Source organism: Equus przewalskii, chromosome 6 (genome assembly GCF_037783145.1).
Source record: "Equus przewalskii isolate Varuska chromosome 6, EquPr2, whole genome shotgun sequence".
NCBI lineage: Eukaryota > Metazoa > Chordata > Mammalia > Perissodactyla > Equidae > Equus > Equus przewalskii.
In genome coordinates, this window is record NC_091836.1 from 33655759 (window position 1) to 33727847 (window position 72089).

The window sequence follows — 72089 nt, forward strand, 5'->3', positions numbered from 1 at the left end:
AAACTGATTCAAAAGGACATTAAAAGAATTATGCACTATGATCAACCAGGATTCATGCCTGAGATGCAAGGATGTTTCAATGTATGCAATTCAAATGTGATACATCACATCAACATAATGAAAGATAAAAATCATACAATCATCTCAATAGATGCAGGAAAACCATCTGACAAAATACTCATCTTTTCATAATAAAAACTCTCAACAAATTGGGTATAGAAAGAACCTACCTCAATGTAATGAAAGTCATATATGACAAGCCCACAACTAACATCATACTCAGTGGTGAAAGACTGAAAGAATTTCCTCTAAATTCAGGAACAAGGCCAGGGTGCCTACCCGCACCACTCCTATAAAGAAATAAAAAACTTTCAAACTTCTAGGAGGAAGTAAATTTGCCATCATTTGCAGATGTCGTGATTTTATATACAAAATGCTCAAGACTTCACCAAAAAAATCAGTCAATGAATTCAGTTAAATTAATCAACTGATTCAGTAAATTTTAAACTAACCAACATATTTAGTAAAGTTGCAGAACACAAAATCAACAGAAATCATTTGCATTTCTAGACACTAACAACAAAATACCTGAAAAAGAAAGAAAGACAATCCCATTCACAAGAGCATCAAAAACAATGAAATACTGAGGCTGGCCCTGTGGCCGAGTGGTTAAGTTCACGTGCTCCGCTGCTGGCGGCCCAGTGTTTGGTTGGTTCGAATCCTGGGCACGGACATGGCACTGCTCATCAAACCACGCTGAGGCAGCGTCCCACATGCCACAACTAGAAGGACCCACAACGAAGAATATACAACTATGTACCGGGGGGCTTTGAGGAGAAAAAAGAAAAAAAAAATCTTTAAAAAAAAACAATGAAATACTTAGGAATAAATTTACCAAGGAAGTGAAAAATTTGTACACTGAAAACTATGGACTTTGATGAAAAGAAAATGAAGAAGAAATAAATAAATGGAAAGACATCTAGTGTTCATCAATTGGAAGAATATTCTTAAAATGTCCATACTACCCAAAATTATCTATACCTTCAATGCAATCCAAATCAAAATTCCAATGGCATTTTTTACAGAAATAGAAAAAACAATCCTAAGATTTGTATGGAGCCACAAAAAGACTTTCAAAGGCAAAGCAATCCTGAGAAAGAAAGACAAAGCTGGAGGCATCACACTTCCTGATTTCAAACTATACTACAAAATTATAGTATGAGACTGATATAAACAGTATGATACTGGCATAAAAATAGACACATAGACAAATGGAACAGAATCAAGAGCCCAGAAATAAACCTCCACATAGACAGTCAACTAATATTTGACAAGAGAGCCAAGAATACTCAGTGAGGAAAGGATGATCTCTTCGATAAATAGTGTTGGGAAAGTTGGATAAACACATGCAGAAAAATGAAATTGAACCCCTGTCTTACAACACTCATGAAAATTAACTCAAAAAGAATTAAAGAATGGAATAAACATAAGACTTGAAACCGTAAAACCCCTAGAATAAACTCCTTGACATTGGTCCATTGGTCTTGGCAATGATTCTTTGAATATGACACCAAAAGCACAAACAACCAAAACAAAAATAAATAAGCAGGACAATCTCAAACTAAAAAGCTCTGGACAGCAAAAGAAACATTCAACAAAACAAAAAAGCAGCTTACAGAATGGGAGAAGATATTTTCAAATCATATATATAATAAGGAGTTCATGTCAAAATATATATAAAGAACACAATACAACTCAATAGCAAAAAACCAAATACACCTATTAAAAACTGGACAGAGGAAGTGAATAAACATTGTGTGAAGAAGACATATAAATGGCCAACAGATCCATTAGAAGATATTCAGCATCACTAATCATCAGGGAAATGCAAATCAAAGCCACAATGAGATATCACCTCACACCTGTTAGAATGGCTATTATCAAAAAGACACGCAATAACAACAAACAAAAAGAAAAAAATGGAGCTCATAGATATAAAGACAAGATTGGTGGTCACCAGAGGCAGGGGTGGGTGGTAGGGTAGTGCAGAGCAGGCAAAATGGGTGAACAGGGTTAAAAGTACAAACTGTCATGTTTAAAATAAGTCATGGGGATGTAGTGTACAGTAGGGGACTATAGTTAATATTACTGTGTTGTATATTGCAAAGTTGCTAAGAGACCAAATCTTAAAAAATTTTCATCACAAAAAAATATTTTGTAATTCTTTATGGTAACAGATGTTAACTAGACTTATTGTGGTGATATTTTTGCAATGTATACAAATATCAACTCATTATCTTGTACATGTGAAACTACTATACTGTTATATGTCAATGATATCTAAATTTTAAAAAAGACGAGATAACATGTTGACAAAGTGGGAAGACAGAGCCCTTGTGCACTGTTGGTGGGAATGTATATCGTTAGCCACTATGCAAAACAGTATGAGAGATTTTTAAAAATTAAAAATAGAACTACCATATGCTTCAGCAATCTCACTTCCAAGTATACATCCAAAGGCAATGAAATCAGTGTCTCAAAGAGATATCTGCATTCTCTAGTTCACTGCAGCATTATTGACAATATCCAAGACATGGAAACAACCTATGTGTCCATCTCCAGAGGAATAAAGAACATGTGGTATACATACAGTGGAATATTATTCAGGCACAAGAAAGAGGGAATCTTACCATTTGCAACAACATGGATGGAACTTGAAGACATTAAGCTAGTTGAAATTAGTCAGAAAGAGAAATACAAACATAGTCATATGTGCAATCTAAATATGTGAAATATTTATATGTGGAATCTAAAAAGCCAAACACATAGAAACAGAGTAGAATGGTGGTTGCCAGGAGATAGGGGATGGGGAAAATGGTAAGATGCTGGTCAAAGTGTTCAAACTTCCAGTTATAGGATAAATAAGTCCTGGGGAGCTAATGTACAGAATGGTGATTATAGTTAACAATACTGTATTATATACTTTAAAGTTGCTAAGAGAGTAGATATAAAATGTTCTGACCACAAAAAGAAATAGTAATTAGTGAGAATTGAAGGTGTTAACTAACCTTATTGCGTTAATCAATTTGAAATGTATGAATGTATCAAATCATCATGTTATACACCTTAAACTTACACAGTATTATATGTCAGTTATATCTCAACAAATCTTTAAGGGAGAATGGCTTAAGAAAGCATAAGAGAGAAGAAATTACTTGTTTATTAGAGAAAAAACCAAAAGCCTATTCATTCATTAATTTGTAAAATTGATATTTCTAGCCATTTAGCATTTAGATGTTCAGAAAAAAATGCCTTCTTGCTAGAATATTGAAAAATTTTGAATAAAAATGCTAATAATAAAAAACATTAAGCCACTGATTTTCTTAGCTGATCTGAAAATCCAGGGTTCTGAGGAGTGAAAAAAGACAATAAAGCAGGAATATTTTTATAGACAAGGGGAGCCAGTGTTTCCCTGGGAAGTGTCTGCCAATGCTTAGAGGCCTAGAGCTATGATTTGCACACATGAGGGGCAAGAAGCAAAGCCTGGAACCCAGGCAGGAAAGAGTATGGGATTAGAGGCCACTACACCTCTCCATGGCCCTCATAAATCTGTGACCAAAGAAGTCGATACTTGAAAGTGAATACACCAGAAAAGACATGCCCCATACAGTGAGATAGTGAAAATACAGGCTGGTCTCAGCCTTGGCTGTGACAGAAAAAGGAAAAAGAAAAAACAAAAACCTTTTCCCCTGAGGATCCCTAACCATAGACCGCACTCCCATGTGTGTGGACCTGGAATTTATACTTCATTTATGGCCTGTAAAATCCCTTGCCAAACATGTATTATAAAGAGGTCCTACATGTTATTACTCATAAAGAATTAGAAGTGTGGTAAGTGCTTCAAAGGGAAGTACACGGTTGGCTGAAAGCATTAAGTGAAGGAAACGGAACTGAGTTTTGAAGATGAGGGACAGCCTTTCTGAGGAAGTGAAATTCAGTGATCTGAAGGATAAGGAGGTGTAGTCAATATTCGGCTTCCCAGCATCAGAACATCCTTCTCTGTCTGGAAAGTCTGCCTTTGTTTGAATCTTAGTTGTAATTTCCCCACACAATAGATAAGGCCAGATACATGCTCCCCAAACTCCTGGAGCCTACAGCAAAAGCATACCACTCAACCTCAGCCAATCAAATGCTCCTGCTCAGATCTTTGCATCTGGAACAAGTGGTATGAAGAAGCCATGACAATTTCTAGTTTATGAAGGCAAAGACAAAGACATCTTCCAGCCAGTAGATCTGGTGCATACATAGTGTGGATACACTGGACAAAGGGAAGGTTCATGTCCTGGGCAGGATGAAGCGTGATTCCAGGAGATTTCATTGTGCTACTCAAAACAGTGCACAATTTAAAACATGAATTGTTTATTTCTGGAATCTTCCATATAATATATTCAGACTACGGTTGACTACAGGTAAGTGAAACCATGAAGAGAAAATCCACAGATAAAGGGGGACTACAATAAATTCTAATTCAGATGACTTGGAGCAGAGGGCCTATGTTACACAAGTAAAGTTTAATGTTATCATTTTCACAAAAGGACAGCTGGTCCATGTCCCCTGGTTAGACTGCAGCATCGCTAAACTGAATAGCTTATGAACTTTCAGCAGGAAACAGTCCTGAGTGGTCATGGCCTCATAGTGACCAAAGACCAGCGGGACAAAATTGGAGTGATCACTAATGACATTCAGAATGGAAAAGCTGAGTCTCTGATGTCACATAGGTGGTGATATTCTTCTCTGTCACAAAGCTCATCATCATTCTGGGAGAAATGATGGAGGAATAGAAGAAACCTATCAAGGAAATGCTAAACATTAAAATGTGTATGGAGGGTTGAAGTTAGATTTAATCTCAGTTAGGATGACCAAAGAACAGAAAGAATGCAAAGGAAGGGAGCTCTGAAGTGCCTGTCATTTAGCAAAAAATATATCCGAGAGAAGAATAATTAAACTATACATTTCTAAGTAACAAATTTCCAAGTCAATAAGAAGAAATTATAGGAAAATTGGAGATATTTTGAATTGAAAAATTAAATAGGAATCTCTCAAGAGAAAATAATCAGAAATCTAGACAAAAATTTTAACACAAAGTGATAGTTATAGCGTTATTTATTGTAATAAAACATTGGAGAGTTGACACAATTTTAACTTCAACAATCGGAAAAGCTTAAATAAGATACGACATAACTACATGATGAAACCCATGAAAAACTATAATTCAAAACATATTTCTGACTAGCAAATAAGCTCATGTGATAATGTCAAGTTAGAAAACATTTTATAGCATGGCATATAGAGTGTGACCCCACTAAAAGAAAATTTTATACTTCAGATGAGATTCTCCTTTCTTGATCTCTGAATGGTGGAGTGTTACCAATTAGCCATTGCTACATAACAACCTCACAAAATTTCGTTGGTATACAACAACGAATATTTGTGCTTCATATGTCCACAAGTTGATTGTGGTGGCTCATCTTGTCTTGGCACAGGTGGGCATCTCTGCTTTAATATCTCTTCCAAATGTGTTCATCATAAGAATCAGTTGGAAACAGCATCAGTCACCTAGGACAAGCTCTTCTCAAGGCAATGGCAGAAGCACAAGCCAGCAAGCTTCATCATGTAAACACATCCCATGCACCTGGGTTGTATCATATCTGCTAATATCCTGTTGGCCAAGATGGATCCAATGGTCAAGCAGACTGTCAATGAAGCAGGAAAATATACCCTACCTCTATGAGACCATAGCAAGAGTACGGATGCACAATACTTCTAGGTGAGTGACAAATTTTGATCAATAATGCAAACTACCACTTTGAAGCATAAGTAATCCTTTTTCTTCATACATTTTTTATATTCCAGATTTGCAACAATAAATAGGAGTTGCTTCAAGAATCATAAAAAGAAAAACAATGTACCTCATTTATTAAAATAGACAAACATGTTTAGAACTGTGTCCTGAGTTCAAAATACTTGCCATTCTGACATTTTCAGCTCTCAAGGGTTCTGACCTCATCACAGCATCACCAGAGATGAAGACATGCAACCATGGGATGAGGACAGAATATCAGAAGACAAAAATGGTACTCTGTGGCTACAGACTTTGAACCAATAGTGACCCATCAAGAACCAAGAATGCCTCTGCTCCCCTTCCCCTTCTCACTCATACTTTCCCATGCCTCTCCTGTGATTGACTCCTCTTCTTTCTTCTCTGAAATATTCTCTGTCCTATCCACTTACAAGCTGTTTCCATTGAAAAACATCATTCTTAAATACGCTTTTATACTACTTTAAAACAAGAAGGGGGACCCTGTGGCCCCGTGGCCAAGTGATTAAATTTCCACTTGCTCCGCTTCAGTGGCCTAGGGTTCAAGGGTTGGATCCTGTATGCAGACCTCCTCCTCCACTCATCAGCCATGCTGTGGAGGCATACCACATATAAAGTAGAGGAAGAGTAGCACAGATGTTAGCTCAGGGCCAATCTTCCTCAAGCAAAAAAAGAGAAGGATTGGCAACTGATGTTAAATCAGGGCAAATTTTCTTCACAAAAAAAGGAAAAAAAACAAGAAGGGACATTATATATACATATCTGTACACACACACAGAAAGTGAGAGAGACATATATGTTTGAGTATGGAAGGATTTATAAGGAATTAGCAACAACTGTTGGTTCTAAGGAAAAGAATTCAGGAATGGAATTAACTAGATGAGAGGAAAACATATTTTTACTGTATAGTCTATACTTGTATGGTTTAGTATTTTACCATGTGCAAGTACTACTTAGTCAAAATATATTTTAATACATTCTATTAATATTTAATATAGTTTTTAAAAGAAAGTTAGAGAAGAATCCATTGTCTCGTGACTAAGCAGAGTTCCAGGAAGATGAAGTGATTTCCTCAGCTCATGCAGAAGCTAGAGGAGGTGCTGAAACTGGATGAAGGAGTTCCAGCAGGGAGGGAACTAAGATTCATTAAGTGCCTGGGATTCAATTCTCTCAAAACCCCACAAAGTCAAGATCATTGTCTCTCTTTTAAAAATAGAGAAATTAATATTTAGAGATATTAAGTCACTTGCTTGGTCACACAACTACTAAACAACTGAGCCAGGATACAAAGCCAACTCCACTATATGACTCAAAATTGATGTTTCCTCAAAAGAGAAAATACACAAGTAGGACTTCGTCTGACTAAAGAGTTTCCACAAGGCAAGGGAAACCAGGATTGAAACAAAAAGACAACCCACCAAGTGAGGAAGAATATTTGTAAACCATCTATCCAACAAAGGGTTAATCTCCATAATATATAAAGAACTCACACAACTGAACAATAAAAAATCAAAGAATCTGATCAAAACATGGGCAGAGGATATGAACAGACATTTCTCCAAAGAAGATATACAGATGGCAAATAGGCACATGAAAACATGCTCAACATCACTGATCATCAGGAAAATGCAAATCAAAACTACACTTAGCTATCACCTTACACCTGTTAGAATGGCTATAATAACCAAGACAAAAAATAACAAATATTGGAGAGGTTGTGGAGAAAAGGGAACCCTCATATACTGCTGGTGGGAATGAAAACTGGTTCAGCCACTGTGGAAAACAGTATGGAGATTTCTCAAAAAACTAAAAATAGAAATAGCATATGACCCAGCTATCCCACTTCTGGGTATCTATCCAAAGAACTTGAAATCAGCAATTCAAAGAGACTTATGCACCCCTATGTTCGTTGCAGCATTATTCACAATAGCCAAGATGTGGAAGCAACCAAAGTGCCCATCAATTGATGAATGTGTGAAGAAGATGTGGTATACATATACAATGGAATACTACTCAGCCATAAAAAATGACAAAATCGCCCCATTCACAACAACGTGGATGGACCTAGAGGATATTATGTTAAGCGAAATAAGCCAGATAGAGAAAGACAAACACTGTATTATTCCACTCATATGTGGAAGATAAACAAACACATGGACAAAGAGAACTATTTAGTGGTTACCAGGGGGAAGAGGGGTGGAGGGTAGACACAAAGGGTGAAGGGGTGCACCTATATGGTGACTGTCAAATAATAACGTACAACTGAAATTTCACAATGTTGTAAACTATCATAACGTCAATAAAAAAATTTAAATGAGAAAAAATTGCTGTTTCCTCTTCTACCTACTAAATGTGGCCTATTCACCTCACCCACCTGACACACACCCCACCGTCTCCTGAACTCAGTTCTCTTTCACTATTCCATACTGACTAAAGCAAAATCTTCCCCTGATGTTCTCAGTTTTAAACTTTACCCTATTTGATCTGTGTCATACTAAAGGGCAAAACTAAACACTCATCCAAACTTCCCTCTTTCCCAAAGAAGAGAACCTTCCAAAAGAAAGGCTCATATATTAGTGTCTCCCCAGCACTTAACGTATTAGTCCTTTTCAAAAGAACCTTCATTTACTACTAATAATTCATTGAGATCAAAGTGTTCTGATGTAATCTATACCTCTCTTTACCCAATGTTGTGTATTTGTAGACCAGTCCTGAGGTGAATTATCCCTTACTCACATATACACGTGAGTCTGTGGAATTTGCAGTTCCTTAACATTTGATGGAAATTGCTTCCTCTAATATTCAACTGTTTGGTACTGCCTTGACAACTAACTAGAGCCTGTAAATTCTTTACTCCTCCTTTAGAACCTGCAGACCCTTAGGTGATTATCCTGAGACACAGATTTCTCCATTATAGCTAAAACCCCAAAACTATTCCTCTGAATAAAGCTCTAAATTATGACTTTCTTAGTCTTGAAATAATGTATGAAACATTCCACTCAGCATATTTATAATCCTTAAACCACCAGAAGTCCTAATTAACTAGGCTGGGTCCCTAGGGTTCCACACACAACCTCAGGAATTACCATGCTTTACCTGCTATTGGGACCTACATACACACCACAAAGACCCTGCAGTCTTAACACAGCACTCTTGTCTTTTGGCCAAGACCAACTTAAGAAAAGTTTTCATCTCCCATCCTCTTGACAAAAAATGTAATATTCAAAAATTATTAATGGAGAAGTTACATTAAATTGCTATAAATAGAATAAGACTTTAAACGCTAGATATTATACTTTCAAAATGAAATCTACAAGGGCAGCAATGAAGTAGGAAACATGGCATAAAGGAAAGCAAAGTAGAATGGAATTCAAGGGCCTGGATTCCAGTCCCAGTTGTGGCACTAGGTAGCTGCATAGCTCTGGATAACACATATATTTGTAAGTCTCCAATGTCTATTAAATGAGAAATTCAGATAAAATGATTTATAAGGCCCACTCAACATTAAATCACCTATGATTGTAGAAAAAAAATTGCATAAAATAATCTCGTAATAGTCAAGGTGGGTCAATGGATGGGGAATATAAAACTGCACTAAAAACTCATCCAACATAAAGAATTAAGATTCTCTTTCTATACAAGAGAGAAAAAAACCTAGAACTTGGATCCCTCATTGAAAACACACACACGAATAAACAAAGCATTGTATCATTGTATCTTCTTTCTCAAATACTACTTATTTCTCGAGAAAATATTTTTCTTCCCAAGGATTTCCTCAGTGCAGCTTTGACATCCTTGTTCCTCAAACTGTAGATCAATGGGTTTAACATGGGCACCACAATGGTATAGAACAGGGAGGACACTTTCCCTTGGTCAAGGGGCAAAATGGAAGGTGGTTTGAGATACATGAAAGCCCCAGAACCAAAGAAAAGACAGACCACAATTATGTGGGAGCTGCATGTACTGAAGGCTTTAGACCTACCCTCAGTGGAGTGAATGTGGAGAATGCTGCAGAGGATTAGACCATAAGAGATGAAGATAGTGACGATGGACATTCCAATGACAATGGTCACAAATATGAAGACCACCAGCTCGTTGATGTAAGTGCTGTTGCAGGAGACCTCAAGGAGAGGAAAGACATCACACATGAAGTGATTGACAAGGTTGTTGGCACAGAAGGTCAGACTTGCTACATTTTCAGTATGGGCCAATGCCCCTGAAAACCCCATCACATACACACCCAACACGAGGCGTAAACAGACCTCAGGAGACATGGTGACCGTGTACACCAATGGTTTACAGATGGCAACATAGCGGTCATAGGCCATTGCTGACAGGATGAAGGACTCAGAGACGGCAAAGAAGCATAAGAAAAAGAGTTGAGTCATACACTCTGCATGCAAGATAATGTTCTGCTTTGAGGCAAAACTCTTCAGCATTTGTGGGATGATGGTGGTGGAGTAACAGAAATCTATTAAGGAGAGGTTGAAGAGGAAAAAGTACATGGGAGTGTGCAGGCTAGAGTTCAACCCAATCAGCATTATGAGGCCCAAGTTCCCCACCACCATGACCATATAGAAACCTAGAAACAGGAAGAAGAGAGGTATCTGAAGTCCTGGCTTGTCTGTTAAGCCTAGTAGAATAAACTCTGTCACTGAAGAGTTCTTGGCTGCCATACTCCTGTGGAGATGGGGGGGGCGGGGGGGGCAGTCTGTAGGGATAAAAAAAGAGAACCACTTAGACAGAAAGAAACATCATGACCACCCTCCAAGTTTCCACCCCCCATTTTTAGAATGAAATCCACACAGAGAGATTTGAACTTTAGTATGGTAAGAAGGTTGTTACTTTTTGCTAGGGATCTATCTTCACAGCCCAAGTGACTTTCACTTCCAGAGAACAATATGAGACTAAACTGAGCCTCCAAAGCAAGAACTTGTGCTTAGAGAAAGGGATACCAAAAATGGATAGATGTCTTTAGATTTTTAAGGCAGTACATTTTCTATGTCCTTCTCTCTCCTACCTCTGCTTCAGCGAAACATGATCCTCTTCCCTGGAGAGATTCCTGATGGCCAAAGTCTCTGAGACTCTGCTCTGAGTTCCCACCTCTGGGTCACTGCTGTCAGAACAAGAAGGTTAGGTCACATTTCTACAAGACCTCTTAGCTCAAATGACTTTAGTTTAATGATAATTTTTTAAGCTAAAACATATTTAAGTGGTTACTATGAGAGGCTATGTACTAAGAGATATGTGATAATGTTATTGTTATCCCATTTTGCAAATGCGACAACTTAATTAGGAAACTAGCCCAAAGTCCCAAAACTACTGAGTTGCAGCCAGAAGGTGAACTTGGGCAGTCTCACTCTCATGGTTTGCACTTGTAACAACTATGTTACATGAGTGACCAGGGTCAAGCAGGCACTCACCTTCCTTTAGTTTAGAGCCATAATGCTATACTCTACTGTCTCTTGCCCAAAACTGTCCTGGGAAGCAAAGAGTCTTTCGTGAATAGAAAACACAGCTTTGAGCTCAGAACTCTCTCCTCCCAGTCCAGTCCAAAGGATCAGAACCTCTAACTTACCTTGTAACTCCTCTGCACAGAAGAACATGATTTCCAATTATTGATTTGCCCAAAAACCCATCCAGCTACAAGAAAGGAGACAGTGCCTCTTCCTGACCAGTAGATACAGGAGATTAAAGTGTTTTATTACAATTACAGATTCCAGTGGCCTGATTTTTACAACAGAGACTCCCCCATGACCACTTCCTCAGAGATTACTTTCCTAAACTAAGATGACATGTTTATTTATACCTTTAATATTGCTTTGCTTGGCTTTTAGAGACAATTCTTTCAACAAACATTTATCCAGTATTATTCAGAGAAAAATCATTGTGAAAAAAATTATTATCATTACCAGTTCTTCAATCCCCAAAAATGTACCTGGCACAGATCCCTTATACTGACTTCTGGCTGCCAAGATCCAAAGCACTGCACAAATATATCCTTAATTATCCTTCACAATAATGATATCCATTTAAAGGTAAGTCACTCACACAGACAACATGTTTCACAGCCCACATGCCTAGGTCTGTCACACTTCAGGTCCCTGAGTCACATTCACTCGACTAAATTTCCTCCTGAGGAGAGCTACCGAAATCCACAAAGCAGAGTTCTTGCCTATTGGATCTGACAAACTCTTCGAAAGTTGCAAATAAATATACAATGACTATAGTAAAAAGGAGTGCTTAGGTCAAGGAAAGATTGACACAAAGGATCACCTATTATAATTTAGGATAGGACATTAAATAATTTATTCACATTCAATTCATTCCAGGAATAAGTGCTCTGCTTCCAGTTCAGACAAGACATGAGAACTCTCTATATCTCCTCCCCTGTCTTCCCATGGAGTTTAACTTTAATGGGAACAGAAAAACTCTATCAGATAACTGCTCTCAACCTCTGCCAAGAACAATCTTTCTCTAAATTATGAACTAATCAAAATTCCCTTTATGGTCCCTGCCTTCTACCCTCTTTTCTTCGAGTACTTCTCTCTACTGACTTTCTAGCTTCTCAGTGCTCTCAAATTGAAGCCTAGCAGGTCAGATGCCCAGTGCAGGGACGCATCCAAATTTGTTCTTCCTCTTTGGTTTGATTTTGTCTTTTTCTGTCTTCTACTCTGCAACACCAACCTCTACCTTGACAAAAATTATCTATCCTAGATCTCAATCTCTCACATCTTTACTTACACGCTTTAACATCAAGACCACACACTCATAGTATTTTAGACCTGAAAAGACTCAGGAAATAATCAAATCAAGAATTTTCAAATATAGCTGAGCACCACAATTACCTAGCGTATTTATTAAAAAGAAGTTGTGGGCTCCACCCAGACTTTCTGAATCAGATTCTCTATGGATGCAAATACAGTAGCCGAATTTTTTTTATCTTCCCAAGTGATTCAAAAGCTGACAACTTATGGATTCACAAAAGTATTATTCACCCTCATCTTTCAGACAAAGACACTAATGAGATCCAAAGAAGTAAAGCCAATAGCCCAAGGTTACACATCTAGTTTAACTCTCCTGGTTTTCAGTCTCTCCTAGTCTCTGAGCCCATATGGCCTTCAGCTTGGCTCGAGTGCAAAGAACAAGCAATTAAAAAGTAAGCAAGCAGACTTTTGTTTTCAGGTGTAACGGAGTAACTGTGATCACACTTACCCTCTGACCGTAAACAACTATAAGACTGGAAAAAATATATGTGACTATTTGCAGGCTTTGGGAGGGAGAAAGAACAAGGATGAAATTCTTGAGAGAAAACAAGAAAATGAGGTAACTACCACATTCACCCTAACTTACTCCCTAAGGGCAATTTCCAAACCAAGAGTTATGAAGTGGAACCCAAGCAAATGACAGCAGTTGCTATTAGCGGAATAAAGAAAGATCAGTGTTCAGGGATGCTAAGACTGTTGGCTTTTGTAGGGCAAGGTATGAAAAGGAAGAAGCCAAAGAAAAGGACTTTCAGGCATCTGCATAAAGAACTCCCTTGAGTTCTTAACTTAATCTTAAATTTGATATGTGTATGGCAAGATTCCATAAGTCTAGGAGATGACAGCTGTGGGGGACTAAAAAGTGAACACAGATCACAGAGGAGTAGTTTGTAAGTATGCAAATTAATAGAGCCCTGTGAGACCATAATTATACATCCTGCTGGCCATGAAAGCCAGGTGACCTACAGGTGTCCATGGGTGACAGTCACAAAAATTGGTGCACCAGATGTGTGTATAAGCTTCTTCAGGAGACATTAGAGACCTGAAGCAAGGCAGAGTAAGCACACAAATATGGAACCCATCAGCCTCCATTCCTGAGAGCATTTAATTAGAACTCTATATGTGTGCCAAACCAGCCTGCCCCTGAGGCCGAAGCTCCAGGACAAGCAAATAGGCCTCTTTCACAGAAAGACTAGGAGTGCATTTCACCCTGCTAGGTGTGCCTTGACCTGAGGGTGGTAGCTGAACAAGAACTGACTCCCTGTTTGTTGCGATCCCACAAGACTCATGAATGCAACCTTCGCTGGCCCCTAGAACTGAGTGATCAAGGGGCGCCCTCTGGGCGGCAGACACAAAATTCAGGCAGCAGATGCAAAAACTGGGGCATCAGACAAGAGCACAACCTCCACTCTAGGAAACACTGGCACTTTGGAGTCCAGGAGAGGAAGAACACAAAGATCACACCCACCCTTCAATGTTTCTGCAGAGGATTACAGTTGACCCCTAGACATGTGTTTAATTAGAAGCCTGCCCTTCAAACCACAGCTATTAAGATAAGCTAATAGGCCTCTTTCACAGAAGGAATGGGCACCTCAGTCTGTTGCCTCTTAATGTGCCCTGCACATGGAAGCCAGTTAAGAGCTCTTTTTCTGTTGGTTACAATCCTGTGGGATCCATAAGTGTAAGCCCCATGGTCCACCAGAACCACTTGATCTTGAAGTGTCCCCTAGTAAGCAGCAGCAAAAATCAGAGCGCCAGACAAGGATACAAGCTCCCTTATGGGAGATACCAGCAAAGTGAAGTGAGGCAGAGGGAGAGCACAAAGATGCTACCCATTGGCAACCATCCCGAAAGAGTATTTCAGTAGGTCCCTAGAGGTATGTTAAATTAGATGTCTGCCCCCTTAGGCCAATGCCTTAAAACAAGTAAATAAGCCTCATTCATACAAAGTCTGGGTGCTTTTCAGTGAGTTGCCTCTGTGCTGGGCTCTGGGATGGGTGAGCCCGAGCACATGAGCCTTTTAATAACTGTTTCCCAATTTTCTATAGTCTTATGAGTGTCGTACACCCATTGGCTTTCAAAGCTAAATGTCTTAGGGGCTTCTCTCAAAGGTTCAGGTCTTAAAATATGGGGTGCCTAATGTGGGGTTCAAACCCTTCATTCCTCGGCAGAAGCTCGGTTTTTGAGCCCCCTCTGATTGTCAGCTGCCATGTGGTGGGTGGGGTTTATGGCAAGCTTGTGTCTCAGCCTTTCCTACTTGCTTCAATGTGAGTTTTTTCTCATTTACCCAATGTGTAGGAGATACTCAGCTAGTTTTGGGAGGAGGGGTGGGGTCTGAGGAAATTATTCCATGTGTAGCTCAGTGTGTCCATGACAGGAGGTAAGTTCAGGACTGTTCTACATCACCATCTTGAACCAGAACTCTTAACTAAATTTTGAATTTTGAACCAGCCTTCATAACTGGGATAAATCCACTTAGTCATGGTATATAATTCTTTTCACATATTGTTGGATTCTACTTTCTAATATTATCTGGAGGATTTTTGCATCTATGCAACAATATATTAAAAAGATTATACATCATGACCAAGTAGCATTTATTCCAGGGATGCAGGCATGGTTCAACATCTGCAAATCAATCAACGTGATACCCTACATTAACAAAATGGAGAATAAAAATCACATGATCACCTCAATAGATGCAGAGAAAACATTTGACAAGATACAGCATCCATTTATGATAAAAACTCTCAATAAATGAGTATAGAAGGAAGGTACCTCAACATGATAAAGGCCATATAAGTCAAACCCACAGCTAATATCATTCTCAATGGAGAAAGACTGAAAGCTAACCCTCTAAGAACAGGAACCAGACAAGGATGCCCACTTTCATCACTCTTATTTAACATTGTATTGGAAGTCTTAGCCAGAGAAGTCAGGCAAGAAAAAGAAACAAAAGGTATCCAAAAAAGTGAAACTGTTACTATTTGCAGATGACATGATTTTATATATATAGAAAATGCTAAATAATCCACTAAAAAACTTTTAGAAATAATAAATGAATACAGTCAAGTAGCAGGATACAAAATCAACATACAAAAATCAGTTGCGTTTCTATACACTAACAACAAAGTAGCAGAAAGAGAAATTAAGAATACAATCCCATTTACAAATGCAAAAAACATAATAAAATACCTAGGAATAAATTTAACCAAAGAGGTGAACGATCTGTACAATGAAAACTATGAAACCTTGGAGAAAGAAATTGAAGAAGACGCAAATGGAAAAATATTCTGTGGTCTTGGAATGGAAGAATTAACATAGTCAAAATGTCCATACTTCCTAAAGCAATCTACAGATTCAATGCAATCCCTATCAAAGTTCCAACAACAGTTTTCATAGAAATAGAACAAAGAATCCTAAAATTTATGTGGAGCAAAAGACCTTGAATAGCCAAAGAAATCCTGAGAAAAAAGAAAAAAACTGGAAGTAGCACACTCCCTGATTTCAAAATATACTACAAAGCTATAGTAAACAAAACAGCATGGTACTGGCACAAAAACAGACTCACAGATCAATGGAACAGAATTGAGAGGCCAGAAATAAACCCACGCATCTATGGACAGCTAATGTTCGACAAGGGAGCCAAGAACATACAATGGAGAAAAGAAAGTCTCTTCAATAAATGGTGTTGGGAAAACTGTACAATCACATGTAAAAGAATGAAAGTAGAACACTGTCTTACACCATACACAAAAATTTGCTCAAAATGGAGTAAAGACTTGAATTTAAGTCCTGTAAACATTAAACTTGTAGAAGAAAAGATAGGAAGTATGCTCTTCCACATCAGTCTTAGCAGCATATCATCAGGTACCATGTCTGAGAGGGCAAGGGAAACAATAGAAAAAATAAGCAAGCGGGACTACATCAAACTAAAAAGCTTCTGCACAGCAAAGGAAATCATCAACAAAACGAAAAGACAACCTAACAACTGGGAGAAGGCATTTGCACATTATATATCTAATAAGGGGTTAATATCCAAAATATGCAAAGAATTCATACATCTCAACAACAAAAAAACTAAAAATCCAATCAGAAAACAGGCAAAAGATTTGAACACACATTGCTCCAAAGAAGATATACAGATGGCACATGAAAATATGTTCAACATCATTAACTATCAGGGAAATACAAATCAAAACTACAACAAGATATCACCTTACTCCCGTCAGCATTGCTATAATTAACAAGACCGGAAACAATAAGTGTTGGAGAGGATATGGAGACAAGGGAATCCTCATACACTGCTGGTGGGAGTGCAAACTGGTGCAACCACCATGGAAAACAGTATGGAGATTTCTCAAAAAATTAAAAATAGATCTACCATATAATCCAGCTATTCCACTGCTGAGTATTTATCCAAAGAACATGAAAACATGAATGCATAAAGATACACGCACCCTTATGTTCACTGCAGTATTATTCACAATAGCCACGACTTGGAAGCAACCTAGGTGCCCATAAAGGAACCAATGGATAAAGAAGATCTGGTATATATACACAATGGAATACTTCTCAGCTATAAGAAACAATGAAATCCGGCCATTTGTGACAAAACGGATGGACCTTGAGGGTATTATGCTAACTGAAATGTCGGAGGGAGAAAGTCAAATATCATATTATCTCACTCATAAGTATAAGATAAAAACAACGACAAGCACATATAAACAGAGATTGGATTGGTGGTTACGAAAGGGGAAAGAGAGAGTTAGAAAGAAGAAAGGGGTGATAAGGCACATGTGTGTGGTGATGGATTGTAATTAGTCTTTGGGTGGTGAACACGTTGTAATCTGCACAGAAATAAAAATATATAACGATGTACACCTGAAAAAAAGTAAATGGACATTAAATCAAACTGATTTTGATACAGGCGAAAAAGATGAATAGTTTATGAACCATCAGCTACAATCAGTTTGAGTGGTCATGGCCTCATAGTGACCAAAGACCAGTGGTACAAAATTGCAGTGATCATTAATGACAAGCAGAATGGAAAAGCCAAGTCTCTGACGTCACATAGGTGATGATATTATTCTCTGTCACAAAGCTCATCATGATTTTAGAAGAAATGATAGAAGAATAGAAGAAACCTATGAAGGAAACGCTAAAGATTAAAAAGTATTTGAATGTGTCGAAGTTAGAATTAATCCCAGAAGGATGAGCAAAGAACAAAGAAAGACAAAGGGCTGGAGCTCTGATACGCCTATCAATTTAGCAAAAATATATCTGAGAAAAGAATAATTAAACAGTACATTTCTAAATAACAAATAGGTCCAATAAGAAGAAATCATACAGAAAATTGGAAATATTTTGAACTGAAAAAAAATGAAAATAAAATAAGAATCTCTCCCGAGAAAATAATCAGAACTCTATACAAAAAGTTTAACACAAACTTATAATCATAGCATTATTTATAGTAATAAAACATTGGAGATGACATAATTTTATTTTCGACAATTGGAAAAAGCTTGAATAAAATATGGCATAACTACATAATGAAACCCATGAAAAAGTATAATTAAAAAAATATTAATGACAAACAAAAACCTCACATTATAATGTTAAAAAAACATTTTGTAGCATTGATTATAGAGTATGATCCCACTGAAAAGAAAATTTCATACTTCAGATGAGATTCTCCTTTCCTGATCTCTGGAAGATAGACTGCATCCATTAGCTATTGCTGTATAACAACCTCACAAAATCTCATGGCGTTTAACAATGAATTATTTATTCCTCACATGTCTATAAGTTGATTGTGATGGTTCATCTTGTCTGGGCACTGGTGGGTGTCTCTGCTTCAATAACTGTTCCTCATGTGTTCATCATGAGAAGCAGTTAGAAGCAGCAGCAGTTACCTAGCAAAAGCTTTCTCGAGGCAATGGCAGAAACACAAGAAGGCAAGCCCCAGCATATAAACACATCCCATGCACCTGCTTATATCATATCTGCTAATATCCTATTAGCCCAGATGGAACAAATGGCAAAAAGACCATCAATGGAGCAGGAAAATATAGCCTACTTCTATGAGACCATGGCAAGTGTATGGATGCATACTACTATTAGGTGAGTGATAAATTCTGACCAATCATGAAAACTACCACACCAAAGTACAGGTAATCTTTTTTCTTCATATATTTCTTATATTCCAAATTTGCAACAATAAGTAGAAGTTGCTTCAAGAATCAGAAAAAGGGAAACTATGCACCTCATTTATTAAAATAAATAAATAAACATGTTTAAAATAGTGTCCTGGTTTACAAATACCTGCCACCCTGACATTCTCAGCTCTGAAGGGCTCTGACCTCATCACTGCATCAACCAGAGATGGAGGTGTGCAACCATGGAGCGAGGACAGAATATCAGAAGACCAAAATGTTACTCTGTGGCTACAGGGTTTGGACCGATAGTGACCTTTCAAAGGCCAAGGAGGCCTCTGCTCTCTGTCCTCTTCTCACAAACTCTCATACCTTTTCCCATGCCTATTCTATGATAGACTCCTCTTCTTTTTACCTCTGAAAAGTTCTCTGTCCCATCCACTTCTCAGCTGTTTCTATTGAAAAAATCATTCTTAAATACCATTTTATAATACTTTAAAACAAGAAGAGGCACTAGACATATATATACATATATGAGATATATGTTTGAATATAAGAGAATTCATAAGGAATCAGCAAGAATTGTTGCATCAAGTATCAAGAATGGAATGCCTAGATGGGAGCCGGACATGTTTTTGCTGTATAATCTCCACTTATATTGCTTAATTTTTTACCATGTGCAAATATTACCTAGTAAAAAAAATATTTTAATATATTTTAATAAAATTTAATATACTTTTTAAGTGAAAGAGAAGAGTCCATTTTCTCATGACTAAGCAGAGTTCTAGGAAGGTGAATTGATTTGCGTCAGGTCATACAAAAGCTAGAGCAGGTGCTGAAACTGGGTGAAGGAGTTCCAACGGGGAAGGAACTAAGATTCATTAAGTGCCTGGTATTCAATTCTCTCAAAAACCCTCCAAAATCAAAATCACTGTCTCTGTATTAAAAATAGAGAAATTAATATTTAGAGACATTAAGTCATTTGCTCAAATCACACAACTAATAACAACTGAGCCAGGATAACCAACTCCACTGTACACCTCACAACTGCTGTTTCCTCTACTACCTACTGAATGTGGCCTATTCACCTCACCCACCTGACACACACCCACAGTTCTCCTGAACTCAGTTCTCTTTACCTATTCCATACTGACTAAAGCAAATCTTCCCCCGACACTCTCGGTTTTGTAGCTTCACCCTCTTTGATCTGTGTGATACTAAAGGGAAAAACTAAACCCTCATCTAAACTTCCCTCCTTCCCAAAGAAAAGAACCTTCCCAAAGAAAAGCTCCTAAGTCAAAGCGTCTGCCCAGCACTTAACATAGTAGTGCTTTTCCAAAGAAACTTCCTTTATTACTAAGTCATCGAGATCAAAGTGCTCTGATATGATCTATACCTCTCTCTACCCAATGTTACGGATTTCTTTGTCTTCCTTTCTTTTTTTTTCAGTTGTGGATTCATAACCTTGTCCTGCAGTGAATTACCCTTTCCCACATATGCCTGTATGAGAAGATCAGTGGAATCTGCAGTCCTTAAAATTCAATGAATTGCTTCTGCTGATAATCAGCTGCTTGGTGCTGCCTTGATAACTAACTAGATCCCCCAAATTATTTACTCCTCCTTTAGAACTTACAGACCCTTAAATGATTATCCTGAGCCACAGATTTCTTCATCATAGCTAAAACAAACAAACCAACCTGTAGAAAAAAGCTCTAAATTCTTACATCTTAGATTTGAAATAATGAATGAAATTTTCCACTCGGTATCTTTATAACCTTAAAACTATAGAAGCCATAATACACTAAGCTGGGTCCCTAGGGGTCTGTACATGACCTCAGGAATTACCATGCTTTACCTGCTATTAGGAGCCACATACTTGCCACCCACACTCTTAATTTGCCTTGCTTCTCATTTGGCCAAGATCAACTTAAGAAAATTTTTCGGGGCCGGCTCCGTGGCCCAGTGGTTAAGTTCGCGCACTCTGCAGCGGCAGCCCAGGGTTCGGATCCTGGGCACCAACATGGCACCGCTCGCCAGGCCACATTGAGGCGGTGTCCCACATCCCACAACTAGAAGGACCTGCAACTAATAAAGCAGAAAAAAAAAAAAAGATTGGCAACAGTTGTTAGCCCAGGTGCTAATCCTTAAAAAAAAAAATGAAGATTGGAAACAGTTCTTAGCCTAGGTGCTAATCTTTAAAAAAAAAGAAAGAAAATTTTTCACCTCCTATCCTCGTGAAAGAAAAGTGTAATATTCAAAAGTTATTCATTGAGAAGTTACATTAATTTACTATAAATAGAATCAGATTTTAATATGCTAGTGTACTGTACTTTCAAAATGAAATCTGCAAGGGCAGCAATGAAGCAAGAAAACATGGCATAAAGGAAAGAGAAGTACATTGGAATTCAAGTGTCTGGATTCCAGTCCCAGTTGTGGCATCACGTAATTGTGTGACCCAGGAAAACATATACAATATTTCTAAGTCTCCAGTGTCTGTTAAATGAGGAAGTTATATAAAATGATTTATAAGGCCTGTTCAAGATTAAATGACCAATGATTGTAGGAAACTTTGGATAAAATAATCTTAGAATAGTCAAGGTAGGTCAAGAAACAGGGAAAATAGACCTGCACTAAACACTAATACAAACATAAAGACATAAAATTCTCTTCCTATAAGAGAGAAAAAACCTGGAACCTGGACCCCTCATTGAAAACACTAATAAACAAAGCATTGCATCTTTCTCAAATTTTATTCCTTTCTCAAGAAAATATTTTTCTTCCCAAGGTTTTCCTCAGTGCAACTTTGACATCCTTGTTCCTCAAACTATAGATCAATGGGTTTAACATGGGCACCACAATGGTATAGAACAGAGAGAACACTTTTCCTTGGTCAAGGGGCAAAATGGAAGGTGGTTTGAGATACACGAAGGCCCCAGAACCAAAGAAAAGAGAAACCACAATTATGTGGGAGCCACACGTACTGAAAGCTTTGGACCTTCCCTCAGTGGAGTGAATGTGGAGAATGCTGGAGAGTATTAGGCCATAAGAGATAAAGATGGTGACAATGGGCATTCCAATGTCAATGGTCACAAATATGAAGACGACCAGTATATGCACATAAGTGCTGTTGCAGGAGAGCTCAAGGAGAGGAAAGATGTCACACATGAAATGATTGACAAGGTTGTCAGCACAGAAGGTCAGACTTGCTATGCTTCCCGTATGGGCCAAGGCCCCTGAAAATCCCATCACGTATACACCCAACACTAGACGTAAACAGACCTGAGGAGACATGGTGACTGTGTACACCAGTGGTTTACAGATGGCAACATAGCGGTCATATGCCATCGCTGACAAGATGAAGGACTCAGAGATGACAAGGAAGCAGAAGAAAAAGAGTTGAGTCACACACCCTGCATGCAAGATAATATTCTGCTTTGAGACAAAACTCTTCAGCATTTTGGGGGTAATGGTGGTGGAGTAACAGAAATCTATTAAGGAGAGGTTGAAGAGGAAAAAGTACATGGGGGTGTGCAGGTGAGAGTTCAACCCAATCAGTGTTATCAAGGTCAGGTTCCCCACCACTGTGACCATGTAGAAACCTAGAAACAAGAAGAAGAGAGGTATCTGGAGTCCAGGCTGGTCTGTTAATCCTGCGAGGATAAACTCTGTCACAGAAGAGTTCTCAGCTGCCATTCTCCTCTTGAGACGAACATAGGAGGGGCAGTCTATGGGGACAAGAAAAGAAAACCACTTAGAAAGAAAGAAACACCACCACCACCATCTGAGTATACACCCACAATTTTTGACAATGGAATCCACACAGAGAGATTTGAACTTTGGTATGATAAGAAGGTTGTTACTGTTTGCTGTGGATCAATCTTCACAGCCCAAGTGGCTTTCTCTTCCAGAGAACAATGTGAGGCTAAACTTTGCCTCCAGCATGAAAACTAGTGCTTCTAGAGAAAGGATTCAAAAATAAGATAGATGTCTCTAGATTTTTGTCAGCACATTTTCTATGTCCTTCTCTTTCTTGCCTCTGATTCACTGGCTGAAAGCTGGGCCTCTTCCCTGGAGAGAGTCCTGACTGGCAGAAGCCACTGAGACTCTGCCTAGAACTTCTACCTTGGGTTACTGCTGTCAGATCAAGAAGGTGAAGTCACATTTTTCCAAGATCTTTTAGCTCAAGTGGCTTTAGGTTAAATGACCAATTTTTTTAACTAACACTTATTTAAGTGGTTACTATGAGAGGCTGTGTACTAAGAGCTGTGTGACAATATTATTGTTATCCCATTTTGCAAATGCAACAGCTTAATTAGGAAACTAGCCCAAAGTCCCAAAATAACTGAGTGGCAGCCAGAAAGTGAACTTAGGCAGTCTGACTCTCATGGTTTGCACTTGTAACAACTATGTTACACCACTGCCCAGGGTCAAGCAGGCACTCACCTTCCTTTAGTTTAGAGCCATAATGCTATACTCTACTATCTCATGTCCACAACTGTCCTGGAAAGGAAAGTGACCATAGTGAATAGAAAAAGGCAGCTTTGAGCTCAGAACTCTCTCCTCCCAGTCAGAATCAAAGGATCAGAACCTCTAATTTATCTTGTAGCCCCTTCTGCAAAGAAGAGCATGATTTCCAATTGTCACTTTGTCCAAAAGCCCCTCCAGATACAAGGAAGGAGAAAGATCCTTTCCTCACCAGTGGATACAGGAGATTAAAGTGTTTTATTGGGATTACAGATCTCAGGGGGCTGATTACTAAAAGACAGACTCCATCAAGACCATTTCCTCAGAGATTCCTTTCCCAAAGGAAGAAGAAATGCTTGTTTATACCTTCAGTAGTGTTTGGTTTGGCTTTTAGAGACAAACTCTCTCAACAAACATTTATCCAGTACTATTAAGAGAAAAATCATTGTGAAAAAAATTATTAACATTACAATTCCAATAATGTACGTGACACAGATCCCTTATACTGACTTCTGGCTGCCAAGATCTGTTAAAAGCACTGAACAAATACATCCTTATTTATTCCTCACAATGATATCCATTTAAAGGTAAGGCCCTGACAGAAACAATATGTTTTAAAGCCCACATACCTAGGTCTGTCTAACTCCATGCCCCTGAATCATAATTACTGCACTACATTTCCTCCTAATGTGAGTTACTGAAATCCACAAAGCAAGATTCTTGCCTACTGGATCTGATAAACTCTTTGAAAGTTACAAATAAATATACAATGACTATAGTAAAAAGAAGTCCTTAGGTCAAGGAAAGATTCGCACACAGGACCACCTATTATAATTTAGGATAGGACATTAGATAATTTATTCATATTCCAATTCATTCCAGGAATAAGTGCTCTGCTTCCAGCTCAGACAAGAAAGGAGACCTCTTTGTATCGCCTCCCCTGTCTTTTCATGGAGTTTAAGTTTAATGGGAACAAAGAACACCTGTCAGATAACTGCTCTCAACCTGTGCCAAGAACAACCTTTCTCTAAACTACTAACTAATAAAAATTCCCTTTACTGTCCCTGCCTTCCACCCTCTTTTCTTTGACCACTTCTCTCTACTGACTTTCTAGCTTCTCAGTGCTCTCAAATTGAAGCCTAGCAGATCAGATGCTCAGTGCAGGGACACATGCAAGTTTGTTCTTCCTCTATGGTTTGCTTTTGTCTTTTTCTGTCTTCTATCCTGCAATGCCAACCTCACCTTGACAAAAATTATCTATCCTAGGTATCAATCTCTCACATCTTTACTTACACTCTTTAACATCAAGACCAAACACTCATAGTATTTTAGACCTGAAAGACTCAGGAAATAATAAAATCCAGAATTTCCATATATAGCTGAGCACCATCATTACCTACAGTGTTCGTTAGAAAGAAATTCAGGGTTCCACTCAGACCCTCTGAATCAGAATCTCTATGGGTATGAATATGGTAGCTATAATTTTTTTAATCTTCCAAAGCTGACAACTTCTGTATCCACAAAACTAATCTTTACCCTCATCTTTCAGACAGAGACACTAAGGAGATCCAAAGAAGTAAAGCCATTAATTAGCCCAGGTCACGGATCTAGTTTAACTCTCCTGATTTCCAATCTCTGCTAGTCCATGAACCCATGTGGCCTTCAGCTTGGCTCAAATGCAAATAATAAGTAATTAAAGGGTAAGCAAAGAAATTTCTTATTTCAGGTATGACAGAGTAGCCATTATCACACTTACCTTCCGACCGTAAACAATTATAAGACTGGAAAAAATTATTCAGAGTGACTATTTGCAAGCTTTGGGAAGCAGACAGAACAAGGATGAAATTCTTGAGACAAACCAAGAAAATGAAGTGACTACCACATTTATCCTAACTTTCTCCCTCAGGGCAATTTCCAAACCAAAAATAGTGAAGTGGAGCCCAAGTAAATGGCAACAGTCTCAATTAGTGGAATAAAGAAAGATCAGTGTTCAGGGATCTAAGACAGCTGGAGTTTGTGGGGCAAGATATGGAGAGGAAGAAGCCGAAGAAAAGGGCCCTCAGGTATTTGCATAAAGGACTCCCTGGAGTTCTTAGCTGTATCCTAAATTTGGTACGTGCATGGCAAGACTGCATAGGTGTAGGAGGCAACAATTGCTGGAGATTAACACCTAAACAGAGATCACAGAGGATGAAGAATACTAGAGAAATATTAGAATTATGACCCAGTGAGAGTGGAGAGGCTTTGATGAACAAACCAGGCATTAAGATAAGACCACTGAAATCCATACCCTAGGGGTAAGGACTAAGCCCTCAGGCTAAGTGCAAAACCGGAATAGACCCATCACAGCAAAGGCTAAATCCAAGTGTCACCAGGTCAAGGAGATCTACTAGAAAAATAACTGCATCCCAGACAAAATTCAACACTCCGTAGAGAAGAATAACACAACCCACTGTCTCCACAATATATCCACAATGTCCAGTACCATGAAAAAACAAATTACTAGAAATACAAAGAAGCAAGAAAGTATGCCCATAGTAAAGATGAAAAATACTCAATGAAAGTAGATTCACATGTGACCTAAATGTTGCAATTAGTGGACAAAGATTTTAAAATAACTACTTTAGTTATTCATTTAAATTTAGTTGAAAGAAATACAAAATTGACTAACAGATGGAAAATTTCAATAGACATAAAAAATAAAAATAACTAAAGGAAAATTTCAAAAAAATCAAAACTAAAAAATATAATATTAGAAAGAAAGAACCCGTTGAGTTGGCTTAATAGGAGATTGGACACAGCCAGAGAAAGGATCATTGAAAGCAATACAAATCAATAAAAATTAACCATACTAAAATACAGATAGGAAAAAATTGAAAACATAGCAACCAAACTCTTTAAGACTATGCTAAATAGTCAACACATATGTAATCAGAGTTTCAAAAACTGAGATGAGTGAGAATTGGGAGGAAGGAATGTTTTTAAAGATAATGGAAGAAAAGTTCCCTAATCTGATGAAATACATGAACCCATGAAACAGTAAAGTTCAGGGAAACATGAACAAAATGAATACAAAATATACCACAGCTGGGCAAATCATACTCACACTCTAAAAACTAAAGATAAAGAAGTAGCTTAAAAGCAACCAAGATAAAAGGTACTTTGCTTTCAAAGGAGCAAAAATAGGAATTATAGCTGACCTCTTGTTAAAAAAATGGAAATCAAAAGAAAATAAAATGACATCTTTAAAATATTGAAAGAAAAAACCATCAATCAAGTATTCTATATCTCACAACATTTTCCTTCAAAACAAAGAAATAAAGAAAATTTCAGGTGAACAAAATGTGAAATAATTAATCACCAATAAGCCTATTTGACAAAAAAATGTGGTGGAGGAAGAGCATGTGATTCCAGATGAAAGCTCAGATCTAGAGAAAGAAATGCAGAACACTTGAAATGGTAAATTTGTGGGTACACATTAAAGGCTTTTTTTTTTATTTCTTTAAGTTTCCTGAGAAGTCAATTTCTTTGACTATTTAAAGCAATAAAAATATAATTTATAGTGGATGTATAAGATATACAGAATTAAAATATATAAACCAACAGCACTATAAAACATAATAAAATAATACAGTAAAAGTAGTGCAGTGAATTACAGCTAAAATCCCAATAAAAGACCTAAAATGGAATTTTTTTAAAAAATCAAATAATCCAAGTGATGGTAGGAAAAGAGGAACAAATATGGATTGACATTTGCAATATCAATCAGTATCACTCACCATATTAGTAGAATAAAAGGATACAACCATACAATCATCTTAATAGATGCAGAAAGAGTATTTAATAAAAATCAATACTTAACTCATGATAAAAAAAAAACTCTCCACAAGTGGGAATAGAAAGGAACATCCTAAATGTGATAAAGGATGTCTATGAAACACTTACAGTTGACATCATACCCAAGCGAAATACTGAATTCTTTCATCCTAAGGTCAATAACAAGTCAAGAATGTCCACTTTACAAGGTCTAGTCAACACTGACTGGGAAGTTCTAGCCAACTCAATAATAAAAAGTGTTGAGGGGCTGGCCCAGTGGTGTAATGGTTAAGTTCACATACTCTGCTTTGGCAGCCCAGGGTTCATGGGTTCAGATCCCAGGCACAGACTTACCCATCACTCATCAAGCCATGCTGTGGCTGCATCCTACATACAAAATAGAGGAAGATTAGCATGAATGTTAGCTCAGGGACAATCTTCCTCATACACGCAAAAAAAGTGTTGAGCTTCTCAACCATCTCCAAGAAGGACAACATAAGTCAGTCTCTACAATCTATCAGTCAAAATGTCAAGGATACACAGTCATGCGTTGTTTAATGATGGTAATACATTACAAGAAATGCGTCATTAGGCAATTTCATCATTGTCCAAACAAGATAGAGTGTACTTACACAAATATAGATTGTGTAGCCTACTACACACCTAGGATATGTGGTCCCAAGCTTATGGGATCGCTATCCTATGTGTGGTCCATTATTGACTAAAATGACATTGTGTGGCACATGCTGAATCCAAAGTTCCCATCAACTATCCCTTCTCTACAGTCACACCTCTCTGCACACTGCTCCTAACTGAATTTCCAGCGATTTAGTGCTCTCGAACTAAATCCTCTTAGATAAGATTCCTAGTATAAATTTTGTCGCTCTGTTTTGTTTGCATAAAACATCTAGAGATTGAAATGGAAGACATAAAACCATTTTTATTTACGGATACATAAGTGTACATAGAAGATAAATCAAAAAATAAACTACTAGAATTTAAAAGTAAATTAATATTGTCATCAAATATATGGTTAACATATAAGAATTAATAGTACTTCTACATTCTAGCAAAAAAAATTACAAAATGGAATTTTAAAATACCACTTAAAGTAGCAAAAAAAAATGAAATATCTAAGAATTAAACAAAATTCATGCATGACCTCCATGCTGAAAACTATAAAATATGACTAAAGAACATTTAAGAAAATCTAAGTAAATGGAAAGATATATCATATTCATGAATTGGGAAACTAAGTATTTTTAAATTGTCTATGGATTCAATTCAATACCAGACGAAATACCAGCAAACATGTTGGTAACAATTGACATGATGATTGTTAAATTTATATGGAAATGCAAATATCCTAGACTAACCAAAACAACTTTGAAAAAGAAGAAAGTTGGAGGGGCCGGCCCAGTGGCACAGAGGTTAAGTTTGCACGTTCTGCTTCAGTGGCCCAGGGTTCGCTGGTTTGGATCCCAGGTGCACACATGGAACTGCTTGGCAAGCCATGCTGTGATAGGCATCCCACATATAAAGTAGAGGAAGATGGGCACGGATGTTAGCTCAGGGTCAGTCTTCCTCAGCAAAAAGAGGAGGATTGGCAGCAGATGTTAGCTCAGGGCTGATCTTCCTCAAAAAAAAAAGAAGAAGAAGAAGAAAGTTGGAGGACTTGTATACCTTACTCCAAGAATTACATAAAGTAAGTTACAGAAACAAAAACAGTGTAGTAGTGAAGTAAGGACAAGTAAATAGATTAATGAAGCAGAGTATAGTGTCCAGAAATAGACTCATTATATAGAGTCAACTGATTTTTTTTGCAAAGGTGCTAAAGCAATTCAGTGGGAAAAGAAAGTTATTTTCAAGAAATGATTCTCAAACACCTAGATGTCTATATACAAATAAAAATGATATTCGACCCCTATTTCACACCATACACAATTAATTCATGATGGATCAGAGACTTAAATGCACAAGTTAAGCCTACAGAAGAAAACAGTAGAATATCTTCAAGACCATAAAGGAAGAAGAATTTCTTAAACATAAAAAGTACTTTCCATAAAAGAAAAATACCATAAATTCAATTCGATCAATATTAAAATCTTCTGCTCTTTGAAATACATCATTTAAAAAGTATAAAGGAAAGCCACAATCAGAAAGAAAATATTCACAACACATGTGTCTGTCAAAGGACTCATATCTACACTATATAAAGAACTCCTAAAATAAATTAATAAAAGAACTTTGAAAATTTTAATGGATGAAGATTTAAACAGACTTCAAAAGATATTCATATGGGCAATAAGCATATGGAAAGTTGCTCAAATAATTACTTACTAGAGAAATGCAAATTTAAAACCACAACAATTTATCACTACACAACCATTACAACAACTAAAATGTAAAAGACTGACAATACCAAATGTTGACAAGAATGTGGAGCAAATAAAATGCTCTTATATCGCTAGTGGGAATGTAAAATGGTATAAATATTTATAAAACTGGCAGTATATCATGAAGTAAAACCCACTGACCCAGCAATTCCTCCTAGTCAGATATCCTAAAAACTTAATGCAAATGTCCACAAACTGTCTCCTACACAAAAGTTCATAGCAGCTTCATTCATCATGGCCAAAAACATTTCCCTCTTGGGAAATGGCCAAAATAAGCATCAAAGGAAAATAGTTAAATAATTAATGGTATATTCACACAATGGATTACAACTCAGCAATAAAAAGGGTAGACTATTGATACATGCAACAACCTGAGTGAATCTTCAAAAGAAAAAAGGAATTAGTCTGGAAAAGTACACCAGAAACACAACAAGGAAAGTCTAGAATTCTAAGCCTGAAGGCCATTTTTTTACCCAATGAGTAACCTCTAAGAGTCTTGAATAACAGAGTGAAATTCATTGATTCATTCAACAAATTTTAATAGAGAAACTATGTGCTGAGCACTCTTCTAGGGGCTGCACATAAACCTCTACACAAAACAAAGTCCCTGCCCTCATTGAGTTTTTACTCTAGTAGGGGGAATACAGAACAAGAAATAAAATAAATAAGTAAGTTATGTGATATTTTAGATGATAATAAGAGCAAAAACAAACAAACAAAAGGGTGTGGGCTTTGCTTTTAAATAGGATGGTAGATAAGGTCTCTCTGTGAAGGGATTGGAGAAAAGACTTGAAAGACTTTGGTCAGAGTTGCACTGTTAATATCAGCTACTCTAATGGACCAATAGGTGAATGTTGTTTAATGTATCACTCCTCCCAGGCCATACGCTTTTCCTGTGCTTCAGACAATAGCTTCACCATAAGCACTGGCTCTCATGGAGGGATTTTGTACTTACTGACAAGTTAGAGAGACAAAAGCTTTTTATAAAATCACAAGTCACACAATGAAAGTCACTGCCCACAAGCATTTCTGATGTTAAATAGCTAAAATCAGCTACTTTAAATACTCTTAATTTTCAAGCCAGCTCTCAGGAGGGGATCTGATAAACTCCTTTGCACAGGGACTAGTTGAACTGGTATGTGTCCACCTATACTCCAAATCCTTTTACAGAGAATTTATGATATTTTTAGTCAAAGGGAAAAAATTCTTTATTGAGAGAAACTCAAGCCTCAGGGAACAAGTGGGTAAGCTATGTTTTTGATCAGAGCTTCTCATGAGAAGTTTATGAAATCATACCACAAAGACAGAAATCCAGCTTCTTGTCAAGCTGCACCAATCGTTATGTCTATTTGTGTGCACACATCAATGTCTGCTTGCCTATCCACCTTTTGGAGACATTTTCAGCCAATTGTCCACAGCAATGGTGCTTCATTTGTAGATTTACACTTAGAATTCTGTTGTGTCCACAATGTCTCTAATGAATCCAAAGCCTAGTCTTAATCCAACTACACATAACTTACAAATGGATAAAAATAGTTAACTATCATAAACTCTCACAGGGACCTGGAGGTAAAGAAGACCTCAGGAGTTCATTAAAAGTTGACTTTTTTGAGTGACATCAGCAACATGGCAGAGTGAGCTGTTCCCTTTATCTTTCCCCCTTCAAAATACAACTAAATAGACATTCATTGATCAATGGAGGACATCCACACAGTACAACAGTATACCTGAGAGACTCATGCAGCTATACATCTGAGGGTGGATGGAATACTCCAAGGGAGGTGGTGGAGATAGGTGAGCACTCGCTGGCCCACCAGTAGCCCTGTGCATGTGTGTGACTGCTCTACCAGCTGGTGTGAAAGCCCATAGTACTGTTGTAGCACTGAGGGTGGGAGTGCACCTCAGCATGACTGTGGGAACAGGTGAAAGCAGCCCTGAGCCCCTGTGTGATCACTTTCCTGTCCAGTGGGAGATTCCACAGTGCCACCATGGCCCCAGGGAGTGGCCCAGGCTTGGACTCTGTGGGGAAGGCCCACTCACCAAGCACAACAGCCAGTGCCACCATAGAAAGAGGACGTGGTGGATCTATGCACCCAGACAAACGATTTCCTGGCTGGAACAAATGCCCGTAGTACCACTGCAGCCCTGACAGTGGGAGCACACCTCAGCATGACGTGGGAACAGGTAGCAGCAGCCCTGAGCCCCTGCATGATCACTTTCCCATCTGGTGGGAGAGCCAACAGTGCCACTGTGGTCCCAAGGAGTGACCCAGGCTCAGGCCCCATGAGGAAGCCCCATCCATGAAGCACAGTGACCAGCATGACCCTAAGAGGTGGCAGCAAATCTACACAGCCAAGTGAATGCTCTCCTAGCTGGTGCAAGTGCCAAGAATACCCTACAACTTCCAGCATGTGGGATGGAGTCAGAAACACAGCTCCTGCTTCCCTCCAGCTGTAGCAGGTGGTATCTGCAACCTGATAATTTCACAAATGCCCCTGCAAAGATTCATTCATCAAACACCATGAGAAACTACAGAAACAATTCAGAGCAAAGGAGAATGACAATTCTCCAGAAATCAACCCCGAAGTCACAGAAATTTACAATCTAAATGGCAGAGAATTCAAAATAGCTGTCATAAAGAAACTCAACGAGTTACAAGAAAACTCAGAAAGACAGTTCAATGAGCTCAGGAAAAAAATAATGAGAATAGGGAATACTTTGCCAAAGAGATTGAAACTATAAAAAAAAAAAAAGCAAAAATTCTGGATATGGAGAACACAATTAATAAAATAAAAAGTAATCTAGAATCCTTAAAAAATAGGGCTGATGTTATGGAGGAAAGAACTAGTGATTTAGAAGATAGAAATATAGAATTACTTCAAGTGAAGAGGAAAGAGAACTAAGATTTTTTAAAAATGAAGAAATTATTCGAGAAATATCTGACTCAACTAGGATAAGCAACAAGGATTACAGGCATTCAAGAGGGCGAAGAGAAGGAGAAAGGAGCAGAGAGCTTGTTCAAAGAAATAGTAGCTGAGAACTTCCAAAACCTGAGGAAGAAATTGGACTTACAAATACACTAATCCAATAGAACTCCTAATTACATCAATGCTAAAAGACCTTTTCCAAGGCATATAATGGTAAAACTGGCAAAAGCCAATGGCAAAGAAAAAATATTAGGGCAGCAAGGCAGAAGAAAATAACCTACAAAGGACCCCATATCAGGCTTTCAGTGGATTTCTCATAGGAATCTTACAGGCTAGGAGAGAATGGAATGATGTATTCAAAACCATGAAAGACAAAAACTTGCAGTCAAGAATACTCTATCCAGCAAAAATATCTTTCAGATATGATGGAGAAATAAAAGCTTTCCTAGATAAACAAAGTTGAAGGAGTTCATCACCACTAGACCTCCCCTACAAGAAATGACAAAGGATTCCCTCATACCTGACACAAAAAGGTGAAGGTCTACAAAGCTTTGAGCAACGAGATAAATAGACAAAATCAGAAAACTGCATCTCTCTTTCAGAACAGGGAAATAACATACTTAATAATAACTTAAAAGATAAGGGGAAGAAAAGCATCAAAACAACTATAAACACTTCAAAAGAGTCACAAACTCACAACACAAAACAGAATAATTTGTAACAGCAACAACTCAGAAGGGGAACATGAGAGAGATGGAAGCTGCTTAAGCTAATTGAGATAAGAGGCTATCAGAAAATGGACCATCTCATCTACAAGGTCTTTTATACAAACCTCAAGGAAACCACTCAACAAAAAAATTTGAGCAGAGCCACAATTAATAAAAAAAGAGAAAAATGAGAAATCCTCCGCAGAAACCTCCAAAATAAAATGGCAGAATGCACAACTCAAAGGACCGACAACTAAGATATACAACTATGTGCGGGGGAGTTGGGGGAGATAAAGCAAAAAATAAATAAATAAATAAATAAATGAGCTCTCATTTTCAAAAAAAAAAAAAAAAGGCAGAACAACAGAACACAGAACAACCAAAAAACAAGAGATACAATGCCAGTATTAAGCCTTAATATATCAATAATCACTCTAAATTTAAATGGATTGAATTCTCCAGTCAAAAGACACAGCATACCTGGATGGATTAAAAAACAAGACCCAACAATATGCAGCCTCCAGGAAATACATCTCAGCTCTAAAGATATACATAGGCTCAGAATGAAGGGATGGGAGATGACACTCCAAGAAAATGACAAACAAAAGAAAGCAGGTGTTGCTATACTTATGTCACACAAAACAGACTTCAGGATAAAAATGACAATGAGAGACAAAGAGGGCCAGTAAATAATGATAAAAGGGACTTTCCACAAGAGAACATAACACTTATGAATAAATACGCACCTAAAACAGGAGCAACAAAGTGTATAAGGCAACTGTTAACAGGCCTAAAGGGAGAAATTAACATTAACACAATAATAGTAGGGGACCTAACACCCCATTTACATCAATGGATAGATCATCGGACAGAAAGCCAAGAAGGAAATAGTGTATTTAAATATTACACTTGAGCAGATGGATTTAATAGATATATATAAAACATTCCATCCAAAAACAGCAGAATACACATTCTTCTCTAGTGGCATGGAACATTCAAAAAGATAGACCATATTTTGGGAAACAAGGAAAGCCTCAATAAATTTAAGAAGATTGAAATCATATCAAGCATCTTTTCTGACTACGATGCTATAAACTAGAAATTAACTACAGGAAAAAAGCAGAGAAGGCCACAGATATATGGAGACTAAACAACATGCTACTGGACAACCATTGGATCAATGAAGAAATCAAAGGAGAAATTTTAAAAATTCCTGGGGACAAATGAAAATGAAAAAATAACATACCAACTCTTATGGGATGCAGCAAAAGTAGTTCTATGAGGGAAATTCATACCAATACAGGCCTACCTCACCAAACAAGAATAATCTCAAATAAGCACTTTTAAACTACACCTAACAGAACTAGGAAAAGAAAAACAAACAAAGCCAAAAGTTAGCAGAAGGGGGGAAATATAAAAATTAGAACAGAAATAAAGGGAATAGAGACTAAAACAGTAGAAAGGATCAGTGAAACTAAGAGTTGCTTCTTTGAGAAGATAAACAAAATTGACAAGCCCTTAGGCAGAAACACCAAGAAAAAAAAGAGAGAGGCTTCAAATAAATAAAATTAGAAATTAAAGAGGAGAAATTACAATGGGTAACACAGAAATGCAAAGGATTATAAGAGAATACTATGAAAAACTATACACCCACAAATTGGATAATCTAGAAGCAGTGGATAAATTCTTTGACTCATACAACCTCCCACTGAATCAAGAAAAATAGAGTATCTAAATATACCAATTACAAGTAAAGAGATTGAAACAGTAATCAAAAATCTCCCAAAAAACAAAAGTCCAGGACCAGATGGCTTCTGTGGAGAATTCTACCAAACATTCAAAGAATACTTAATACCTATCCTTCTCAAACTATTCCAAAAAACTGAAGAAGATAGAATGCTTCTTAACTCGTTCTATGAAGCCAACATTACCCTGATAACAAAACCAGACAAGGACCATGGAAATTACAAGCCAATATCATTGACGAACATAGATGCAAAATTTATAGATCCATAATTTATTCAGATTTCCTTAGTTTTGGGGGGGTTTTTTTTGTTTTGGTGAGGAAGATTGGCCCTGAACTAACATCTGTTGGCAACCTTTTACCCTTTGCTTGAGGAAGATTTACTCTGAGCAAACATCTCCACCAATCTTCCTTGATTTTGTATGTGGTATGCTGCCACAGCATGGCTTGATGGTTGATGTGTAGGTCTGCGCCTGAGACTTGAACCTGAAAAACCTGGGCTGCTGAAGCAGAACATGCAAACTTAACCGCTATACCACTAGGCCAGCCCCTAGGCTAGATTTTATGTCTGAAATACCAGCTACCTACTATACATCTGCACTTGAATGTCCCACAGACAATTGAAACTCAATATATTGAAGACTTATTTTAGTACTATCTTTTCTGCAAAATTTCTCCTTCTCTTATGTTACCCTATCTCAGAATACGACACCATTTTCCCAGTTGCTCACTCCTTTCTATCAATAATTAAATCAGGGGCCAGCCTGGTGGCACAGCGGCTAAGCGCACACATTCCACTCCTCGGAGGCCCAGGGTTCACAGGCTGGGATCCTGGGTGCGGACATGGCCCCGCTTGGCAAAAGCCATGCTGTGGTAGGCATCCCAGGTATAAAGTAGAGGAAGATGATCACAGATGTTAGCTCAGGGCCAGTCTTCCTCAGCAAAAAGAGGAGGATTGGCAGATGTTAGCTCAGGGCTAATCTTCCTAAAAAGTAAATAAATTAAAAATTAAATCATGTTGATTTTACCTTTTAAAAGATTCATGCCAGTTGTCTGAAAATCAGTTAATGAAATCTAATTTACCAACAGGCCAATTTGCTCAAATTCAATTTACTGAATAGCCAAGTTGTAAAAAGGTCAATTTGCTATGTCTAGTTTTACTTTCAGTTATTTTGTAAGTAATATGTATTTATTTCATAAAATTAGGACACATTGGTAAACATAAAGTAGAAAATTTAAATTACTCATATTTCCACAATCTATAAATAATCAGTTAACATTTCAATGCATATATTTTCTGCATGCATTTAATTTGCATAGTATTGTTTTCTGACAAATGTAGATCATATTGTGTATAAAATTTTGACGTTTTATTCATTTTAAAGATATCATTAGCATCTTTCATATAAATAAATAAAATTAAATATCATTCTTAATGGGTGCGTGGTATCATTTTGATGGGAGAACCATAATGAAGTCTGCCTATTCTTCATTATTTGACAATTTTTTGTCCAACTTTCAATATGATAAGCAATGCCAAATAGAATATGGACTTTTACAAATATCACTTATTATTTCTTTAGGATAAATTCCTGAAAGCAAAATTGTTGTGTCTAATGATGTGGTCTTTATTAAGGCTTTTCATACATACTGCTGAATTGTACTCACAAAAGGTTTTCCAACATATACTCCTAAATCAATATATGAGAGTGATTTTCCCCACATCCTAGCTAAAAATAGATCTTATCAGTCAAAAACTTCTCAACCCAATTTGATTCTGAAAATGGTATCTCATTATTTAATTCACATTTCTTTGATTACCAGTGATGTTGGACATTGGACATTTTTGTTTGTCAGTGATTTCTGTTTTTCCATTTTAAATCAACCTTACTGATTTAAATACAATAAATTATTAAATACAACTATTATGGATGAGCAATTTGCATTACCATAAGATGTCCCCTTATACACCTTTGCAGTCAACCATCTCTACCCCTGAGCCCAGGCAATCACTAACTTGCTTTCTATCACTATTGATTGTTTTTGTCTGATGTAGTAGAATTTCATTAAATAGAACCGTACAGGATGTACTCTTTTGTGTCTGATGTCTTTCGCTCACCACAATGCTTTTGAGATTGATTCATATTGTTGTGTGTATCAGTAGTACATTATTTTTTATTGATTACTAATAATCCATTGTATTAATACATCCACAAATTTTTTTATCCATTCACTTGTTGATGGAGTGGTGGTTGGCTCCAGTTTGGGCTATTATTAATAAAATAGAAGGAAGCATTCATGTACAAAATTCTTTGTGAAGAGATGTTTTCACTTACCTTGGATAAAAACCTAAGAGTGGAATTGTTTGTTCATACGCAAATTTAACTTTATAAGAAACTTCCAAAGGATTTTACAAAGTTGTTTAATTTTATATTTCCAACAGCAATGTATGAGAGGTCCACTTGCTCTACATTCTCAACAAAACTTGATGCTGTCAGATTTTTTTAACATCTCTAGTGAGCACATAGTATTATGTTAGTGTATTTTTAATTTCATTTACCTGATGCCTAATGATATTGAGCAAATTTTCATGTGTTTCTTGACTATTTGCAATTCTTCTTTTATTAAGTATCTATCCAAATTTTTGGTTCAATTTTAATTTTTTTATTTGTGGTTTTTTTTAAAGATTGGCACCTGAACTAACAACTGTTGCCAATCTTCTTTTTTTTCCTACTTTTTCTCCCCAAATTCCCCCAGTACATAGTTGTATACTTTAGCTGTGGGCCCTTCTAGTTGTGGTATGTGGGATGCCACTTCAACATGGCCTAATGAGTGGTGCCATGTCCGTCACCAGGATTCAAAGCAGCAAAACCCTGGGCCGCCGAAGTGGAACACATGAACGTAACCCCTCAGCCACGGGGCCAGCACTGGTTATTTGTATTCTTGATTAGTGACTTGTAAGTGTTCTCTATAGGTTTTGAATATAAGTCCTTCAACACAGAATATCTTGTCCCAATCTGTGTCTTGTCTGTTAATTCTTTAATAATCTATGTCAAAGAGTAGAAGTTTTAATTTTAAGTCTAACTATCAGTTTTGTCTTCTTCGGTGAGTGCTTTTGTGCCTAGTCTAAAATCACTTTGCCTATGTCAACATCGTGAAAACTTTCTGTTTTCTCTTCTAGAAGTTTTGAAGTTTTTGCTTTTAATCTTTTGATTTTTTTAAATTCTTTATAAATGAAAATTTCAAGCATATACACAGTTAATAATTTACTAAGTTCTCATGCACCCAACACCCAGCTCAACAATTATCAACTTTTTGCACTTCTCGTATCATCTATGTCTCCACGCATCAAGTATAAAATATTTTAGCCATTATGTCTTCAAATAATTTTTCTGTCTCCTCTTTTCCTTCTTGCACTCTAATTACATAGTCATTACACCACTTGATATTGTTCCTCAAGTTACTGAGTTTGTTCATTTTGTGTGTATGTGTTCTTTAGTTTTAATAATATCTATTGCCCTATCTTTAACCATTTCGTCTTCAATGTCTAATCTGCCATTAAGTCCAATCAATACGTTTGCATTTTTTATTTTTCATCTTTAAAAGAATTATTTCATTCTTTTTTATATCTTCCATTTTTCTTTTCATTATGTCTATATTTTCATTTAAATCCTTGGGTAAATTTATAATGGGTGGTTTAAAACTCTTAACCCTTAATTTCATGAGATCTGTTATTTCTATTTATTTTTCTCCTGATTTTCTTGTACATCTTCCTGCTAATCTGGATGTCTAGTAATTTTTGATAGTATGCTGGACATTGTTGACTCTCTTAACTGTCTTTTTATTTCTTTAAAGCATTTTAAAGTTTGTTATGGCAGTCGGTTAAGCTACTTGTATATTACTTTGATGTTTTTGAGGCTTGACTTAAGCTTTGTTAGTACATAATAAGTATAACTATTATTCTAGAACTAATTTAGCCTAACGTTAAGAAATAAATCTTCTGGGATCTATGAAATGCCACAGGTGAGCAAGAAGATTATGTTACTGACTGGTTGTAATACAAACATCTCACAGTACTGGGTAAGCTGTGAAAATTATTTAGCTTAAAGTATCCAAGTAGTTATTCTTTGCCTTGCTTCATGGAGTTTTGTCTTATAAATGCGTAGCTTAGTAGTCAGACAAAGACACAAGGAGAACCCCTATGCAGATTTCTGGATTTCTTTTTCTGTGTGGTTTCAGTATGCTTCTCTACATGTTCCAGCTACTTCAACTTCCCAAAACTCTTGTCTGCTTTGTCTCAGTTCATCAACAATGCTGTGCTTTCTTTACATATACCTTCTTTGGTTCATGATCTAAAAAGTATCTCCATACAAAAAGTCAGGGCTAATACAGGGATCGCCTCATTTGTTCCTCTTCTGTCTCAGACAATAATTCAGCAACACCTGTCCAATGTCTAAAAACAATTATTTTATATATTTTGTCCAGTTTTTTAATTGCTTATGTTGGATGGCTTATGGTAGGGACACAATTCAGTCCCTAGCACATTTCCACAAATAAATGAATATTATTACATTATTTCAAAATGAGATAAAACACATTTTCAAAATAATACAAGGTATGAAAGTACAACAAAACTCTGAATTAGAAAAACCCATAGATTGAGCAATAGAACTCTGGAAATTATTACAACTAAAAGAAAAAATAATTTAGGAAATTGAGATTGAATTAGAAGTAACAGAAGAGCAAGAAAACACAACAGATAATACCTTAGAAATAAAGGGCAAAAAAGAGGGATAAAAGTAAAAAAAAATAATAAATGAAAAGAATTAACGGGAAAGTAATAGATGTAGCTACAACGCAAAGAAGATCTACTCTAAATAGGAGACCCAAAGGAAGAAACCAAATCAAGGAACAGAATAAAAAATAAAAACTACAATGCAAGGAAAATTTCCTAGTGTTAAAAAAAAAAAAGATTTCAAGTGATACATTGAAAAGAAACATCACACCAAAGAAAATTGCCCGAGTGAATATCAAAATGTCCTAGTACAATTATTGTTCTATTCTAATTAAAAAGAGATACTGTAAAAACCAGGTAGGCCAAATTTCCTAGTTCTTTTTGAATAGATTTAGAAGCAATAACTAATCCCAAAACAATGAGCCTTTGTAGCATCTAATTTTTGGCCTTGAAACATCATTCAGCACTAAAAGAAATCAAGTTTCTTGGAGAAATGGTTGATTCCTGGTCTGAAGAATAAAATGTATGAGATGAGCTCAGAACATCTTGTCATATCAGATAGCAAGGAAGGTATTAGAGACTAATAGCACTGTGTCAGAATGACTCAAGAGATAAACTAAAGAGAATTCCACAGACCAAAGATAGGAAATTTTGAGCAATAAGGGGATAATAATTACAATGGACTGAAACATATAAAATATATTTAAATTGATGAGAGTATAAAGATACTAAAGAAAAATAACTGATCACCTTTGGAGGATAACAAGAAACCAAATTATTTTGAAAATTAGAAAATGAAGGTGATGTAAGTGTCTCTCAAGTGACTGCATCCCAGGAGAGGGTCTGCTCATACACATATGTAAACAGACCCCCAGTCTCCTAGTCTCAGTGACTTGTTTTTCATGCTATCCACGCCTCTTTGAGTAAATTTGGAATCAGATATAAATCTGTATGATTTTCTCATTTACTGATACTTATTTCCTGATTGTTGAAACCAAGGAATCTCCTACATTTCCCAGGAGACTGTATGCCATTTTTCCTCAGCACAGGTATTTAATTTCAGATTTAAACCAATTGCATGAGAAAAAATATTTCTTACATGACTTGTGTCTCTAATGAAGGCTATTTCCAACCGTATGTTTACCTTCATCTCTAAGTGTTTTTTCTTTGTGTGCTGTGTTCTCATCAGCAGCAATCCTGAGCATCTGATGGTCTGATAAAACAAGAGGTAGTTATTCCAGTAACTGATGTCAAATATGTGGGTCATGTTTGCCTATCTTATTAGATCATTATGGGAGTAAAACTTTCAATCAATGATTTCGAAAATTTTCCCATCTGCACTCTGCTGAGTGAATGGTGTTCATTCTGCACTACCTCGTAAAGCACTTCGATTTCTGGTAATAGTAATTCAAGGTAGCCTATGTTTCTTATTGCTTTAAGAGGTGTAAATTGGGCACAAGTGGGAATATAATGCTTTTTTAATCTATTGTCACCTAGAAGAAAATTTCTCCTTTGTACTAAATGGAAATAGTATTCAAAAAACCTTAGCTACCTCCAATAGTAGTTATTACAAAGTTAAATATCTCACCACCAATAATTTAACATATAAGGTTTACAAGGCAATGCAGATTTTCTTGTCCTCACACCACATCCTAAGGATTTAAAGGCTCTTGTATCTAAGGAAAAGAAATACAGTTAGTGCTAGAGTTGTTATTATTATTATAGGAATCAATGAGACAATGTATTTTAAAGGGCTACATTAAAAAATCAGGTTAGATAATGTTTTTTAAAAAGTACATATATACTTATACCCATATAAGTACATATAGGCATAGAAAAAATCTAGAAAGATAGCCATTACCAGTGGTAGTCTCCAAGTAGCAGGAAAATTGATATTTTACTTTATTTGTATTTCAAATTTTCTACAATGCTTGTATATTGTCTTTGTAATTTTTTAAATGCACTTAAAAAAGCAATAGATTCTATCTTCTATCTCTAAAAAGTCAATAAGTTAAGTTTACTAAATAATAATAAAATGCTACACAAAGATAAGCTACAGCAAAACAATATTGTTTAGTGGAAAGAAAACAAACTGGTGGTCAGAAGTCCTGCATTTTAGGCTCAGTCCTGCCTCTTGCTAGTTGTATGACTTTGGGTAACTTATTTAACTTTTACGGCTTCCATTTCCTAGAGAATGGAAAAAATAATATAGCATTCCTCTTTTTAATATGCTGTGCACAAACTAACCTACCACCACCATCATCATCATCACCACCACAATCACCTCAGTCATTACCATCGACATCATCATCAGTTACTACCACTATGATTGTTACTCATCATTAGTTATTCACCATTAGGCATAGTCAGCTCGGCTTTAGATGTTTATATAAAAAGACTTTTAAAACAAATTAAAATATTTTACTAAAACAAACCATATAATTTCAGTAAAGGAATGGTATTTATAAGCAATGTTAAATTTGTCACCCAGCTGCTGTACCTGTAGACTGACAATGTAGAATGGTAGGAAGTTGAAGGACATAAGAACGTAGACTGATAAGTCTTTACTCAAATATTCTCATTCATGAGGGAAATACGTTCATAAGAACATGTACTTTTCAAGAATACATTCAGTAATATATTATCTATGACAATATTGTTAATGAAGGTTTTTAAATTAAACTTTTTATTTTTAGATAATTGCAGATTCACTTGCAGTTCTAAGAAATAATGTAGGGAGATCCTGTGTACCCTTTATGCAGTTTCTCCCACTGGTAACAATTTTGCCAAAATTTGGTACAACATCATGCACAGGATATTGGGATAAGACCTGGGTGGTAGGGTTGTTGGTTGTAAAGTATTATAATGCTAGCATTAGATTCTAAGTTTCCCAAGCTGCAAGATGGTTCTTCCAATAAAAGGAAAATTAACACATCTGGGAGAGAAAAACATGATTCACAGCACAGGTGTAAAGCAAGACCCTAAGTGCTCCTTTAGCAAGTCACTTGGTGTCTAACACTTCAGTTTTCTCAATATGAAAATGGGAATAAAAACACTAGTATAAAGACATTTCTCCTCAAATCCAAAAACTTTAAAAGGAGTTCATGAGATTTACCTTTGAAGAGCATTAAACAAAAATTAGTAATTAAATAAGGAAGCAATTAAAATAGCAAAACCTTAAGGTTTTTAGCTTAAGAAGTACATCTTAGAGAAGGGAAGTCTATAGGTATCACATCCGAGAATATTGAAGCATGCTTCTGGGAGACGCATCTATAATTTGAGTTCTTTGCCATTAGGGAGATAATGGAGCCATGGTTTGATATTATCATCTGTAAGTGATAATAATAATAATCAAAATAGTTATTGAACACTTACTCTGGGTATACCATATGCCAGGGCCCAGGCTGCACCAAAGATCAATTACATCAGAACCTCTGTGGGTGGAACCCAGGCATCAATGTATTTAAATACTTCAGGTGATTATAATATACAGCCAATGTTGAGAACCACTGTATTAGGACCTCAAGTCCAGCGAAAAAGTAAGAAAAACTTCCAGACACCCAACGACAGCTCACATTTTTATAGGAACACAGTGCTTGAAAAAAAACTTCTAGATATGCATTATGCCATGTAATTTTGACAATCATTTTTGGAATTGATATTACTAATTTCTTCATCTTTCAGATACAGAAATTGACTTGTACTCGATACAGTTGTAACTACCATATCGCCCTCACATTGATTTGAGATAGGTATTTATGTGTTCACAATCAGTGCATATTCAGGAATTGCATAGATGACAGGGAAATTTCATTTCTGAAGTAAAATTACATCTCAAACTACAAAATATGAAATATACTACTTGTTCCTTATAGGCTAGGGGTTCTCAATCATCACCCGCATCAGCATCACCTGGAGAGAGTGTTAAACGCAGATTGCTGGGCCCCATCCCCAGAGTTCCTGATTTGGTAGATCTGGGATGAGGCCTGAGAGTTTGCATCTTGAATGTCTCCATGTGATGCTGGTGCTGCTGCTCCAGGGACTACACTTTAAGAACCACTGCTCTAGGATATTTGAGAAACATAAAAATGATAAAAATTCCAGATCTTGCCCCCTTTTCCTCTCATCTCCATATCTTTGAAACACCCAGGGTCTGGTCTTCCTCCCAGCAAACAGCAGGATAAGGGAAAGATGCATCAGGAAAGAGCCAAGGATCTCTCAGCTGGCCCCAAGTTCTCAAAATTACCTTCACCACAAAGTCCAAGATGAAGCTTTTCATGGGGTTCTTCTCTCCCATCCTGCAGGGTCCCAACCTGAGGAAAATGGCTGCAGAAAATCACTCTACAGTGACAGAGTTCATTCTTGGGGGATTAACAAATCGGCCAGAGCTCCAGCTTCCCCTCTTCCTCCTCTTCCTTGGGATCTACTCAGTCACCATGATAGGGAACCTGGGCATGTTCACACTGATTTGTCTGAATGCTCAGCTTCACACCCCCATGTACTACTTCCTCAGCAATCTGTCACTTGTGGATCTCTGCTACTCCTCTGTCATTACGCCTAAAATGCTGGTGAACTTTGTGTCAGAGAAGAACATCATCTCCTATGCAGGGTGCATGTCACAGCTCTACTTCTTCCTTGTGTTTGTCATTGCCGAGTGTTACATGCTGACGGTGATGGCCTATGACCGCTATGTCGCCATCTGCAGCCCTTTGCTTTACAACATTATCATGTCTCATCAAGTCTGTGCCCTGCTGGTGACTGCAGTCTATGCCATAGGGTTCATTGGCTCAGCAATAGAGACTGGCCTCATGTTAAAACTATCCTATTGTGAGCTCTTCATCAGTCATTACTTCTGTGACATCCTCCCCCTCATGAAGCTCTCTTGCTCTAGCACCTATGACATTGAGATGGTAGTCTTCTTTTTGGCTGGATTTGACATTATAGTCACCAGCTTAACAGTCCTTGTTTCCTATGTCTTCATCCTCTCCAGCATCCTCCACATCAGCACCACAGAGGGAAAGGCCAAAGCCTTCAGCACCTGCAGCTCCCATGTTATAGCAGTGGGGATATTCTATGGATCTACTGCATTCATGTACTTAAAACCCTCCACAGCCAGTTCCCTGGCCCAAGAGAATGTGGCCTCCGTGTTCTACACCACAATTATCCCCATGCTGAACCCTTTAATCTACAGCTTGAGGAATAAGGAAGTAAAGGCTGCTGTGCAGAAAACACTGAGGAGAAAAATGTTTTGATGCAAATGTTATTATTATTCTATCGTAGGTTTAAAAGTAGGTTGTTATAAACACCATATGGAAGCCCTCTGAATAGTTGCCCAACTATGATGGCAGTCACTTCTCTACGTGGTTGAATGAATGCCTCCTCCACTTCTTCCTTCTTCCTCCCTTCTCCCTTTCTACTCTCATTTCTGTTTGAAACCAAATGATTTCAAGTTCATGTTTTCTTTCATTTGAGATCCATTTTCTCTATCCTGAGTTCTTTGGTACACCTTTACTATCTTAATTGTAATTTAACAAAAATTTTAAACTTTCAGCATTGATGTAAAATTCATTCATTGTTTTACTACTTTCTATATAGAAAATATTACTCAACCCGATTCTTACTTTTTTTCCTTTGGGAGTACACAAAGCAAAGAGAGGTGACTTTAAAAGTCACCAAGAAGCGTTACACAGCCCCTTCTCATCCAGACTTCTTCCTCTCTTCTTTCACTCTCCTCTACTTATTCATGCCCAAGAACTTCTACCCAGTCCTTTTATGTAATTTCCTTAGAATAATAATAATAATAATAATAGCCACTAACATGTTTTCAAATGCTTACTCTGAGCCATGCAACACAGCATACGCATTATTTCAATTACACCTCACAACAAGGGGATACTGTTGTTACCCCCATTTTACAGATATGGAAACTTGGTTTAGTAACTTGCTCAAGGTCACATAGCTGGTAAACAAAGACACTGGGATTCAAACCCAAGTCTAAGTGACTCCAGTGCCCACACTCTTGGCTCTCACACATTATTCCTTTGGCTAAATTTAGGCTGACAATCCCTTTGAACAGGCTATTGAGCCTGCCCTAATTAGGCTCTTCCAATTTCAACTACCTCCTGAAAATAATTTCTCAGATCCACACCTACTACCATCTGCTCTAGCCTCTTCCCCTTTATAGGCAACTTCTTCAAGATGACTGAGGAAAGATTACACTAGAGTGACCAACTTGGCCAAGGTTGTCTGGCACTCTCTCAGTTTTAGCACTGAAGGTCCCACATAGTAGGACTCTCTTCAGTCCCAGAGAAACCAGGATGATTTGTCCCCCTAGATTACAAATTGCTGCAAAATCCCTTGTCCTGCTTAAATAACTAAAGGTCTCCTGCCAACCTCACTGAGCAAATCCAACAGCCATGGAACAAAGTTTCTCTCTGCTCCCCTTGCTTATAACAATATCAAGGACACCTGTTTTAGACTCAGCAGCCTGATATTGGGCAATGGATTTATGGACATCCTCTTGTCAATTATAGCTATTTTTGGTATACTATTGTATCAAGCAGTGGTTTATTATCAGAAACAGAAATAACTCTAGTTTTCTCAAGCAGAAAGGGATTTAATACAGGAATAACCTATGTACAGATTTTTGAATGACTGGAGGAGTGAGGGAGCCACCAAAGAGACTCCACAATAGATATGATCTTGAGGTCAGAAAGCTCCTGCTGCCACTGTCACTGCTACCACCATGAAAATTGCCTCTCACACTCATGAAACAGGCAAATAACAGGAACTCAGGGTGAGCATCACCTGGAAACTTGTTAGAAATGCAAATTTTGGGGTCCCATCTCCCGACCTATAGAATTACTGGGTGAGACTCAGCAATCTGTGTTTTAATGAGCACTCATATGATTCTGATATACACTGAAATGTGAGAATCAGCTCACTCCCACTTTTCAAATCTCACAAAAATCACATAAATTAGTAGAAATCAATTCACACCCCAGTGCTCTAGCTACAAGGGAATCTAGGATACACAATTTTTAGTTTTTAACCTGACTAGGAGAATGGAACTGATATTGAAAGAACCATTCCCAAGTGGCTACTCTACCCATTTTGTCCTAAACTTTCTCCAGCAAGAGAAGACATCTCGGGGTCAGCCTGATGGCATAGTGGTTAAGTTCCCATGCTCAGTTTCTGTAGCCTGGGGTTTGCGGGTTTGGAGCACAGGCACACACCTACACACTGCTCATCAAGCCATGGTGTGGTGGCATCTCACATACAAAATAGAGGAAGATTGGTACAGATGTCAGCTCAAGGACAATCTTCCTCAAGCAAAAAGAGGAAGGCTGTCAACAGATGTTAGCTCAGAGCCAATCTTCCTCACCAAAAATAACAACAAAAATGATGACATCTCTACCATTATAGATCCCCTCTAGTTAGAAAAAAAGTAGGAAAATAACTTATCTGAAGGTGAGAAACTACAATGTAAAATAAATTGGTGAATTTAATTATATCAAAAATTAGGATTTTGTTCATTAAAAGACACCAGGGATAGAGTTAATAGAAACAGAATGGAAGAAGATATCTAATTAGCACATATTAGAAACTCCTGCAAATCAACAAGTAGAAAGATATCGATATCAACATCAACAGAAAAAAATGAGCAAGGTATACAGAACAAACATTGTACAGAAGAGAAAAACCTGAAGTGCCCGACAAGCTTGTGAAGTGATGCTCAGACCAATTACTAATCAGAGAAGTGCAAATTAAACAATGAGATACCTCCTTACAACCACCACTGGGTAAATAAATAGATAAATTGCAGTGGAGACTTTGCAGCAGTTAGAAGCAAAGGGTTAGTTATAAGCAATAGCGCCTAGAGCTCTAGGGCTGAGTGAGAAAAGTAAGAAAGACAATGAGATATGAAACACAATATTACTTATATATATTAAAATTACATGCAACAAATCAGAAAAAAAGCACATTTAGAAAGAAAATAAAGGAACATAAAATACGCATTAAGCAGGTTAGAATGGTTACCCAGAGAGATAAGACGCACAGAAGTAGGGTGTGGGGAAAAGGGAAACAAATAAAAATTCCTTTCCTAGACCCGCCCCCAGGTGCATACTAGTCAACACACCCACGCAGCCCTGGATCAGAGCTAGCCACTGAACTGTGGAACAGGGAGACAGGCTGGCCCACCCTTAATATTTGAGAGGCTTGGGGAAGGATTCTCTAAATATTTACAGGTTAAAAATCAAGCTAGGGGCTGGTGCCATGGCTGAGTGGTTAAGTTCACTTGCTCCACTTTGGCGGCCCAGGTTTGTCTGTTTGTATCCTGGGCGCAGATCTACATATGGCTCATCAGACCATGATGTGGTGGCATCCCACATAGAAGAACTAGAATGACCTTGCCAGGATATACAACTGTGTACTGGGGCTTTGGGGAGAAAAAATAAATAAAGAGGACCATTGGCAACAAATGTTAGCTCAGAGCCAATCCTCCTCAAAAAAAAAAACAATCAAGCTAACAAAATGTTAAATATTTATTTCTTCCTACCTTAACAAATATACCTTTACAAAAAACTAGAAGTCCAGGTTCAAACTTCGAAATCTCGGAATTCCAGGAGTTTCACGCCAGAACAGGATACTAAAGGAAGGCTCTCCCTGGCCCCAGACCCCTGCCCACAGCCACAGCTTGCCCCCCCACTAGTCCCTCCCAGTTCTGTCCCACTCCACAGTATGCACATAATTCACATCCAAGCTCCGTCCATACTCCTGCACTTAGCCACCCCCTGGGCCAGCCCTTTGGTCTAGGGGTGAACGATCAGCTGTGTGGTTTGCCTTTGGGGGATGGGCCTTGGGAAGGGCCTTATAACCAGGTACAGGGTATTTGGGCAGAGAATTCTGGTATCCGCACACTGAAATGAAAGCCCAGAGGAGGTACATAGGCTCAGGCTGGACATATCCCCTTGGATCCGTTCACCCCTTGGGGACAGGCACAGCCAGAGAAGGGCTGAGGACGGGGCACCTCTTACCAAGTCTCAGAAGACTACCATGGGGAGAAGTGACCTTTGTCCACATGCCCTCCCATAGCTGCTTCTCCTCTGCCAGAGGGCAGGTCCCACTATTGAGATAAGATATGCATGTCCCTCATATTACAGTTTACAAAGCATCTTTTTTTTGGAGAATGAATTCAGATACATATGCAGATCATTCTTTATGAGAAAGTCATACTCAATTCAAGACAAATTTTATTTCATCTTTCTCAGGCTTTTCTTCCCCTTATTATGTCTGTGGCATAGTGTTCGCTCAAAAAGACAGGAAGGCTACCTGAGTGTTTCATAAGCTTCTTATTCATTTTTCATCCCATTAGAGATAGAAGGAATGTACACATGGAGGATTCTCACAGATGTGTCCTCCGAAAAGTCCTTAGCCTAAACTTCAAAGGATTTCTTCCTTTTTTGCCTATAGTTAACAATATTATATTGTATATTTAAAAATTTGCTAAGAGGGTAGATCTTACATTAAGTGTTCTTATCACAAAAAAAATGAAAATAAAGACTTTGGGAGGAAACTTTTGGAGGTGATGCATATGTTTATGGCATTGATGGTAGTGATGGTTTCATGGGTGTAATATATTTATCTCCAAACTCATCAAGCTGTATACATTAAATATATATTTATTTATATATTTGTATTTATATATATACACACAGCTTTTTGTATGTCAATCATACCTCAATAAAGTAGTTCTTTTTTAAAAAAATAAAAAGCATCTTAACACTCAGTATCAATCAATGCTCACAATCTTATGAGATCATGTACATACTGTCTGTAAATAAGAAAAAGAGGGCTAAGTGACTTGTCCCAAGTGTAGAATAAACAAAAACCACCAAATGAGAACAAGAAAAGGCTATATATTCAAGGCTTTGTATACCATGAGGGTCAGCCACTGTCACTTGCTCTTGGTGGAGACTCATAATCAGGCGGAGGCATGGGAAGAAAGGGGAAGACTCCAGATGTGCTTTGATTCGAGGCTGTTGACATGGGGAAGCTAGAGGCAGGCTAACTAGAAATGGGGCATCCTTTGTGATTGGTTTGGGCAGAATATTTGGTTCTCTCTGATTGGTCCCAGGTTGGAAGTGAGGGCAAAAATTAGGGAAGCTGGCAGTCAATGAGTCCTACACATTCTGGGCTGATTATTGCAGAGGCTGAAGTTTTGCTTCCTGGGCTGCTTGTTGCAGAGGTTGTGGGTAAGAATTCTGTTTTAATATATAGTCTGACCATTATATGTTTGTATCTTCGGTTTCTCAAAAGTTCCACGGTGAAAAGATGATACTACCATCCTTGATCTTTTGACTGCAGCTTTCAAAGTTCATGACCCTTCCACCTCTGTACCCAGCCATGCATTCTGGAGCTTTTCAGAAGGACCTAATGTATTTGAAACAGCTTGGAAAAAGTCCAGGGCAGAGACTTTGGAAGGACAGCCTTTAGCATCAAAATGCATAGCCGTTTTGGAATAGGAACTACAGTCCAGAGCTAAAGCCTTCATCGGAAAAAAGAACAAAACGCAGGTATAACAATCCCAGGCAGTCATGGGGCTCCATTCTCATTCCAAACCATAAAATGAGAGTTTTCAATACGTTTAAGCAAATTCCACTCAAATTCCACACCAAATACATAGAGTCTTGCCCCTTGGCCGCCCTTTCTTCATCACCATGCTAAAAAGTTTTCAGTTGTGAGAGTTTAGCCCAAAGCTGCCCCCAGCTCATGGACAGCTCAGGGTAAGCAGCCTGACACCAGTCCCAGCTGAAGTTGGATCTCCTCCAGCAAAGACCAGCTCAGACCAAGCCTCCCTCTAATTACCAGGGGCCTGGCCAGTTATTTAGAGAAGCATCTCCTGCTCCAAGCACAGATAACTGCTCAGAGTCCACTGCCTGAAGCCATTGTGTCCTTGCCCTGCCTATCCTGGGATCTCTCCTACTGTCTCTGCCAGCACTCTCCCTGACCCCACCCCTGATCAGCAGTATCTTGCTTGTACACACAGGTGCATGGCACATGCTCTCAGGAGCCCTGGTTCCCAATGGACAGTCACGTTTATAGCTGTAGGCTTCCCCATGCTGCTGATGTCCCTGGTCCAGGAGTTCCCCTCCAATGTGTTGCTGCCACTACACCATGCAACAGGGGAGTCTCCACCACCTTATTCCTCTCTTTGCCTGGAATTAGGAGTAAGACAGCTCCTGACTCATATGTTGACCAGGTTTCATTACTTTTGGCTGGGCTGGAAATAATGAAAAAGCAGACGAAACATGAGCTTAGGCACCAGTAAATCACGGCACCAAAAAGATTTTGGAAAACATCTCCACAATTTTTCAATAAAAAAAAAGCTAAAAACTACTTTAATTTCAGAATATATACAATTTTTGTGTCATTTCAAATATTAAGCTATTACTTTGAATTTCATTTGGCTAAGAGAGATTGGATACTATAATGATTTCATGGCCCAGGACCCCAATATAATCCAGATTAGTTGTGAACCAGTAGACAGAGGGATGGTTTTCAAACTTTAGCCTGCATCAGAATGACCTAGGAAGTTTGTGAAGACAAAGTGCTGGGCTGCACCCCAGAGCTTCTGATTGCACGAGGATTGAGAATTTGTATTTCTAATAAATTTCCCGGTGATGCTGCTGCTGCTAAGCTGGAGACCACACTTTGGGAAGCTCCACCCAGACCTTCTGAATCATATTCTCTATGGGTATGACTACAGTATCTGTATTTTTTTTAATCTTCCCAAGTGATTCCAATGCCAGAAACTTATGGATCCACAGAACTAACATTTACCTTTGTCTTTCAGATAAAGACACTAAGGAGATCCAAAGAAGTAAAGCCACTTGCCCAAGGTCACAGAGCTAGTTTAACTCTGCTGGTTTTCAATCTGTCCTAGTACACGAACCCATATGGCCTTCACCTTGGCTCAAATGCAAAGAAGAAGCAGTTAAAAAGTAAGCAAAGAGAGTTCTGATTTCGGATGGAAAAGAGTAGCTGTTGTCATACTTACTCTCTGATCATAAACAACTATAAGACTGGAAAACATATATAAAGCAAATATTTTCAAGCTTTGGGAAGCAGACAAAACAGGAATGAAGTTCTTGAGAGAAGGTAAGAAAACAGGATAACTGCCAGATTCAACCTAACTTTCTCCCTAAGGTCAATTTCCAAACTAAGCATAGTGAAGTGGCTCCCATGCAAATGGCAGCAGTCTCTATTAGTGGAATAAAGAAAGATCAGCGTTCAAGGATGCTAAGACACCTGGAATTTGTGGGGTAAGGTATGGAGAGGATGAAGCCAAAGAAAATGACCCTCAGGCATCTGCATAAGAGACTCCCTTGAGTTCTTAGCTGAATCATAAATTTTGTATGAGTGTAGCAAGACTCCATAGGTCTAGGAGACAATAGCTATTGGGGGACTAAGACCTGAAAAGAGATCACAGAGGATGAGCAGGACTAGGGAGATGTTAGAATTCTGACTCAGTGAAAATGCAGAGGCTTTGGTGAACAAACCAAACATTAAGATGAAATCTCTGAACTCCATATCCTAGGAGTGAGGACTAAGCCCTCAGGCTAAGGACAAAAATGAAATAGATCCACCATAGCAAAGGCTATTCCAAGTCTCAATAGGATCATGTGATCTGCTAGTAAATTAACTGCCAACATTCAATCTAACTTTCTCCCTAAGGTCAATTTCCAAACTAAGTATAGTGATGTGGATCCCAAACAAAATTCAACACCCTTTAAAGAAAAATGACATACTCTACTATCTCTACAATATATTCACAACATCAACATCATAATATCAAAAATTACTAGAAATAGAAAGAAACAAGAAAACATCACCCATAATCAAGAAGAAAAAATATTCAGCAAAAGCAGATCCACATGTGACCTGAATGTCACAATTAGTGGACAAAGACTTTAAAATAACTATGATATTTGTTTATTTAAATTTAGATAAGAGAAATAAAAAATCTACCTACAGATGGCAAATTTCAACACCTATAAAAAAATAAAAATATCTAAAGGAAAATTTCAAAAGAAATTCAAAATTGAAAAATATAATATTGTAAATAAAGAATGCACTGGGTTGGCTTAATAGCAGACTGGACAAAGCCAAAGAAAGCATCACTGAAAGCAAAAAAGATCAATAGAAAATATCCATACCAAAATATAGATAGAAAAAAATCAAAAACAACATAGTAACCAAAATCTTTAGGACAAAACAAAATCTTTGTTAAATAGTCCAACAAAGGTGTAATCAGAGTTTTAAAAGGTGAGTTGAGTGAGAACTGGGATGGAAAATATGTTAAAAGATAATAGGTGAAATTTTTCCTAATTTGATAATATACATGACTCCACAAAACAAAAAAGTTCAGGAAAACATGAGTAATATGAATACAAAATATACCACAGCTAGGCATATTGTACTCAAACTACTGAAACCAAAGACAAAGAAAAAGTTTAGAAGCAACCAAGATAAAAGCCATATTGCTTTCAAAAGTACAAAAATAATGACAACAGACTTGTTTTTTAAAATAATGGAAGTCAAAAGACAATGAAATGACATTAAAATACTGAAAGAAAACCTGTCAATTGAGTATTCTATATCTAGCAAAAATATTCTTCAAAAAGAAAAGAAAGAAGATTTCAGACAAACAAAAGGTGAAAGAATTTCTCACCAATAAGTTTACATTACAAAAAAATGAGGGGAAGGAGGGATACATGATTCCAGATGAAAGCTCAGATCTGCAGGAAGAAATGCAGAAGACTGGAAAAAAATAAATATGTAGGTGTATATAAAAGGCTATTTTCTAAATTTCTGTAAATTTTTCAAGAAGTCAAATTACTTTGACTATTTAAACCAATCGACAAATAATTTACAGTGGATTTTTAAATATATGTAAAAGTAAAACATATAAAATGGCAGCACAATCAACCATAATACAATAATACAAATAAAATAAGTAATACAATAAAAATAATAGAGAGAGGTATACCCAATTCCAATAAATAATCTAAAATGGAATTTTAAACACTCAATTAATCCAAGATATGGTAGGAAAAGTGGAATATGGATCAACAGTCACAATATCAATCACTATCATTCACCACATTACTAAAATAAAAGAATACAACCATATAATCATCTCAATAGATGCAGAAAGAGTATTTGATAAAAGTCAATACCTACTCATGATAAAACAAATCTCAGCAAGTGGGAATAGAAATCCATACCCTAAAAAGGAACATCCTAAATCTGAGAAAGGATATCTATGAAAAACCTACAGCTAACATCAAACTCAATAGTGAAATACTGAATGCTTTCATCCTAAGGTCAACAAGAAGTCAGGAATATCCACTTCACAAGTTCTATTCAACACTGTCTGAGATGTTCCAGCCTCAATAATTAAAAGTGTTGAATTTCTAAACTCTCTCAAAGAAGGATAACATAATTCAGTGTCTACAATGTATTAGCCTAAATGGCAAGCATACACAGTCAGGTGTTGCTTAACGGTGGGGGTACATTCTGAGAAATGCATTGATAGGCAATTTTGTCATCATGCAAACATTATAGAGGGTACTTACACAAATCTAGACGGTATAGCCTACTACACACTTAGGATATATGGTACTAATCTTATGGGACAATCATTGTATATGCGGTCCATTCTTGACCAAAACATCTTTATGCAGTTCATGGCTGTAATCCTAAATTCTCATTAACTGCCTCTGCCCTCCACTCACACCTCTCTGAACTCTGCTCATAACTGAATTTCCAGCTGCTCAGTGCTCACAACTAAATGCTCTCAGATAAGATTCCCAGTATAAACTCATTCTCCCTGTTTTGTTTGCATAAAGAGAAGTAAATATTGGAATGGAAGATATAAAACCATCTTTATTTACAGATGATGTAAGTGTATATAGAAAATACAAACAAATCTAGAAACTGCTAGAATTTATAAGTTAATTAATATGGTCCTCGAATACATAGTTAACATATAAATTAACAGTATTTCTACATAGTGGCAAAAAACAATTACAAAATGAAATTTTAAAATACCATTTATACTAGCAAAAAAATAAAACATCTAGGAATTAATTTAACAAAATTTATGTATGACCTCTATGCTGAAAACTATAAAATATGACTAAAGAACATTTAAGAAAATCTAAACAAATGGAAAGACACATCATGTTCATGGATTGGAAAAGTAAGTATTGTTAAATTGTTAAGTCTGTCTTAATAATCTATGGATTCAATTCAACACCAGTGAAAATACCAGCAGACATGTTGGTATTAATTGACAAGAGGACTCTTAAATTTATATGGAAATGAAAATGCCCTAGAATAACCAAAACCATTTTGAAAAAGAAGAAAGTTGGAGGACTTGTATACCTCGTTCCAAGAACTACATAAAGTTACAGAAATTAAAACAGTGTAGTAGTGAAGGACAGGTGAATAGATTAATGAAGCAGAGTATAGTGTCCAGAAAGAGACCCATATGCAGAGGGTCAATTGATTCTTTTGCAAAGGTGCTAAAGCAATTCAGTGCTTGAATTATTTTCAAGAAGTGATTCTCGAATACCTAAATTTCTATATATAAACAAAAATGATCCTCAGCCCCTATTTCATACCATGCACAATTAATTCATGATGGATCAGAGACTTAAATGTAAAAGTTAAGTTTAGAGAAGAAAATAGAAAAATATCTCCAAGACCTTAGAGTAAAAAGAATTTTTTAAACATAAAAGGTAATAATCATAAAAGAAAAATACTGTAAATTCGATTTGATCAATACTACAAATTTATGCTCTTTGGAATACATCATTAAAAAGTATAAAGGAAAACCACAAACAAAAAGAAAATACAACACATATGTCAAAGGACTCATATCTACATTATATACAGAACTCCTACCAATAAATTAATAACAGACTAAGAAAATTTTAATGGGACAAAGGTATAAAGAGATATTTCAGAAGATATTCAAATGGACAATAAGCATATGGAAAGTTGCTCAAAGCATTACTTATTAAAGAAATGAAAATTAAAACCACGATGAGCTATCACTACATATCCATTACAATAGCTAAAATTTAAGATTGACAATACAAAATGTTAGCAAGAATGTGGAGCAAATAAAATGCTGTTATATTGCTAGTGGGGATACAAAATGGTAAAACAATTTGTAAAACTGGCAATATCTCAAAAATGAAGCATACACCTACCCTGTGACCCAGCAATTCCACTCCTAGTCTTATACTCCCAAAATTAATGCATATGTCCACAAAGTGTCTCACACACAAATGTTCATAGCAGCTTTATTCAAAACAGCCAAAAACATTTCCCCTATTGGGAAATGTCCCAAATAGGCGTCAACAGGAAAATAGATAAACAAACCATGGTATATTCACACAATGGACTACAACTCAGCAATAAAATAGGACAGACTAATGATGCGTGTGACAATCTAGGAGGTTCTTGAAAGGAAATAAAGAATTCTTTTGGAAAAGTACACCAGAAACACACTAAGGAGACTCTACAATGCTAAGTCTAAAGGCAATTTGTTAGCCAGTGAGTAACCTCTAAGGGTCTTTGAATAACAGTGACATTCATTGATTCATTCAACAAATATTTTTTTCTAACAGTAAGAGAATGCCAATTATTTTTATCACTATTATTTTATTGAGGTCACATTGGTTTATAAAATCGTATAAAATTAAAGCGGTACATCATTATATTTTGGCTTCTGTATAGGCTGCATTGTGTTCACCACCAAAAGTCTATTTTCCATCTGTCACCACACATACATGACCCTTTACCCATTTCACCCTCCTACTCTGCCTGTCCCCTCTGGTAACCAACAATCTCTTCTCCATATCTATGTGTTTGCTTGTTTATCTTGCCCATACGTGAAATCATATGGTATTGTCTTTCTCTGTCTGACATTTCACTAAGCGTAATACCCTCAGTGTCCATTCATGTTGTTGCAAATGTCAAGATTTAATCTTTTTTATGGCTGAGTAGTACTCCATATCATATAAATACCCCTTATTTTTTATTCTTTCACCTGCTGATGGGCACTTAGGTTGCTTCCAAGTTTTGGCTATTATGAATAATGCTGCAATGAACATAGGGGTGCATATATCTTTTCAAATTAGTGTTTTCATGTTCTTTGGATAAATACCAAGAAGTAGAATAGCTGATCATATGGTAGCTCTATTTTCAATTTTTTGAGAAATCTCCATACTGTTATCCATAATGGCTACACCAGTTTGCATTCCCCTGAGCAGTGTATGAGGGTCCCCTATCCTCCACATCCTCTCCACCGTGGTGATTTCTTCTCTTTTCAATAATACCATTTGTTGGGTGTGAAGTGGTATCTCATTGTAGTTTGGGTTTGCATTTCCCTGATAGTGATGTTGAACAACTTTTCATGTGCCTGTTTGCCATCTGTAAATCTTCTTTGGGAAAATATTCAGATCCTTTGCCCATTTTTTGATGGAGTTGTTTGTTTTTGTTGTTGCGGAGTTCTTTACATATTTTGGAAAGTAACCCCTTATCAGATATATGATTTGCAAGTATTTTCTCCCAGTTGTTGGATTATCTTTTCATACTGTTGATGGTTTCTTTTGTTGCGCAGAAGCTTTTTAGTTTGATGTACTCCCATTTATTTATTTTTCTTTTGTTTTCCTTGTCTCAGGAGACACATTACTCAAAAACATACTGCTAAGATGATGTCAAAGAGTTTAATGCCTATGTTTTCTTCCAGGGGTTTTATGGTTTCAAGTCTTACATTCAAGTCTTTAATCTATTTTGCGTTAATTTTTGTGTATGGTGTAAGATAATGGTCTACTTTCATTCTTTCGCATGTGACTGTCCAGTTTTCCCAGCATCATTTATTGAAGAGACTTTCCTTTTGACATTGTATATTCTTGGATCCTTTGTTGAAAATTGGCTGTCCATAGTAGTGTGGTTTTATTTCTGGGCTCTCAATTATGTTCCATTGATCTATGTATCTGTTTTTCTGCTGGGACCATGATGCTTTGATTACTCCAGCTTTTTTCTCTTTTCTCAGTATTGCTTTTGCTATTTGGAATCTTTTGTTGTTCCACACAAATTTTAGGAAGATTGTTATTGGGATTGTGTTGCATCTGTAGATCACTTTAGGTAATATGGACATTTACATTATGTTTATTCTTCCAACACATGAGCATGGAAAATCTTTCCATTTTTTTATGGCTTCATCAACTTCTTTCAACAGTCACACTTTTCAGTGTGTAGGTCTTTCACATCCTTGGCTAAATTTATTCCTAGGTAGTTTATTCTTTTGGTTGTGATTTTAAATGCGATTTTCTTCTTGATTTCTCTTTCTGCCAGTTCTTTGTTAGTGTATAGAAATGCAAGTGATTTTCACCTGTTGATTTTGTGTTCTGCAACTTTACTACATTTGTTAATTATTTCTAATAGTTTTTTGGTGAATTCCTTAGGGTTTTCTATATATAGAATCATATCATCCACAAATAGTGACAGTTTTACTTCTATCTTTCCAGTTTGAATCCTTTTACTTCTTTTTCTTGCCTAATTGCTTTGGCTAGGACGTCTAATACCTTGTTGAATAAGAGTGGTAAGAGTGGGCATCCTTGTCTTGTTCCCATTCTTAGAAGAATAGTTTTCAGTTTTCACCATTGAGTGTGATGTTGGCTGCGGGTTTGTCATCTATGGTCTTTATTATGTTGAGGTACCTTCATTCTATACCCTTTTTATTGAGAGTTTTTATGACAAATGGATGTTGAAACTTGTCAAATGCTTTCTCTGCATCCTTTGAGATAATCATGTGATTCTTATTCTTCATTTTGTCAATGTGGTGTATCACACTGATTGACTGGTGGATGTTGAACCATCCCTGCATCCCTAGAATAAATCCCTCTTGATTGTGGTGTATGATCCTTTTAATATATTGTTGTATTTGATTTGCTAATATTTTTTGAGGATTTTTGCCTCTAAATTTATCAGTCATATTGCCCTGTAATTTTTCTTTTTTGTGTTGTCCTTGTCTAATTTTTATCAGGGTAATATTGGCCTTGTAGAATGAATTAGGAAGTATCCTCTCCCCTTTGATTTTTTGGAAGATTTTGAGGAGGATAGTGTTAAAACTTCTTTGACTGTTTGGTACAATTCACCAAAGAAGACATCTGATCCTGGACTTTTATTTTTTGGAGGTTTTTGATTTTTATTTCAATCTCTTTACTTGTGGATGGTCTATTTAGATCCTGTTTCTTCCTGATGCACTTTTGGAATGTTGCATGATTCTAAGAACTTATCAGTTTCTTCTAGGGTATCCCATTTGTTGGCATACAGCTTTTCATAATATTCTGTCATAATCATTTGCATTTTTGTGATATTGTTGTAATTTATCCTCTATCATTTCTGAATTTATTTATTTGAACTTTCTCTGTTTTTTTCTAAGTGAGTCTATCTAAGAGTTTGTCTATTTTGTTGACTGTTTCAAAGAACCAGCTCTTAGCTTCATTGATCCTTTCTATTCTTTTCAGTCTCTACTTCACTTATGTCTGCTCTGACTTTTACTATTTCCCTCCTTCTACTGACTTTAGGCTTTGTTTGTTCTTCTTTTTCTAGTTCTTTATTGCTATAAACTTCCTTCTTAGTACCACTTTGCTGCATCCCATTAGTTTTTGTATGTTGTGTTTTCATTTTAATTTGTCTCAAGGTATTTTTTCATTTCTCATTTGATTTCTTCATTCATCCAATAGTTGTTTAGTAGCACACTCTTTAGTCTCCACATGCTGGAAGTTGTTACTTCCAGCCTTTTCTTTGTAGTTGATTTCTAGTTTCCTACCACTGTGGTTGGAAGAGATGTTTGATATGATTTCAATCTCCTTAAATTTATTGAGGCTTGCCTTTTCCCCCAACATACAGTCTATCTTTGAGAAATTCCGTGTGCACTTTAGAAGAGTGTATATTCTGCTGCTTTTAGATGGAGTGTTCTATTTATATCTATTAACTCCATCTGGTCTAGTGTTTCATTTAAGGTCAATGATTCCTGTTGACTTTCTGTCTGGATGATCTATCCATTGATATAAGTGAGGCATTAAAGTCCTCTACTTTTATTGTGTTCTGTCATTTCTCCCTTTAGGTCACTGAATAGTTGTTTTATAAACTTTGGTTCTCCTATGTTAGGTAAATATATATTAATAAGTATTATGTCTTCTTGGTGGTATGTCTCTCTCATCACTATATAATGTGCATCTTTGTCTCTTGAAATCCTTGTCTTGAAGTCTATTTTGTCTGATATAACTATAGCTACACCTACTTTCTTTTGGTTGCCATTCATTTGGAGTATCATCATCCATCCCTTCACTCTGACCCTATGTTTGTCTTTAGAGCTGAAACTGGTCTCCTGGAGGCAACATATTGTTGGGTCTTGTTTTTTAATCCATCCCACCACTCTGTGTCTTTTGATTGGAGAATTCAATCTATTAACATTTAGAATGATTATTAATATATGAGGGCTTAATCCTGCCATTTTATCTTTTGTTTTCTGGTTGTTCTATATTTCCATTGTTTCTTTTCTTTGTATTTCTGTCTGCCATTTCAGTTTGGTGTTTTCTGTAATGTTTTTCTCAGTTTCCTCTTTATTTATGATTCGTGACTCTGCTCTGATTTTTTGTTTTGTGCTTATGAGAGTTTTGTATAAAAGATATCATGGATGAGATAGTCCTTTTTCTGCTGATAGCATCTTATCTCCATTATCCTATGCAGGTACCATCTTTTTCCTTTTACTCTTCTATTTTGCTGTTGTCACAAATTATCCTTTTTAGTGTTGTGAGTTTGTTACCAAATTGAAATGGTTACAGATTTTTTTATACTTTCTTTCCCTTTAGCCATTATGTTATAATTAAGTACTTACTAACCTATTCTGACATAGAGTTGTAATTTTCTGATTCTGTCTATTTATCATCTTCTCAAAGCTTTCTAAATCTTTACCATTTTGTTTTAGGTAGGAAAGCTCCTTTCAACATTTCTTGTAAGGTAGATCTAGTGGCAATGAACTCCCACAGTTTTTGTTTGTCTGGAAAGCTTTTATTTCTCCTTCATATCTGAAGGATAATTTCACTGGGCAGAGTATTCTTGGCTGACAGTTTTTGTCCTTAATATTTTGAATATATCATTCCACTCTCTCCTAGCCTGTACAGTGTCTGGTAAGAAATCCACTCTTTGTAAGTTATTTGCTTTGTCTCTGGTCACCTTTAAAATTCTTTCTTTCTCATTGCTTTTGAGAGTTTTAATATTATATGCCTTGGTGAAGGTCATTTTTGTGTCAAGATAATTAGCAGCTCTATTAGCTTTATGTACATGCATATCCAGTTCCTGCCCCAGGTTTGGGAAGTCTCAGCTATTACTTCTTTGATTAACATCTCTGCTCCTTTCTCTCTCTCTCTCCTCCTTCCTAGATCCTCATTATCTCTATGTTGCTTCTCCTAATTAAGTTAGGTATTTCTCATAGAAATTCTTCATTTTTAAAAAATCTTAGTTCTCTGTTCTTTGATCTCAATCATTTCTAGATTTCTACCTTTGAGCTCACTAATTCTCTCTTCTGTATGGTCTTCTCTACTTCTAAGGATTTCTACTGTATTTTTCATCTCATTACTTGTGTTCTTCATGTCCAGAGTTTCTGTTTGGTTTTGTTTTTGTTTGTTTGTTTGTTTGTTTTTAGAGTTTCAATCTCTTTGGTGAAGTACTCCTTCTGTTCTTTAATTTTATTTCTGAGCTCATTGAACTGTCTTTCTGAGTTTTCTTGTAACTCCTTGAGTTCCTTCATGAGAGCTATTTTGAACTCTCTGTCAGTTAGATTGTAATCTTCTGTGACATCAAGGTTGTTTTCTGGAGAGTTGTCATTCTCTTTCTCTTCTACTGTGTTACTGTAGTTCTTCATGGTGCTTGAGGAGTTGATCCTCTGCTGACACGTTTGTGGTAGTAAATACTTTTCCTATTTGTGTTAGACTTTGGTTACTTTGATTCTGTGCTGCCTCTGACTGTATTTGAGAGCATGCACTTTTCACCCTCCACTATCTCTGCCACAGGTATTGTCAGTGCCCTCCTGGTGCAGCTTGTGTCTCTGAGGTTGTTGGTGCCTTGCTGCCTATGATGTTGCTGCAGTCTCAGGTGTCACCACCAGGGACACCAGCCTGTGAGCACTTCTGCTGCTTCCAGGGTCACTGGGTCTCATATTCCCCTACTGACTCTCCGCATGTTCTCCATGGGCTCAGGTGCTGCTGCCCCTTGCACCACCTGTACTGCTGTTCCTGGGTTATCTGGGTGTGTTGACAGCACTGCTACCCAGGGCACAGGGTTCACAGGTGTCATTGTTGCTGCCAGGGACATGGGGTCTTGTATGAAGCTCCTGCTGCTGGTAGAGCCAACGTCAGGGGTGCCACCACTGGGGGCTGGGTTACAGTTCTACTGTGGTTCATGAAGCCTCAGGTTGTAGGTGCCAGCTGCCACTGCTGGGGGAGGGGCAAAGACTAAGGGCCCTTGTTGCTCCTGCAGCCTCTGGTCACTGGTGCACACTGGTGTGCTTTTTTAAACCTCAGGTCAGGACATCCCACCCTTGCTGGGGAAATCTGCATTTTCGATACTGTCCCCACTGCTGTAAAAACTGCTGCCACTTCCAGGGGAGGGGCATGGGTCTGAGTCACAGGCACTACTCTGTGTCCTGTAGCCTCAAGATGTGTGTGCCACCCACTACTGCGGGGCGTGGGGGGAGGGGCTAAGCTGTTACTGTCATGCGCTCCTACAGCTTCTGGTCATGCGCATATGTGTCAGGGTGAGCACTTGTGTTTTGGATCACTGCCACCAGGAGAGGAGTAGCGGGCCTCTCCTCTAGTTCCACTGCCTCCCAAAGGTCCAGTCCACCCGCCTTCAGATTCAGATGTATAGATGCATGGATCTCTCAGGCAATCTGGTGTGCTGTGAAGGGAGTCTTTTGTTGGTCAATGGATGTCTGAGTGGTTGTAACTTAGAGGGGAGAGACAAAGGAAACAACTCACTTGACCATGATGTTGACATCACTCTGGACATTCGACAAATATTAATTGAGAAACTATGTGTCTGGCACTGTTCTAGGGACTACAGATAAAGCTCTACACAAAACAAAGTCCCTGCCCTCATTGAGTTGTTACTGTAGTAGGGAGAAGACAGACAATTATTAAAAGAAATAACCTTGGGGCTGGCCCAGTGGCACAGCGGTTAATTTCGCACATTCTGCTTTGGCAGCCCGGGATTCACTGGTTCAGATGCTGGGTGTGGACCTACACACCACTTGTCGAGCCATGCTGTGGCAGGCATCCCACATATAAAGGAGAGGAAGATGGGCACAGATGTTAGCTCTGGGCCAGTCTTCCTCAGCAAAAAGAGGAGGATTGGTGGTAGGTGTTTTCTTAGTGCTAATCTTCCTCAAAAGAAAAAAGAAAGAACCTTATGTAGTATTTTAGAAGATAATAAAAGCTATAAAAAACAAACCAAAGAGTTGTGGTTTGCATTTTTAAATAAAAAGGTAGATCAGGTCTCTTTGTGAATATAGCATTTGATCAAAATCTTGAAAGACTATGGTCAGAGCTGTTCTGTTAATATCAGCTACTTTAATGGACCAATGGGTGAATATTCTTAATGTATCATTCTTCACAGGTAATGCATTATTGTCCCTGTGCTTCAGGCAATAGCTTCCCCACAAATACTGGCTCAAATGGAGGGAATTTTGCAGATGGTAACAAGTAAGAGGGCACCAAAGACCTTTCTAGGTGTTTATTTTGGTTTTTGTTTTTGTTTTTTGTGTTTTTTTTTTTTTTTTTTTTTTTTTGCTGATGAGGATTCACCCTGAGCTAACATCTGTTGCCAATCTTACTCTTTTCGTATGTGAGCTGCCATCACAGCATGGCCACTGATAGACAAGTGGTGTAGGTCCACACCCAGGAACCGAACCCAGGCTGCTGAAGCAAAGCATGCCAAACTTAACCACTAGGCCACTGGGGCTGGCCCTCTGAGATTTTTATAAAATCACAAATGACACAATGAAAGTCACTGCCCACACATTTCTGGTCTTTAAACAGCCAGCACCAGCTACTCTAAATTCCCTTAATTTTTAAATCAGCTCAAAGGAAAGGACCTGGTAAGCTTCTTTGTACACAGGCTAATTGAGCTGTTGTGTGGCCACCTATACTCCAAGTCCTTTCACAGGCACTTATGATGCTTTTAGCCAATGGGAAAAAGTATCACTATTTGGAGAAATTCAAGCCTCAGTGAACAAGTGGGTAAGCTATGTTTTTGATCAGGGAATCTCAGGAGGAGTTTATGAAATCATACCACAAATGCAGAAACCCAGCTTCTTGTCAAGTCCTGCTGAAATCTCTACACCAATCATTATATTTATGTGTAAACACACACCAATGTCTGCTTGCTTATCCAACTCTGTGAGACATTTTCAGCCAATACTCCACAATAATAATGCTTTATTTGTAGGCTTATACTTAGAATTTTGCTGTGTCCTACAGTGTCTCGAATGAATCCCAAAGGCAGGTATTAATCCCACTACACATAAGTCACAAATGGAGAAAAATAATTAACCATCACTCTCTTAGGGACCTAGAGGAAAAGAAGACTTCAGGGGTTCATTGAAAGTTGAATCTTCTCTAGGAAACTTAGAGGTTTCTTGTCTGTAAAATGCAACACCAGGAAAATTCCCTCTGAGTTGATGTGACTTCAGAGACTATTTCCATGAAAACTTTATTCAAATGCATTTCACCATGGCTTCTCCAAAGTCAAGTTCACTGATAACTTGCTTCAGCACAGGCAGGAAACAGTAAAGAAAGAAATATTTTTGACCACGTTCATTTGGTACTAAACCTTCCCCTTTCCAAAATCTGAATCTTTGTTAACGATTTCTTTGCTTATCTAGCATATATCTAACATACAATGAATATTTATATATTATACATCTTATTACATGTAATGTAAATGTATACTGAGACATTATATCTTTACATATATGTCTCAGATGCCTTGTAAACCATCAAATAGCACTAGTATAGTCCTGAGTGATTGGCTCATCACTACACACAAGAGAAACACAAGAACGTACATTAACTCCAACAAGAAGAGGTGTAGAGCCTGGCTGGAAAGAAAAGATGGAAGCTGATTGCTCTTCATTTGAAATAGACTAGACTCCCAAGGAAGTGGACAAAATTAAGGTCATTAAACAGGAATCAGATGGGATAGGATTCTATTTAATGTCTATTTAATTTGTACATCATTTAGCATTTTAAAATTCTAGATTCAGGGACAAAAAAAATGTTCATGCATTAGAGGAACTTGCATTCTAATAGAGGCAGCTGTCATATTCTCTCTTATTCCTTTTCCTCTCCCCTCATATTTTACTTCTTCAGCATCCTATGCACTTTTTTTCATCCTTTAAGTTGGTGAGCTCCTCTGTTCAACAGCCTCCTCTGTAAGGGTGGCTCCAAAACTAGAAACGTCAGTTCTCATCTTTCTATTAAGCCCCTAAACTGGTATCCAGTCACTTTACTGGATGTTTCCAATAGGCTGTCCTGTGCTCAATTCAAACATCACTTCACAGCTGAGCTCCCCTTCTCTATGAAAAATCACGTACCTCCTCAACCTGCCCATTAAGCAGGTATACCTATTGGAATTTATTGACAGTGGAGTATCAGTAAGGTGATTGCCTGTCAATTTGCCTAAAATAGTCCTAGTTTATTTCTGTTATTCCAGGATAACTATTAGCAACACCTTCCTTCTGTATCAAATATATGCTGAGACCATATACTTACTTAGGGTCGCCCTAAGTCTCAGAGCATCAACTTTGCAATCAGACTAACTTCAGTATAAGACCTGCCTCTGCTTCTTACTAGTGTTTGACCTTAGGAAGTGTTTATCCTCTCTCTGAATTTCAAGTCCCTTATTTTAAAACGAAGATAACCATACCTCATAGGATTATTATGATGAACAAATGGTGCTGATTACAGCATTTAGAAGGTAAAAATGGAGTAGTTTAAGTAATATTAGTATTCAAACTTATCTCTCTTAATAACAGTGGTGGTTAATATAGCCAGTGGTATCATAACAGGCTGAAACAGAGAGAACAGCAAGCAGGGAGATCAGTTAGAAGACTTTCCAGAAAGAAACAAACAATGTAGAAGACACGGTGATGGAATAATTAACATTATTTAGGGTCTCAGTGGTACAGGAGAGAATGATGGAAAGAGGCACAAGTTAAATTCGACTAAATTTCAAGCTCAGGATGTCAGGAGAAGGATGACATAAAAGAAGAATTAAAGAGTGAAGAGGGTAATGAACTGAATTATAGACAAGAATATGAAGTGCTGGCAGAAGTTTCAAAAGGCAAAGATCAGAAAGAAGCTGACGATGGAAGATTAGAGCTCAGGAGAGAAGAGATAGAGATGCAAATTGGAGAATTATAGGAACAGAGTTGATCACTGAAACAGAGGAATGGTCAATTGCTCCAAACAAATGTGTTTAAAAAGAAAATAATTTATTTGTAATGGCTGAAACTTTCCCCCCAAAAATGCCCACACATTAGAAAAAGAAGTTGACCAACAGAAGTGTTTGAAAAGGCATGTGTAGTATCTAAGAGCAGGCTTTGGAGCAAATCTGACCTAGAATTAAATCCTAACTCTATTACTCATTAGTTGTGTGAACTTGGACAAGTTGCTAAATACTGTCTAGACTCAGTGTCCCCATCTAGAAAAAAGAGATAATAATCCCAAACTTCCAAGAATTTGTGAGGATTTAATGTGGCCTTAGTAAAGATTCAAATTAGTAAATAATTGTGGAATAAATGAAGCGTCACAGATGCCAAGGGAGAACAGTTTAAGAGTGAGAGATGGCTATATTCCTGAGAAGTCAATAGATGGAGTGAACATACAATTAGATCATTCTCTTGCTATCCTTTTCACTCCGGGTCTAAGAGAGCCTTCTACTATTAATTGATCATTTCAAGACTATATTCTACAAGGCCCAACTAGATAAAAATCTCCTTTCAGGAAAAATCTATATGTCATAACTTTTGCATACACTAACATACCAAGTATCTAAAACAGTGATGAATATATAATAGATGTGCTATAAAATCTTGTTGAATAGAATAGGCTTGCAAACAAATGTACTTCAATAAAAATCCATATTGCAAACTCATAAATTCAGTGCTGATCTTTTTTTATTGAGATATGATTATATATATATATATATCAACCTATATATATATATATATATATATATAAATGAGATATAATTACCCTAGTTTGAGGTGTTCAGCATAATAATTCAATATTTATATATATTGCAAAATGATAAAGGCAAGAAGACTAGTTAATATCTATCAACATACATAGTTACAAAAATTTTTTCTTATGATGAGAACTTTTAAGCAAGTTTCAAACATACAAAACAATATTATTAACTAAAGCCACTATGCTGTACATTAAATCTTCATGACTTATTTATTTTATAATAAGAAGTTTATATCTTTTGTCCCCTTTAAACAATCCCCCCTACTCCTTCACCTCTGGCAACCACTATCAACCTCTTCTCTGTATCTATGAATTTGGTTTGTTTGGTTGGCTTTTTTCAGATTCCACATATTAGTGAGATCATACACTATTTGTCTTTCTGTCTGACATTTCACTTAGCATAATTCCCTCAAGGTCCATCCACATTGTCATGATGGTAAGATTTCCTTCTTTTTTGTGGCTGTATATTATTCCATTGCATATACAATCTTCTATTGCTGGACACTTAGGTTGTTTCTACATCTTGGCTATTGTTAATCATGCTACAATGAACATTTTCTAATGTTTAGTGATGATGAACATCTTTTCAAATGCTTGCATTTGTATATCATTTGTATATCTTTGGAGAATTGTCTATTCAAATCTATCTTAGTCCCTTTGAGCTGTCATAACAAAATACCATAGACTAGGTGCCTTATAAACCACAAAAAGTTATCTCAAGAGTGCTGGAGGCTGGGAAGTACAAGATCAAGGCACTGGTAGATTCAGCATCTGGTGAGGTCTTGCTTCTGGTTCAGAGACAGCCCTCTTCTTGATATAACCTCACATGTTGGAATGGGTGAGGCGTCCCCATGGGGTTACTTGATAAGGGCAATAACCTCATTCATTAGGGCTCTACCCTATGATATAATCACTTTGCAAAGGCCCCACCTCCAAATACCATTGCACTGTGAATTAGGTTTCAACACGTGAATTTGGGGAAACACAAACATTCAGCCTATAGCAGAGTCCTTTGCCCATTTTATAACTGGATTATTTTGTTGTTGTTGTTGTTGAACTATAGAAGTTCTTTATATATTATGGACATTAACACCTTATCAGATACATGATTTGCAAATATTTTTCTCCCATTCCCCATGTTCTTTTGCACTCTGTTGCTTGTGTCTCTTGAGGTACAAAAGTTTTCAAGTTTTGTGTAGTCTCAGTTATCTATTTTTGCTTTTGTTGCCTCTTCACTGCCACATCCAGAGACACTGATTGCATCACCCAGGTGAAGTGCAAAACAATGTCTGCACGTCACATAAGGTGCTGGATAACTGTGATTTCTACTTTCCTCTTTCTTCACTTCCCTTTGTTTCTCTGCACAAAGCCAAGTCACACAAACATAAACAAATATATATTCCCATTGCTTCTTTCTTCAACCACAGATAGGAGGAAGTTTTGCTTCTCTCCTGTCTCTTTCTCAAGAGTGACAATGGAAAACCAGTAGCTCCCCTTCAAGACCCACCTCTTTCCTGCAATTTCATTCTCCCACTCCTTCTCTGTTTCAGAAATCCAGGAAGAAAACCTTCTCAAAATGTCAGCTATCCTAGGAAGGTGTCATCAAATTACAGGCTTGATGGTGCCAAAATGCAAGGGCAATACAGACAGCTCACTGCTAGTCCACCTGTCAGTCAGGGGAACCTTTATAAGAGAAGAGCTACCAGCCAAGAAGACCAAGTCAGAACATTTTTCCGACCTAAGGCAAACAGCAAAGTGGTGGCCCCTGTGCTTCTCTGTATTATGGCACAGCAGGTTCCAAACCAGAAAGCAGAAACATGGGACGAGGACAGATGAAGAAAGTTGGGAGAGTAAACAGAAAAATAAGTGTCTTCTAGAGACTCCAAGACGGTTGCTCCCCAAGCTCCTCCTACTCTGCTGTTCTAGTTCAGGAATGCCTCGATGCTGTATTCCTGTCCTGTCCCAGCATCTATTTCTGCAACATCTGTGCCCAGCAGGTTTCCTACATGCACAGCTCCTGTAGGAACTCCTTGGCCCACTGAAACCACAATGAGTCTGGCTGATAAAAAACATGGCACCTCTCTGGTCTCTCACATTACAGCAGACACAGGCCACTTCACTGAGCAAAGTTATAGGGAAACTCCTATATAACATTCTAATTTCCCTGAGTATTTTTTTCTCTTTGGTTCTTCATATATAATAATCCCTCAAGTGACTGGTGATCCTTGGCTGTCCTCATATATTTAAGAGACAATCAGTAACAAGTTGAGTGCATCCTCTTTGTAACTTGGCTGAGTTTGTCAAGTAGCAGTTTTCACCTTAGGGAAAGGGTGATCCATGTGTGTCACTTTATTAGGAGCCAAACATCCAACAGTATCTGTAGTTCTTTTTTTCTTAGGCAGGTCAGTTTCATCAGAGAAGAGCCATACACTCTTCTAATTGTGGGGAGGCAAGGAGGATGATCATAAAACTGGTTGCAAACATTCTCAGAATTCAGCAGTTGAAAGAGTCTGCAGACCTCACCATATACTACACAGTCCTAAACTTACCTTCTTTTCAGTAAAGAATTGCCCCACCCATATGATGGGCTTGGTGACCCTAGTCCAGAGTCTCTCTGGTTCAAACCATCAAAAATCAACCTCACACTTACTTACAGGTTAGTTAGGGAAAGAAGACTTGCACAACCTAGCCATCTAAACAGAGTGACAAAGGGGATCGCTAAAATTTAAATTTTAATGACATATTTACAATAAATTGAAAGGTACTTAGTGCCTCTAAGATTCAGTCACTTCACCTGTTAAAATATTACCCACCTCAGCCTTGAGGTTTTGAAAAACTCATGGAATGGGTTCTTTTTTGTCCTTCTTATGAGTAAACTCAAATAATAGTATCATGGCATATGAAATATTTTTCTTATATAAGCAGAGGGGGGAATGAAAAAGAGAAATAACAGAGTGTCTGGTTCCATGCACTTTCCATTCATAATCATATGAGGTAGGCATTTGTTTGCATTTTAAAAATAAATATACAAAAGTTAACAAAGATGAAATACTTAGATCAAGCTTGCATGTTAGTTACAGGCAGAACAGAGATGCAAACATAGTTAGACTCAAAAAATTATGTTCTTCCTAATGCTTGAATTATAAAAATAACTGGAAATTTATGGTCACAAATTTAGGTGGGCTCCAGGTTAAAATGAAACCTTGATTCTCAGAGAAATGCAAATCTTGCAGTAGCATCATACAGTGAAAACTACACAGGCTTCACAGTGAGGCTGAGTTTAATCCAAACTCTGATTCCTTCCTTTATTGCAAAAACAAGGAGGTGCCCCACTGGGCTCTTCTGCAGAGTGAAAGCGTTGCCAGTGCCAATAATGAAAGGGTTAAGTTGCTCCTCATATAGGAAACCAATGTTGTAAGAAGAAGTGCCCAAAAGGAGAACAGGAGAGGGCTTGGCTTTCCTTTCTCAGTCTGAACTTTGAGAAGTAGACAAGTCCAAATGTGATCTTGTACAGTGAGGGTAAAGAATGGTGTTTTAACATATAGGTTTTATTATTCTTTAGATATGGCAAAGCCAACAGATTAGAAGATGACTGCATTGAAAGATAGTTTGAGAGAAAATATTTGAAAAAGATATATCTGATAAAGTACTGTTAACCAAAATATACAAACTCTTAAAATGAAACAATAAGAAATTGAACAACTTGATTTAAAAATGGACCAAAGACCTTAACAGACATCTCACTAAAGAAGATATACAGACGGCAAATAAGTATATGAAAAGATGCTACACACCATTTGTCATCAGGGAAATTCAAATTAAAACAACAATGAGATACCATTACACACCTATTAGAATAACCAAAATCAAGAACACTGACAACACCATATGCTGACAAGGATGTAGAGCAACAGGAACTCTTATTTATTGTTGGTGAGAACAGAAGTGGTACAGCCACTTGAAAGACAGTTTGGCAGTTTCTTATAAAACTACGCATACTCTTACGATACAATTCAGCAACTGTACTCTTTGGTATTTACCCAAAGGAGTTGAAACCTATGACCAGGCAAAACCTTGACATAGATGTTTATAGCAGCTGTCACAATGGCCAAAATTTGAAGCAAACAAGATGTCCTTCAGTTAATTAATGGATAAACTGTGGTATATCCAGACAATGGAATATTATTCAGTGCTAAAAACATATGAGCTATCAAGCCATAAAAATCATGGAGGAAAAAAATGTATATTACTAAGTGAAAGAAACCATGAGAAAGTCTACTTACTGTATGATTTCAACTCTATGACAATCTGGAAGAGGCAAAACTATGGAGGCAATAGAGTGATCAATGGTTGCCAGGAGTTCAGAGAGAGGAAGAAGTGGATAATTGGAGCACAGAGGATATTTAGGGGAGTGAAACTAGTCTGTATGACACTATAATGGTGGATACATGTCATCTTACATTTGTCCAAACCATGAAATGACAACATTAAGAGTGAGCTCTAATGTAAACTATGGACTTTGTGTGACATTGATTTGTCAATAAGTTCATCAATTGTAACAAATGTACAACATTAATGGGGAATGTTGATAATGAGGGAGGCAGAGTAAACAGGGTTAGGATAGGCTAGTTTGAATAATTTCATCTGGCTCTGGGGCATATAGGCTGTCTCCAGTGGTCTAGAACCTGAGTCTGGGGTAATTAGGGCAAGTGGGTAGCAGCCCAGAGTTTGAGAACTCGATAAAGAAGGTTTTTGGGAGTATGGGCCCAGGATTGGATGGTTTGCACTTGAACCCTATGCTCACAGTCAGATTGTTTACTGTATATGAGAATTGGATAACCCTGGGAGGAAGAGTACCTCCAAAGTAAGCAAAGCTCCAGGGGTCAAAGCATCAAAATACAGAAAATAAAAGACATGGTTAATACAGATGGCCTCTGCTACATGGACTGGAGGATGGTAACTCTGTGGGACTCCATGAACTGAGAGTGACTCAATATCTCATAAGACATATTCTGTAGAAACATTCCACATTTATTACATTCTTTTCATCTCCCAGCCTTTAGGATAGTTGTGTTGGAACCCTCTGGCCTTATCTCAAGTTT

At 37.3% G+C, this 72089-nt stretch overlaps 3 protein-coding genes across 3 annotated transcripts; 1 reads left to right on the forward strand and 2 right to left on the reverse strand.

The window, feature by feature from the left end:
• Positions 1–9603: 9603 nt before the first annotated feature.
• Positions 9604–10554, reverse strand: LOC103551590 (olfactory receptor 8B12-like). The gene has a single exon (XM_008521114.2). It carries the CDS (start codon positions 10552–10554, stop codon positions 9604–9606), a length of 951 nt encoding a protein of 316 aa, XP_008519336.2.
• An 11003-nt stretch (positions 10555–21557) lies between these two features.
• On the reverse strand, positions 21558–22502 carry LOC103551572 (olfactory receptor 8B12). The gene has a single exon (XM_070626672.1). It carries the CDS (start codon positions 22488–22490, stop codon positions 21558–21560), a length of 933 nt encoding a protein of 310 aa, XP_070482773.1. The 5' UTR covers positions 22491–22502.
• Positions 22503–43908: 21406 nt separating this feature from the next.
• On the forward strand, positions 43909–44838 carry LOC103551570 (olfactory receptor 8A1). The gene has a single exon (XM_008521096.2). It carries the CDS (start codon positions 43909–43911, stop codon positions 44836–44838), a length of 930 nt encoding a protein of 309 aa, XP_008519318.2.
• The last annotated feature ends 27251 nt before the right edge of the window (positions 44839–72089 follow it).

Coding starts and splice junctions, on each gene's coding strand:
- LOC103551572 (XM_070626672.1), bottom strand. CDS start 22,490: ATGGCAGCTGAGAACTCTTCTGTGACAGAGTTTATCCTCGCAGGATTA.
- LOC103551570 (XM_008521096.2), top strand. CDS start 43,909: ATGGCTGCAGAAAATCACTCTACAGTGACAGAGTTCATTCTTGGGGGA.
- LOC103551590 (XM_008521114.2), bottom strand. CDS start 10,554: ATGGCAGCCAAGAACTCTTCAGTGACAGAGTTTATTCTACTAGGCTTA.